This window comes from Aricia agestis, chromosome 21 (genome assembly GCF_905147365.1).
Source record: "Aricia agestis chromosome 21, ilAriAges1.1, whole genome shotgun sequence".
Lineage (NCBI taxonomy): Eukaryota > Metazoa > Arthropoda > Insecta > Lepidoptera > Lycaenidae > Aricia > Aricia agestis.
The window spans coordinates 8482350-8543297 of NC_056426.1; the positions used below are offsets into that span (position 1 = coordinate 8482350).

At 37.9% G+C, this 60948-nt stretch overlaps 1 protein-coding gene across 1 annotated transcript; it reads right to left on the minus strand.

Moving 5' to 3' along the window:
- Nucleotides 1–25346: 25346 nt before the first annotated feature.
- On the minus strand, nt 25347–58715 carry LOC121737916 (homeobox protein Hmx-like). Its single transcript, XM_042129652.1, has 4 exons — nt 58648–58715; nt 48413–48698; nt 34515–34615; nt 25347–26603 (listed from the first exon to the last, which is right to left on the minus strand). Exons 2-4 carry the CDS (start codon nt 48682–48684, stop codon nt 25957–25959), a joined length of 1020 nt encoding a protein of 339 aa, XP_041985586.1. The 5' UTR covers nt 48685–48698; nt 58648–58715; the 3' UTR covers nt 25347–25956.
- Between the last annotated feature and the right edge of the window lie 2233 nt (nt 58716–60948).

The following is a 60948-nucleotide window of genomic DNA, read 5'->3' on the forward strand; positions in this document are numbered from 1 at the left end:
ATATATATATATATATATATATATATATATATATATATACAAGAATTGCTCGTTTAAATATATAAGATTGGTGTAATGCGTTTAATTTTACTTAAATTTTACAGTGATCTTATATACTTAATATTCTATTTTAAATAAGTTAATTTTATAGAACTGCACGCCATTGTAACGGCAAGAATGTATTGGAACTTTCATATTTATAAGACCATGATCATGTACTACATTCTGGCAATAAAGGAGTTTGATTTGATTTGATTTGATTAGCGCACTCTACCATATTATATTTGGGAACAGACCGGAAGTGTGAAAAAAATTGAATCTAATCGGAAACACAAATTTGACAATAAGTGACACTTTTTTTAAACTTAGCAGTAATATCACATTGACAACAAACGTGTTTTTTTAACTATTATTACAAAAAATAATTATTGTATGGGCAAGTTCTTGACGTTGGGGCATTTTTCATTTAAGTATTATACAGTGTGTAACAAAAATAAGTGATAATACTTTAGGGTTAATACTTTGGAATAAATAATACTTTAGGGTAGGGTACGTGTTCCTTGTAGAGAGTTCACTGAGAAGTAGCAGCTCCGAAAGACGATTTTTTTTTCACTTTTGTATGGGCAAGGACCCGAGCGTCACGAGTTTCCCCATACAAAAGTGAAAAAAAATGTTGGTCTTTCAGCGCTGCTACTTTCACAGTGAACTTTCTACAAGGAACACGTACACACCCTAAAGTATTATCACTTATATTTGTTACCCCTGTATATTAGAAGTCAAAAGTAATTCTTTCAACGCTGCTACTTTCACAGTTTACTCTTTACAAGGGACACACACACACTAAGTATTATCACTGTTATGTTACAACCTGAATATGTATGTATGTAATTTTATAGAAAGGGATTCAACAGTGCAATTTTAAAACTTTACCAGTAGACGAAAACACAGCTGACCCTCTGCAGCTCTCATGTCACCAAAATTTAAAATTGACAATTATAATGTCGAACACATCAAAATGATTACCACACCACAGTAAACAGGGATAATGCCATTCCAATTACCGCCATCTGCCGTTCCCAAAGGGTTTTGGCGCGCTTTTTGCGCCGCCATCTTGGCCATAGACAATTTTTCGCGCCATTACACACTGTTTGGTGAAATTAGGCGCACAATCACATTTTGTTCTGTTATTGTTGCTTGATCAGCCATTTTATAATCTTCGGTGAGTTATTTGATATTTCATTTTCAAACGGTGGCGCGTGTTTGACGTATTGTTTTTTTTTATTACAGAACCTTTTGGGCGAAGGATTTATGCGATTAAGATCATAAGTGCAGATTTATTTCAAAATGGTATTAAAATATTTCTTATTCTTTTAAAACTGTTTATGATCTACCATGATTTGGCAGTTTCAACATACTTACACAAAATTTTCTCGATCTTTCCAGAACACTGAAAAATATGTTTTGTTCCGTCGGATTTTTGTGGCTTGAACTCTTCGATCACTATCCCACTGAGCCTCAGAAGTCGTCTGACAAAAACATGCAGCTAGCTTTAAGCCTTTACCAAAATTTCTCTTTTTGAGAAATAAGGGGACAAACGAGCAAACGGGTCACCTGATGGAAATAGCAACTTCCATCGCCCATGGACACTCGCAGCATCAGAAGAGCTGCAGGTGCGTTTCCGGCCTTTTAAGAGGGAATAGGGTAATAGGGGAGGGTAGGGAAGGGAGTAGGGTAGGGGATTGGGCCTCCGGTAAACTCACTCACTCGGCGAAACACATCGCAAGCGCTGTTTCACGCCGGTGGTATTTCTCCGGTTGAGCCGGCCCATTCGTGCCGAAGCATGGCTCTCCCACGTCTACGTGGTATTTCTCCGGTCGATCTCTGTTCGACTACCAGACTTTAGTTACTGTAACACAATAGAATGACTCATCACATAGAAATCTACGTTCAATACATACATCCAGTGAATTCCCAGGTTCAGAATTGAAACTACTATCGGAGAAATTGATTCACAGACAGATGACGATGACAGATGACAGATAAATTCATCCTTGTAGGCCTACGAATAATAAAAACTAAGGAAACGTAACTCCCATACACCACCAGACAGCGGATTTGAATTTGGTTCCTTTTCGCACACTAAAATATGACAAAAGCTACGAAACACTCTTTACAAATTAAAGCAAATACGTGGGAGAGCCATGCTTCGGCACGAATGGGCCGGCTCGACCGGAGAAATACCACGTTCTCACAGAAAACCGGCGTGAAACAGCGCTTGCGCTGTGTTTCGCCGAGTGAGTGAGTTTACCGGAGGCCCAATCCCCTACCCTATTCCCTTCCCTTCCCTATCCTCCCCTATTACCCTATTCCCTCTTAAAAGGCCGGCAACGCACTTGCAGCTCTTATGATGCTGCGAGTGTCCATGGGCGATGGAAGTTGCTTTCCATCAGGTGACCCGTTTGCTCGTTTGCCCCCTTATTTCATAAAAAAAATACGAAAAAATCCTCCACAAGGAGGAAAACATAGCTACAAAGCTACGATATTTTTTCAAGACTTCAAAAGCGCCATGTTGTAAAAACAGTTGCATTCCAATGACATTCAAATATAAGTTTGCATGTCAAATCATAAGTTTTGGGCGCCATTTTCAGTGCTGATTTTGCGTCATAATATGTCATAGCAGGCCTATCCCACTCGCGAGAATAGGTATCGAACTGTAAGTACCACCCGCGGGTGGCCAATCAGTAGGGACTCACAAGCGAGCGGTGACGCACGCGCAAGATTTTTCGTCGCGTATCTACTGTTTACTGATCGTAGTGGAATTTTATTCATGATACTGATTTAACCGCTGTGACAAAATCGTTATAAATCTTATAAAAATGAACAATTAAGAAAGGCCAATGAAATATGTATTTGAATAAGGTATTTAATTACAAAAAGTAGATAAAAACTATACAATTTACAAACATAGCAAATAAACCAATTTCATACAAAGAAACGCTCAAACTACACAGAAATAAACACAAGTTACTATGTTTAAATTGTAAAAGTTTCCTGCACTATAATCGAATATATAAAACTACTTTAAAATATAGGTTGGGTTACTAAAATTTTATATTACTATAAAAAGGTTTGCTATTCATACCAATAATAATTAAAAAAGAATATTTTGTTTTCTAAAAGGCGAAAACCTTGATTTCGTCAGAAAAGGTACGAGCTATGCGATAGACAGAGAGCGGACATGTAGGTGAATATAATTGTAGGCACCTAGCACTGCGCGGTCGGAATTTGAACTTAATAGTATCGTAACATGAGTCTTTATTTCTTTAAACGGGTTTCGCTAGTGAGACTTCTGTTGGTACTACTAATATATATTCTGTGGTCATAGTGCAAATTCATTCTTGTAGCCATGATAGTATTTCGCTATGAGTCTCCAAAAGCTTGTAATAGACAAATGGATATGCCGGCCGTAGTTGGTATACAGCTAATAGATGTGCGGAATAAGTCATGAGCGGTAGCGAGTCATTTAAACATAAATAAGTAAAGAAATAACAACACTAAGAAAGCAAAAAAATAAAGAAACGGGATCGAGAAAAACTATTTTTATCAGAAGAATAAAATTTAATTGCATAGGACAAGTTGTATCATTTAAGAGTAATTACTAATCATAAAATTAGATAGATAAAAACTTTATTGCTCACATATAAATGGGTATACAAACAAACAACAGAAATACTTAAAAACTTAGTTGTACAACATTAACGTGGGCAAGGGCGGCCTTATAAGCGATCTCTACCAGGCAACCTCTTAAAATTAATAAAATTTTAATGTTTAATTCAATTCCATTTCTTTATTTTCGAAATGTGTGTTATTGTCATACTACAGCATAGTATGACAATAACAGATAACGTTTGGACACTTATTAAAAAAATATCCTTTGTTTTTAGCAAGTATCCGTTATTTCTAGTGAGTGTCATACTCGTATCAATATAAATACACTTTTTATCAGTAAGACATAGTAGTTATAGCATAATGCCTGTGTGTTCTGTAATCAGACTTATCCAACGTACTAAACACGGACGAAAACTTGTATAACTAGTCCATCGTTCTTTTTTTATTAGTAAGTCTCAAATCGCTCTCGCCACTGCCTCGCGCACTATAACAACATTGCTTATCCGCACCATCGCATCCTTTGTCGGCCATTGTACAGAATTTCTGGCGCCAATTTCATCTTTTGTTTTTTTTTTTACGCAATCATGGTGGTCTAAGATCCTCTGAACGGAGGTTTTTGCCATAATATTGGGGAATTAAGAAAATAATTAATTTTTACGCTCAATTTAGTGGAAAAAGTTGGTTTGAAGCCATAGTCCCACAAAATAACGTTTCGTATTTAAATATTATACATTGGTTCAGAGAGTCGCTCTTGATGCGGAGGTTCCGTTGCATAGTTTTAAAGATCTAAGCATATTATATTCGTAGAATCTGAACGGTTAGTCGAGTTAGTGTTGAGTTTTGACATTTGACATCTAACTCCAATGCTGAAACTGGCGAATGCATTTTGACTAAGGGTGGGTTGCACCAAATTACTTTAACTATAACTGTAACTTTAACTATAACTTTAACTATAGCTACAGTTCAAAATTTCAAATCGCTGGTTAAGGACGCCATATTTAACTATAACCATAACCGCTCATACCTACTTAAATCTCAATTTTTTTCGTGAAAATTTACTGTGTTGTTAGAAGTAATTTATACGTGGGAGAGCCATGCTTCGGCACGAATGGGCCGGCTCGACCGGATAAATACCACGTTCTCACAGAAAACCGGCGTGAAACAGCGCTTGCGCTGTGTTTCGCCGAGTGAGTGAGTTTACCGGAGGCCCAATCCCCTAACCCCTACCCTATTCCCTTCCCTACCCTCAACTATTCCCTTCCCTACCCTCCCCTATTACCCTATTCCCTCTTAAAAGGCCGGCAACGCACCTGCAGCTCTTCTGATGCTGCGAGTGTCCATGGGCGACGGAAGTTGCTTTCCATCAGGTGACCCGTTTGCTCGTTTGCCCCCTTATTTCAAATAAAAAAAAAAAAGTAATATTTTTCCTGTCGATTTCTACGGATAATTATTTTTTTTAATACTCTCAATCCTGTTACCTGTAGTTTTTAATAAAAAAATAAACGCAACGAGAGCCATGCTTCGGCACGAATGGGCCGGATCGACCGGAGAAATACCACGTTCTCACAGAAAAGCGGCGTGGCGCTGTGTTTCGCCGAGTGAGTGAGTTTACCGGAGGCCCAATTCCCTTCCCTATCCTCCCCTATTACCCTATTCCCTCTTAAGAGGCCGGCAACGCACCTGCAGCTCTTCTGATGCTGCGAGTGTCCATGGGCGACGGAAGTTGCTTTCCGTCATCAGGTGATCCGTTTGCTTGTTTGCCCCCTTATTTCATAAAAAAAAGCTAAGTTAGCCTTAACTATAACCATAACTTTAACTTTAACCACGCCTCTGGTGCAACCCACCCTAAGCAGCCAGACGGCGAAAGAGTTCTTTTTACTAAGTATTGACTATGTAGGTATTATACTGATGATGATGAATTTTAATCAAATCCTCTCGAAGCTCAATACGTATTAACAAATTCAAAGATGAAATATCAAAGGGGCTGGGTTTTCGACCTATTACGGATGGACCACTTTTTAATTCTTTTGACATGGTCCGTGTATGAATAGGGAGGGGTACTGTACCGGTTTTTTGGCTGTCGATAAAATATTATGTTGTTCATAAAGTTCTGTCAGAGAAGTCAAGTCAATAGTCTTGATCAGCTATGGGCTGGGCTTGAAAAAACACGACCAAATTACGTAGGTCCACCATCAGTCCGTGAATCAATTGCGTTCGAATTAGAATGGTGGCAATATGTGATCGGCTAATCTAATAACAAAATTGTAAAATACGAGCTTGTGCCCGCGGCTTTGCTCGCGTTAGGAAGTATTATTATATACAAACTTTCATCCCCTATTTTAACCCCTTGGGGTTGGAATTTATCATAATCCTTTCTTAGCGGATAACATCTACCTGCATGCCAAATTTCAGCCCGATCCGTCCAGTGGTTTGGGCTGTGCGTTGATAGATCACCATGTCAGTCAGTCACCTTTGAGTTTTATATATAGATTTATTTATTTATTTTGTTCAATACATAATAATATTACAAAAGTAGGTATAATAGGTAAGTAGGTAGGGCCGCAAAAACTACAATAAATGTATCTGGATATTATATCGTTCATTAACAGGACGGACTTACAGAGAATATAATATAGTTTAATAACAGCAGATGATTTTTTCTTTGAAAAAGGAAAAGTTTTTTTCTGTTGAGCAGTTTTCAGGAACTCTGTAAAAAAGTTTATCGATTTTTAAGCTAGTGCATAGCTTTTATCGTGGGCTTATTAAGAAATTTAGTAACGAAAATCGTGCATCGTCTAACGTCGTTTTCCTTAGTTCAGCACGGTGTGTGCGTACGACTAGACGTATGCGAATTGTAATTGCATAAGTCGACAAAAAATGCTATACATTGATTTTACCGCGGCAGTCTTCGAGTGCCACACGTATTTTTAAAATTAGGGGGCAAACGAGCAAACGGGTCACCTGATGGAAAGCAACTACCGTCGCCCATGGACACTCGCAACATCAGAATAGTTGCCGACCTTTAAAATATCATAAAAAATATCGAAAATTTTTCATAACGTCACATCCCTAGCTGCATCAGTCATATTTCATTTTTATCATCCGCCCAATCCTTTGGCGCAACCATACTTTTAGGCAACTCTTGTGATTCGTTTTGGTTGATAACGTGGCTGGTTTTTATTACGATGTATATGGCTTCGGCGATGCTCGCGGTACGGTCGGTGTATTTACCACAAATCACAATTTCTTTTTTAAGGTTTTTTTGTTACATATTTCCTGCTGAAGAGCCGACTCGACTCATACAAAGGTTGCATCTGTCACGTCGAAATGAAGAATCCCAGTTATGCAGATAGCATTTAGCGTTTGTTTTGATATCTTTTTTCTAGGATAAAAGGTATCTTATGGCCTTTCTCGGGACTTAAAATATATCGAATATCCATATCAAATTTTGTCAGAATCGGTTCAGTGGTTTGGGCGTGAAGAGGTAACAGACAGATAAACACATTATGCATTTATATTAGTACTAGATGTTGCCCGCAACGCCTCCGTGGTCTAGTGGTTAGAGCGTCGCTCTCGACTCCGGAGGTCGTGGGTTCGAATCCCGCGTTGGAAACATGTTATTTCCAAGTTTTGTTAGGACAATGCAGGCTGATCACCTGATTGTCTGACAAGTAAGATGATCCATGCGTCGGATGGGCATGTAAAAAAGTCGGTCCTGCGCCTGATCTCTCGCCAGTCGTGTCGGTCTTCCGTCCCACTGGGTTATGAGAGTAAAAGGAATAGAGAGTGCTCTTGTGTACTGCGCACACTTGGGCACTATAAAATTACTCCTGCGTACCTGGCCTGGTTTCAATGAAACCGGCCACCGTCACCGAAACCGGTGTGGGGAGTATTATTATTAGATGTTGCCCGCAACTCCGTTGCGCCCAAAGTCGTTTATCGCGCGGGAACCGTACATTTTCCGGGATCAAAACTATCCTATATCCTTTCCCAGGACTTAAAGTATCTCCATGCCAAATTTCAGCAAAATCGGTTTAGCGGTTTCAGCGTGAAGAGGTAACAGACAGACAGTCAGACAGACACACTTTCGCATTTCTCTACTTAATTTAATATTATAAGGCGGAAGAGTTTGTTTGTTTGTTTGAACACACTAATCTCAGGAACTACTGGTCCTATTTGAAAAATTCTTTCAGTGTTAGATAGCCTATTTATCGAGGAAGGTTACAAGGTATATTTTATCACGCTAAGACTAATAGGAGTGAAGAAATAGAGGAAAATGTGAAAAAAAACAGGGGGAAAATATTTGAAAGAGCTTATTTCAATGCGCTAATCTCAGGAACTACTGGTCCTATTTGAAAAATTCTTTCAGTCTTAGATAGCCCATTTATCGAGGAAGGCTATAAACTATATTTTATTACGCTAAGACTAATAGAAGCGAAGAAATTGATGAAGATGTGGAAAAGACGGGGGGAAATTATTTGAACGGGCTTATCTCACGAACTACTGGAGCAATTTGTCTATAATTTGGCACAGATAGGAAATAGACCACGTGTAGGATCATAGGTTATTTTTTGTGGACTAATTTGTCGTGAAATATCTAATATACGCGGGCGAAGCCGCTCGGAACGTCTAGTATAATATAAGTAAGTTAGTATGGAAGTATGGATATGGATCAGCCCTGGATTTATGTATAGGCAGTATAGGCCATGGCCATGGGGGGCCGGCAGCGTCCTAGGGCGGCAGCAGAGTTCATACATAGGGGCAACGAAATTAAAGTGGCACAAACTCGTAAAAATATAAATTCGGCGTCAGTGCCTTTGACGTGGGAGAGCCATGCTTCGGCACGAATGGGCCGGCTCGACCGGAGAAATACCACGTCCTCACAGAAAACCGGCGTGAAACAGCGCTTCCGCTGTGTTTCACCGAGTGAGTGAGTTTACCGGAGGCCCAATCCCCTACCCTTTTCCTTTCCCTACCCTCCCCCATTTCCTTCCGTACCCTCCCCTATTCCTTTCCGTACCCTACCCTATTACTCCTTAAAAGGCCGGCAACGCACCTGCAGCTCTTCTGATGCTGCGAGTGTCCATGGGCGACGGAAGTTGCTTTCCATCAGGTGACCCGTTTGCTCGTTTGCCCCCTTATTTCATAAAAAAAAAAATATATATTTTTTACAAGTCTGTGGATATTGTATTTTTTAACCCCGGTAGCGAACGCAGGCACCAAACCCGGAGTACCATGTAAATCCCAGTTATGCAGATATTAGCGTTTGTTCTGACGTCTAATGGCGGCGCTAACGCTGAAATATCGCGCACTCCATTCTGATTCTGAATCTAACGAAATTGACACGAACATTTTCAGATTCAGTAGATTATAGTGAACTAGATGACGCCCGCAAATCCGTTGCGACAAAATTCGTTAATCGCCCGGAATTCGTAGAGTTTTCGGGGATTCAAATTGTCCTATGTCCTTTCCCGGGACGTAAAGTCATAGAATACATATTAGTAAGTCTTACCTAGCAAAATTGGTTCAGTGGCTTGTGCCTGCAGAGATAACAGACACACACATTCTGCATATGGTAGGAGAGCCCAGAGATATATTCGTGTAGTTACTCGAGCCTCATAGAGACCTAGTAGGTATATTTTTTTAAACAGTTCTACCTAATCTTTTTTTAGCGATGAGTTCAGAAACTGCAGTCATTTTAAAGTTATGAAAAAGAAAATATATTCAGAAAATTGCTTCTTTAGGTAAATTATAACAAGATTTAAGACAACAAGGATTAAATCATTTAGTTGAGTGCAGTATAAAATATCTGGGAAACTTAGTTACGAAAATATGAAGCCTTATCTTTTTATATTTTAAAATGTCCCTACAGGCTTACCTTACGTTTAAATCGTCAGTGCTTTATGTGGAAGCTTATATTTTGGGGTATACAGTATACTTAACATCCCCTATCTTAATCTGATAGATCCGATCCATAAACCTATAAATATTAAGTCTATGGATCCGATCACATTTCAATACTTGAAAATAACTTTTTTTATACCCACCACGTGAGAAATTAGATTTCTATACCATGATGACTAGACACATGTGGAAAGCCTATATATAAAGCTTAACCTGACATGCTCGAGCATGTCGCGAAATCCCCTCTTGGACTCCCCAACTATTAGTGTGGATGTCTAACTTGACAATTTAAACTTAGAAGTTAGATATACATAAATTAGAGAGAGAAATGACAAAACAACATTTGCCGGACCCGCTAGCACTTATAATGATGACGATTGTCGTATCTATTTGAACAGCTCAAACCCCTGATCAAATTGACCCCTCACTGATAACGCTTCCGCTCCGATAAGCTCGAATTTAGAACTAATTGTCGCCATAGATTGTCAACAGCTGTTATGTTTGTTTAGATATAGTAATTAATATAAAAGCACCATAGACAGAACGAACCAGAGCCCCAAGCCAAGTCATTTTCTTTATCGTGCTACATGGCTCTTCATTGCCACAATCAAGAAATAAATCAAGACAGAACGGCGACGCGCGTGCGTTGCTAAGGAATCGCTACGTGTCAATTTTTGCTTTGCTTTTAGTAAAACAAATATCTACTCGTGGCAAGAAATATCTCCTTTTGACACAATGACTAATGAGGCATTTTTACACAACCACTCCGGTGTAATCAAACCGAGACGTGCGCGCTGACTGAATGAACGTTCAAAGAATCTTGCACGACAGAGCAAGATTGAAATACGCGTACTAATTCAAGATAGAACGGCTAAACGGGTGGACCCGTTTAGCCGTTCTATCTTGAATTATTTCTATGGCCACAATGTCTTGACATCGAAATTCAAATACCATGTCGGCCACGACACGAATTTTGCCATTTGGTCTTTCTGCGACTATATGAATTCAAAAGTGTCTCAAAACAGATAGACTCTCTGTCTGTTCTTTCTCTCCACGCTTAAGAGGCCGGGTGCCATCGAAATTCGCATACAAACGTAATACCAAGATCATTTACCATACGAGAATATTTACCATATATTTGAGTTATTATTCAGCCTAAGATAGTAATTATCTAGGTTCCTGTACAAAAATTCACTGCAAAATATTTACATGCCAAAAATAAGAACGATTACAATATTTACATGCTAAAACGGCCAGGAAATTCTGGCGTTATTATATTTTTCCGCAACAAAAACTCTCCTATGTTCTTTTCCGTCTTTCAAAGTATCTTCAAACGATATTTTATCTAAATCGGTTCAGCAACAGACAGACAGACACAATTTCATATTTTTAATAATGGTTTTAAGGATATTTACCGTCATGTGCTGTGGCCAGGTGCTTGTGGCAATTGCTTTATCGTAAAGTGACAAAAATAGTTAATGTACTATTAGTTGACCCTTAAACATTAGGGTGTAGGTGACCTTGACTAACATTGAACTGATGGTTAAATTATAATCCATACTAATATTATAAATGCGAAAGTGTGTCAGTCTGTCTGTCTGTTTCCTCTTCACGTCCTTACCTCTAAATCGATTTTGCTGAAAGGCATGGAGATACTTTGGGTCCCGGAAAAGGACATATAATACTTTTTATCCCAGAAAAATGTACGGTTCCCGCGCGATATATGATTTGGCGAAATGGAGTTGCGGGCGACATATAGTGATAATTAAGAGTGAAAAGTGTGTGATAGTAGGTAAGGGTCGATACTTGATTCATATGCGTCCGCCTGAACGCGCGGCTTGGCGACTACAGAGCGAGATCACAAATGTTAATGCGACGCCTTGATAATTTGTCTGTAGCGATATCGATTTTTCTCAGCAATGACTAAAGCTAAGAAATTATATTTCATTGTCAGTATTCATCATGTCTTTGTCTTTGAATTACCCATAGCATAACACGATTGGTCAACTTTTATAACACAGAATAATTAATCAAAAATACCTCTGTAAAAAAGGGATTCCTATTTTGCCAACAGAGGAGAGTGATTTAAGCTTCCAAAATTTGTACATAGATGATAGATTGGTTCTAGCTTACACTTTAATTTGCCCATAGCTTATATTATATTCACCCCCTTACTAATAAACGTTGCAGCTTTGAATAGTTATACAGTGTTTTGTTCCTGTCACACAAGTGACATTTTTAATTCGATTGAAGAAGACAAAACACTGTATAACTATTCAAAGCTTATACAGCGTTTATTAGTAAGGGAGGAAATGTATAATTTATGGTTTTTAAATTACGCGACAAAAACCATTTTGTCGCTACGCCCTTTCCATTTTTTGCTGTTCCATTGCTTGTTTTCTATGAGAGGCCGGGCCAGCCCCTCATAGAAAACAAGCAATCTAAAACATATCCAACACGATTTTTTACTTTAACGCGGCGTCCTCGTGGACGCATAATATACAGGTTGTTCGGGTGAACGCCGTTATTGTTAAACCATCAAATAATCCCGTCAAAATTATTTTATTTATATTTACAATAAATTTATAATACAATTACGTTCGGTGTTAATTGCGCCCATGACAAACAGAAAAAGGCACAGTGTGGATAAAGCTTTTCGCATTTCTACTATGGTCACGCTAAGCCCTGTGAGAGCAACCCGTAGTATTTCGTTTAAAAACCTTTTTTAATTTTGTCAAAGATAACTTCGAAGTTCGAACCTAAGACCAATTTCTTAAAGACCCGACGACCCACGACCCGATGACTAACGAGAACGACCCGATGCGCGATCACCCGCCCGATAATTACCGGACATTAGAATAAAAACAACATTAGACACGGCCTGTTTTGACCGCGGCTGTTAGATTAATTCGCTTATACTGATAGCTGGAGACCACATAAAGTGTGGAGTGTGGACTTGAGAGTATGGGACTTGAGTATACATGCAAAGTTTCAAATTAATCAGACTACTGTAAAAATACGTTAAATCGCCTTAAAACATACGTAATAGTTCATTAAGTTTTGCGGAAAATGTAGAATTCACAGTGAAAGTAGCAGCGCTGAAAGAGTTTGTCTAGGCAAATAATGACATTGGCGCATTTCCCTTAAGGAGAAGTAGCCCGAATCCAAGTAGCCCGCAACTTTGTTGCGCCGAAATTCGTCTATCATACTTTTACACAAAATATATACTTCTTTCTTTGATTTTGACGATTTGTGGCTCAGTTGGTCGGCTGTTGGTACTCGTAGCTCAAGCCGGGGGTCGCGGGTTATAATCTCGCCCAAGGAACAAAAAGTTTTCAAAGTTCCTGGGTCATGGATGTGTATTAAATATGTGTATTGTGTATCATAATATAATAAATTTTTAAAAAATGTGTATAGTATAAAAGTATTAAATGTATTTCCGTTGTCTGGTACCCGTAACACAAGTCCTTCAGGTACTTAGAACGGGGCCAGACTGACATGGTGTGAAGCGTTCATAGATAATATTATTATTATTATTATTCTACATACTTGCGAACAGAAAAATAGCGCATTTCAATTTTCAACCTTTAAGTTCGAAAGCCCAAGTCCGTAGTCACAGCGGTGTAACCTCACAATATGGGGTGTGTAGATGTGTATCGCATGTTTTTGACCAAAAATTAATTGTTTTAATGCGCCACACGTGGCCGAATATATTCAATTTATAATTACGATAACGAACTCACAATTTGTCTTATTATTATTAGCTTAAGAAACTTTATATGTCCTTTTGTGTAGTCGGTTAAAATGCAACATTATTTAAGTGCGTTTGGAACTGCTATTATTTTTTTTACTCGGTCTACCGACGCAAGATACAAAACTTTAAAATATTTTTTAAATAATATTATATTGCAAAAACGTTATATTGTCTGCCCTGTTACGTGATTAGGTCCATAGAAATGTACTTTTCGGTAAGTATTTTATTTTGAAATGAAAAACATTGAAAATATATTTCAATTATCTACCTATCTACCCATCAGAATCTGATGGCAAAAAGTGGGAAAAGAAATTGACTCTAGCAATATGGGCGGGGTAATTGGAATAAAACATTTTAATCCTTTTTTGTCCTTATAGCAGCTGATTCTGTGTCATGTGTGTGAAACATGCAAATATATAAAAAATTATCCAAAGATCAAGGATATTTTTTGAAAATCTGTCATTCAAATACCGCCGCCGCGTACTCCTCCGAAACGGCTTTACTTACTGATATTAACCAAATTTTATATGCGTATTCAGTGGGTCTGAGAATCGGCTACTGGGTACTTTTTATATTGATAAATGCATTTGTTGAATTAATAATAGTAAATTATTACAACTCGAGACTGACGGCGACCATTGTTTGTGCGACGGGATAGCGATGGAAACGAATGGTGCCATACTTATTTAGTCACTTCAATAAAATAATATGGGCGAAATACTTTATATTAACAACGTTTGCCTGGACAGCTAGTATAATGAAACATATTTCTGAAAATTAATAAAAGAAAAAATTACTTCTAAAAAAGGAGGTTCTATTCTATGTCTAGCTGTATATTTTTTGTTTGTTATTCTGAATCTAAAAAGTTCGTTTGACCGTTCTATAGACTGTTAAACCAAATGTTAAACAATAGTATTATTTCATATTCATAACTTCGTAAACGCTTATTGTGTGCACATAAGATTCATAATTGCTTATAACTGGAGCCAGTATTTACCTATTCATTTTATAGAAAAGAATTTGACGCCCAAATCGACGCATTAAATATTTTACAAAGAGAAAAATAAACGGCTTTGTTTAATTCGACAATGTTATATTTTCAGTTAAAATATTGAAATGAAATAAAATAAACTTTATTCTAACGTAGTAAAGTTGGTAACAAAGACTTTTCTAGGATGACAAAACGTTGTTTTTTTGCGCGAGGATCAAAAAGGAAAAAAAAACAAGTCCCCTTCTTATTTTAAAAATTGTAATTCGTGGGTTCGAGTTGCGAATGCGGCGTTCTAATTTCAAAACATCAGTAGGTGTCATAGGACACTCCCTCCCGGCGTGGCACGCGAAAGTATTGTAAAAGTAGAAAATTATTAAGCTAATAAATTCGTTTTTGTGTCATTTAAATCCACGCAACGCGAAGTTGTTAGCAATTATCATAATATAATAATATTTTTGTATTTTTATTGTTTGAATCGTCGCTTTAATTTTATACAAAGTACTTTTTTCCCTAAGTAACGTTTATGGTAATTAAAGTTTTCATTTATTGATGTGATATAACAGTTGTGGTTTTAAGAACCAAATGCCTAATATTTTCATCAAGGTTAATTACCATAATATTTTTAAAAAACTTTAATTTTTCTATCACATCAGTAAAACAGTTAAATTATCGTGATGAATTTATAAATCACATACATTAAACACAACGTAACGATTCCAGTAGCCAGAATATTAGTAATATTTATTATTATTACGTATTAGCCAGAATAATCAATATTAGTAATAATAATTATTACTATGTATAATTACAAGTCTCTACCAGCACCGTGCTACCATACAACAATACTTTCATGCATCCGTACAAAGTTTTTAAACGTTTGAAATTCGAAACGAATGTTTTTAAACGTGACACAAATGGGATTCGAATTGTCGTCAATTTGACACCTCAAATTTCAAAACGTATTATAGCTCCACCAATTCAATGCATCTGTATTAGTCCTTATTTCTGAAGCAATTAAGTTCAAAATCTCATATTTTAATAGCTTTATAATTTTTGGGCTCTATAGTTCTACCAAATTTGATTCATCTTTGTATTTACTTAATATTAAAGCTGTAAGGTTCAAATTTGAGTAGCTAGTATGCTTAATAATTTTGGTGTATTATATTTTGATTATGATCTGTTTTTTATCGGATAAGTTGTATTTAGGACTAATCTTCTCGGCAATGGACTTAAATTCTCAAGCTGTTTGTGTAACAAAAAATATTTAAAGATGAACCATACACTACCCCTAATTTTTATTATTCGTAGAATGAACCCTACATTTCCAATAGTGTTTTCATAGTTTTTAATGCGGTCAGAAAGTCATTTAATAACTCTTCCTGGCAGTCGGGTAAAAATAGACGGATCTAATAGACATTCCTAAGACCTTTTAGCATGGCTATTTTATTAGGCAAAGGCGTTGTAGAATGGCCACAATTCGAATTTTTTAGAGCCATTTTTGAGGTTTTAACTTTATCTTCTTTATAAAGTGATGATTTTGTGTCCAAATTCCAATTTTTATGAAATAAGGGGGCAAACGAGCATATGGGTCACCTGATGGAAAGAAACTTCCGTCGCCCATGGACACTCGCAGCATCAGAGGAGCTGCATGTGCGTTGCCGGCCTTTTAAGAGGGAATAGGGTAATAGGGGAGGGTAGGGTAGGGTAGGAAATAGGGCAGGGGATTGGGCCTTCGGTAAACTCACTCACTCGGCGAACCGCGAAACACAGCGCAAGCCCTGTTTCGTTTCTATTTTACTACGTTTTGAAATTTTGAACTTATCCCATCACGAAAAGACCGATAGATCCGTATTAATATTTTGTTCACACGTAAAAGCCACGAAGAACAGACCTCCAGGCTTTTTACGCGTTAGGTGGAAGCAAATTATCCCTGAACCGATTAAATTTCTGATGAAGGTACTTTGGGTTTTAGGAAAGCATAAGAGATATTTTATACATGTATAATAATTGTAAACACCATGTAAACAATAACTTAGTTGCGGCTTCTTAGCTATTTTTAAGCGTGCAATTTAAAAAATAAGCCTGTCATTTACATGTCAAAGTCAATTAAGCAACAATGTCGTGAATAATAACGTTAATCACATTGCACGGCCTCGCAGTAACAGGCTTTCCGCAAATCCCGCGCTTTACCTACAATAAAAATTAGAGATAAGCGTGAAATGGAGCGCATGTTCTTTTTTTAAATTGCGACATCGCCATCTTGTAATATTATGTTGTTTTCTTTTTGAGATTGTGTTAACTTGGAGTTTTGCCAGTAGGCTTAGTATAGGTCTACCAGAATCTGATTGCAATTCTAACGGTTGCGGTAGCCAATCAAAAGTGCTAGTAAATAAATCTGTTTAAAAGTTTCATCTAAAGAATGATTACTCTATTTATCAAACCGCTTCAAAAGAAGATATTACGCAAAAGTCGGAGCAGAGGGCGCTAGCACTATACAGTAATAGTCGAGGAAGGGAAGAAGGGATTTCGGGACTAGCTCGAGCGTGTCAGATTAAGGTTGTGTAGGTTTCCAACATGTGTCTAGTTATCAGGGTATAGAAATCAGATTTCTCACGTGGTGGGTTAATTTTTTTTATTTTTTTAATATTGAAATGTCATCGGATCTGTCAGATTAAGATAGGAGATGTTTACTAAACAAACCCCAAATAACCTTCCATATTAAGCACTGACGATTCAAAGTGTAAGTAAGCCTGTAGGGACATTTTAAAATATAAAAAAATAAAGCTTCATATTTTCCTAACTAAGCTTCGCAGATACTTTATTTTGCACTAAAGTAAGTGATTTAGTCCTTGTTGTCTAAAATATATTTATAACTGACATAAATAATTTTTCTAAATATATTTTCTTTTTCAAAACTTTAAAATGGCTGCAGTTTCTGAACCCACCACTAAAATAAAAATCGCTCTTATTTTTTTTATTATCAGCTTTACCTAATGTACAAAACCTACTAGGTCTCCATGACGCTCGAGTGACTACATAAATAGCACCCTCCCCTCCTCTACTATAAATAATTGGTAAATAATCCGACCAAAATCCGACATGTTGCACACGTCATATCAGAATATTGACAGAATATTGACAGAAAAGTCGAACAAGACTTTTTGTTAACTGTCTATGCTGGTGATGTCTCTAGCATTGAGTAGTTTTAAAGGTCTAAGCATATGTAGTGATGTCCTTTATCAGGATCTACCATTATTTGACCCTTATTTTAACCCAATTTCGAACCCTCAGCGCCCTTCCGCATATTTAACCTTATCGCATCTAATAAGGTTAATTTATTGTCTAATTACTGGCCAGTTAAAAAAAGTTTAAGTTTTTTTTTTAATTTTTAACGAAATGCTAATGCATACAAGTACAAGGGTACACAAATTTTATGTGTCATTTATTTTGTAGCGATCTGTGTGGTTTTTAGGGTTCCGTACCCAAAGGGTAGATAAGGTTTTTACTAATACTTTTGCTTTCTGTCCGTCCGTCTGTCTGTAGGCTGTAGACAGACAGACGGACCGTCCGTCCGTCCGTCTGTCTGTCTTTAAGACCCGCGCTAGCTAAACAACTGAAATTTTTACAAATAATGTGTAGGAATATGCGTGGAGCGAGGTAGTTAGTACCTATGCACGGCCAGGACGAATCACTATGCTCTTAACAACGTTATGTTAAAATATTTAGTATGCATCGATCTGGACGAATCATTATGCCCATAGCAACGTGTAGTTACTTGTTAAAATATTCTGGATAGGCTTAAAGATTTTCCCACTGAGCATGGAGCTGTTCCAGAGTTCAGATGTGGTTCAGACGTTGTAATGACAATACTTTTAACCTCTAACTTTTAGACAAACTCCTGTAATCCAAATCACATCCGCATCCGCCTCCGTATTCACCACCGCATCTGCTTCCGTATCCGCATCCACCTCCGCATCCAAATTCGTATATTATGTCCATTTCTCTTGGTCTATGGTCTGTGCCTCGCGAATGGCAGGTATTAAACGCATCAATATTATCATGATTCTAGTGGCACGCGAGTCACAAGTGTACTGTGATACTGCGATTCGGCCTATTACACCATCAATATTATCACGGAATCGTGATAATATTGATACGTGTAATGCCACAGAATATATATTAGTAGTACCAAGTATTAACCTGCCTATCGCCAATGCTCGATATCGAAGTGACAATGTATAAGAATCGAACCCCAGGTTTTGTGTCGTCTCGCTCTAATAACCGCTGTTATGTCGTTTTATCAGCCGCATCACAATTCGGCGCGTGGCATACTAATGTAGGGTACATCAAATATAGCCAGACAAATCAGCTAAAGCAGACTTTATGACACACGCGGCGCTGACACCGAAATGTCACAATATGTCATCAACGCAGGCCGCTACCACGCTATGCTCAACAGCTATGTTCATGGACACTATGCAATTTTATCTTCAACTTTCGTCATCACCTTTTTATTCAACTTTCGTTTGGCATATTCAATAATTGAATGCGTCAAAATCCACCCGCGTTGGAAAGAAAAGTGTCATAGCGTCGCGGGCATGCCTCACGTGCGCTGTTGACTGCGCTATAACGCATGCCCTTGATGAACAAAAAAAGCCACAGTGTGGAGTGTGGACAAAGCTATTTGTAATAAGTACCGTAGCGCACTAGCGGCGAGTCTGCAGCGGCCTCGAGAGTATGGTGTGGCCGCTGGTCGCGTGGCGGCCAGGGTGCGCGTGGTCTATGGCGGTTTCATACTAAGGTATCTATCTCGATGGCCGCCGCGACCTGCCTGCCTAGCATACGCCAACGAGATATCTCACTCTACATGTTTTGATGTTTGATGGTTTGTCTCTTCATCTCTATTGACCCTAGCATGACAAACATTTTTCTCGCGAAGATCTATCATCGAAATAACAAATTTTTATAGAGTTTTGTCGAGATAATGTCGAGATTTTGACATTATGAGGCGAGTAGTTTTTAATTATCTCGAGAGTGAGATATCTCGTTGGCGTATGCAAGGCAGGCTGGCCGCTAGTGCGCTATTGGGCTAAGGTTTGGAACCGAGCGACACGCGACAACTGCAGACGACGTGTCGCCGCGACACTACTGGTTCTATAAAATACCCTCCGCAGCTACGAGGTTAGCGACTTATTCATAGAAATATATAGAAGCCCGTAGTGCCGCGACGACACGTCGTCTGCTGCCGCTTCATGTAGCGGGCTTCCACCTTGTACCATCGGAAAAATTGATGCATAGGCAGTTCACGGACCTACGTCATTTGGTCGAATTATATCAATTCTATGTTAATCGTGATCTGTCGGATGGGTTTGACTTAACGCGACCAAATTACATAGGTCTGCCACATAAAGTTAATATACCTAGCGGAATAGAGCAACAATCTCGAGCTGTCAAACGTAACCGAAATTGGTTTTCATCTGTGTGAAAAATATGTGTACGTATACACTTACACAAGCATGATTGAACATGAATTCTATGAGATTAAATTGTCAACGTGCGGCACGTGCCGACTGGACATCAAAAAAAGAGTGCTGCTGTCATGTATCACACGTCTCTTTTTACTACGCAGTGTTACTGATAGTGACATCTCTCTTGCTCTGGCCTTGGTTTCTCTATTCCGCTAGGTATATTAACTTTATGGTCCGCCATCTGCCTAGGAATCAACTTCTCTGATAGTAAATACCTGCTTTCTAGAATTTCATACATCTCGGACCATCAACACTGGCGGTCGACGAGGTTACCGATCTCTGCCGCTAGCGACTGCGACCTACAAATATTCAAATAAAATACTACTATGGTCTAGACCAGAGGTCACCAAATGGCGAACCACGATTCGCATCCTGTGTGGACCGCGAAGGTAATTTCATTTCTTAAAACTTAAAACGGACCCCGAGCGAAACTAATTGGTGAACCCTGCTCTAGAGTCTAGACCAGTGGTCCCCAAACTTTTTTTTACATGGGCCACAAACATGTTTTGATCTTGGTGTTGGGGTTAAAAAATAAAGTTCTTCAAAATTAACGATTTAAAAGTGAAAAAAATTCACGACTTTAACGACGACTTTACATCATTTTGCCTTTGGGCGTGAATTTCAAAATGCTTTAACATCACGCGGGCCACAGATATTTAAAGTCCCGATAGCTGGTCTAGACCATGGGCAGCCATGGGTTTTATTCTACTATACGCCATTGCATAGATATCAGTATAAAATGAAAGCTATACCTAGTTCATAAAGTGGCATTTTATTTGGGTTTTTTTTTCGGTCGCGGTCGCTCACGAGTTGCGGCAAAGTTCGAAAAGTCACCTTTAGAGGAATCTATATATATATATATAAAACTCAAAGGTGACTGACTGACTGATTGACATAGTGATCTATCAACGCACAGCCCTAACCACTGGACGGATCGGGCTAAAATTTGGCATGCAGGTAGATGTTATGACGTAGGCATCCGCTAAGAAAGGATTTTGATAAATTCCAACCCCAAGGGGTTCAAATAGGGGATGAGAGTTTGTATATAATAATACTTCTTAACGCTTCTTAACGCGAACGAAGCCGCGGGCAAAAGCTCGTATTAGTATAAAATAAACTCTATACTAAATAGTGAACTCTATATATGAGACAAGACACATACACAAAACACATTACACACCCCTAAGTTAACACTAGTTTTGGTACAGCCTATAAAAATAGTAACTATAATATTATTATGTAAATACCTTTTCAATATCCATTACTAAAGTACTGCTAATCGTCAATAGATCATAAACGCATGAACTATAGCCGTAACGAGCGAATGTCGTGTTGCCAACAGCATTAAGGGGAATATTCCAAAGCTATAACATAATGATTTAACGCATATCATCATACCACGAATGAATAGAGGTACCGTTCCGTTTAACGCGACAAAAAATGCCAAATTTAAAAATGCTAATTTTAATTAAGTTTTAAGAGCGTCCGTGACCTAATGGGTAGACCTTTGGTTCGCACTCGTACGGTGAAGGAAAATATCGTGAGGAAACCCGCAAATAGTTGGTCCCAGACGTATTGACCTGTTCTTTCCTCTGTATGATGCGAGAATACCGTTTGCGCTTGCCGCTTGGGCAACCATACGGACATTTCAAATTTATCCCCAGGACTATACTACACTACAGGTGTTTGAAGAGTGGTTACTACGCTCAGAAAATATTGTATATAAATCATCCACAGTCGCTAGAGTCTAGAGTCTAGACCATATAAAGGTAACCTATAGCCTAGGCCTAGAACCAATGGCAGACATCATAAAATTTAGAGCCACTGGTCACAAAACTAGTATAGAAATTATTTTATCCAACAATGAAGGTTAAAGATCCTCCTCTGCGGAGTGGGCACCATATTTGGCAAATGAAACACGCATAGAATCACAAAAATATCAGTGCGGCTAAAATGGTAAAATCTAAATTATGAATCATATTATGATTCATTCAGCTAAGCAAAATGCAAGTCTGCTTGCAATTCATGTCTACAGCTCGACAAGGCTTTAAATGAACGTGGCGAAAAAAGGATAGTTCTCCTTCACCAACAGCGCCTCCGCCCAATTTATTTTTAAAGCCTTGTCGCACTTTAGTAATTCGTACTAATTTGACATTTGTCAGTTTGACAGTTTTGACAATTCATTTGCTGAATTGATTGAGAGGAATTGCTATGTGTCCATTTTAGCCCCGCTGGGCTATTTAGAAACACGTGAATTTGTATTAAGCACATGGTATTTGAGTAATTACTTTTTCTACGTGATCGCACCGTGACAAAATAGTACAAATTATGACAAACTTGACTGAATTCCAAATGTCATTTGATAATACATCAATTTCACCTTTATGGCAACTACATAAGGATAATTTTCATTTAACTCCGAGATTAAACTGTAATTTTAGTATCTGTTACCTTCACATGTCATTAAGTTCGATAATTGCTTGATAATTAAGCAGACCATTAACGATAGTTTCACCGAAAGGTAAAAATTAATTTTATTGCTTTTGGCGCGAATGGTTGGTGCGTGGCGGAAAAAACTATTGCATAGCTTTATATCGCGGCGATCGAATCAAGAAATTACGTAACGTAAAAACCTAACATCCCGCACTCCGCTTCTTAGTAACTGCCGCACTCAGAGTGGAACATTAATTACTTAAACGTAATTAATTCAAAATTTTGACATAAGCCCCATACATTATCTGTCAAACTCTTCATTAAATTGAAGGTTAATCGTAACTTAATGTCTCTGAGTACGCGGCGGTGATTGTTATGTATCTTGAATAAATTTACAAATAATAAGCAATTTTCGAAAACCATAAACAAATTCATTAAATTATAATCGGAAGATTAAAAAGACGTTTCAAAATCGATTAACACGCATCTGCCGTTCGAAATTTGAATAATTACAACAAACATGGCGGACCATTAGTGTTATCTGTTTAAAAAATACAACAACTTTTGTGTCACATTCCAATTCAAATTTGTTAATGCGATAGTTTTAATTGCCTTTTTGTGTGGCCTATGATAATACTGATAATAATATTATATTTTATTATAGAAATATGATGTAGTTTTGGCGAAGTTGTAGAACATGGTTACTCACAATTTTTGGAATAAATGCTTGCCATACGTGTAGTCCTTTATTGTACTGAAAAAACAAAAAAAAAATGGTTACACTTTAGAAATGACGGCAGAAGTTAAAAAAGAACAGGTATTCATTTTTACCGCTCTGAGAGAGCACTCTCTCTCAGTTATTGTGAGAGCGGGGGCACATTACTTTTCCTCCTACGCAGTTCCGACGGTGTACTCTCTAATTTTTACATAATATCCTTAAAACAATGCACAAAATAAAGAAGTTTTCCCTTCAAAAAATATTCGCTTTCTGTACCGACTTATACTTATGCTAATGTACCCATCAAATAAGTGTAACGGCCAGCCATTAGGTATTATCAAAGCTTGTTTTCCAACTGATTAAATCTCAAAATGTCATTTCAAGTTGACAACTTCCGTAACATGTCACTGGCCACAAAAAGACATGGACACAATAAAAAAGTTGAATTCGAAATTCAAAATCCACGCGTGCCAGCACTTTGGAGCACGCGCGATGTGCGATAAAAAACGCTCCAAATTTAATTAAATTAAGATTCCGGAACGACTAAACTCGATCTAACAACGCGATACGAACTCCCCCGCCAATTCATTTTGAATCCTATATCTACAGCGATACAGTTTGATTTCGAATCGACAAAAACTAATCGCGATCACATAATTACCGATGAACTGTTGTTAAAGCGAAATGCAGTCTAACGCGTAAAAACTAAGGTTGACTTTCCATTAATTGTCTTTATGCGATTCCGAGTATGCATTGTTTTAATTAGAGAATTGTCGCGATAAACCAATGTAATCTCTATTACCGGGCGATAAAAACCAAATTGCTTTATGTTGCGTATCGCGTGCTATGGCGTCGTTTGCGATGGAAGTCTGTTTTGTAACTTTTTACGGGCAATAATCGAATTAATATCGCAGATCGCTTAATTAAAAATATATCTTCACAAAAGGCGTTTTGGGTTAATTGGGAAACTTAACTGTATTTAGCTAATTACATATTTTGGGAGTTTGTTTGTTCTGGCAACATTTATTGAGCCTTGTCAAACTTATATTAAAGAATAATTACCTCCATTCTATTATAATACAAAATGCTAAATAAATAATGTTATGTACTTATCTGAGGTTTTGCGCTTTTTACTCCAGTCATTTTAGGCCAAATTAGGTATATATAAGGTATATATCTCGGAAAATCGATATACCAAGTGTACAATGTATAATACCATGTAAAAACTTGTACTTTTACATCCTAAAACAGTTTTCGGATGGATCAGGGGCCAAAGATCACAAAAATCTTTTATTTTTTTATTTTTGCAAATATTTAGTTTTCTATAGGTTTTACGCTATTTGTATTTGTTATCAATATTGTAGAGTATTCAATTCTCTACAACTTTTCTATTTAACATTTTTTTATACCTTGAACTGTTTTCGAGATAGAGGACGTAGAGCGCGCGGTCAAAGAATTATGTTTTTTTTTTAAGTCTTTATTCAAGTATTTTACAATCTTGTTTCGTTATTCTAAATTAAAAATATGTTATCTGAGGTCAACTGGTAACTGCTAGTCTCGATCAAAAACTCGTAATATTAAGGTTATAAATTTTAAATATTTTATGTCTAAATAGCTAATATTATTCTTTAGAACATTTCTGCACTACTTCTGTTATGGGCCGGGAAGCGAATTTGCACTTTGGCCAGAAATGGCTTAATTGGATGTGGGAATTGGACGTAGATAAGTTTTTGAAAGAGGAACATAAATGTTTAATAAAAATAAAAGTTGAGTACATACCTATCATACTCAACTACTTTTTTTAAATAATTGTTTCGTTAAAAGATTAAAAGAGTTGTGTATAAAGTTAATTACGTAATTTAGATTGACCGCTGACATACTACCCTCCCTCAGACCGGAAGTGGTCAGCCGGAAGCCGGAAATGTTGGTTTAACGCGCCACGTGCTTAAACCCTTTGTTCTATAAATCGTTGCCAGTTAAAAAAATGAATATTTAAAACGGCTCATCATTTACATTACTGATAAAAAATTGAGACAAAAACTCTGAAAACTCTGACAAAAAAAGGTTTTTTTAATAATACACAGAATATTGTTAAAATTTTATTTTTGTTTTCCAGCGTTATTTTAATGCAGTACGATGACTTTAATAACATTAAGAAGTAAGCTTAGGCTAGCAATAAGTTAGACATGGCAACATTTTATACAAAATTAGAGCTATCTCTAAACGGCGCTAGCGTTTTTTTGGCCAACAACTTCTAAAAAACATGTATTCTAATTTTAAAATAAATGACAGTTAATTTTTCAATGTCAAAATTGTTTAGTACTTACCAGGGTTTAAAAAAAATTCAAATTTGTGATTAAAAAAAGGAATCATATTTTTTTACAATTTCGATCTCTAGACACTGAAACATTGATACAAATCTAACAAGAAGCGGGTAACGCACCGAATACACAATATTTACAATTTTTCTAACTTACAGAATAAATACAGAGGCGTATGTACAATAATTTACACTATGGAATGACAACGATTTGTACGTTACTATTACATGCTAGGTAATTAAAAATTTTACATATAGCGTACACGGGAAAAAAAAATACACGTAATTTTTTGTTGTAGAAACACTAAGATACTCTTTTGATGCGTAATAAGAATCAGTACTACCGCCGCCATATTGCAAATTGTCACGAGACAGCAGTTTAACTCTCATGCATTTTTGACAATGTCGTCCAAGTATAAGATGGCATGTCGAAAAGGAAAACTAACATTGTTGTTACTTTAAGTGACAGGTCATGACAATGTCATCCAAGTGCTATATGTTAGTAAGTTTTTATTTTTATTTTCCCGCCCACGCTACAGCACTAAATATCTCTTAACCTAACTTTTGGCATTTGACAGTGACACTGACTAGTCCACAGACTCAAAAATGTCCATCCGCGCCGGCGGAGTCGAGCGAACACTACACGAGGCTGGACAGCGGCGCTCGGGAGGTCACAGGAGACGTCGGGAGAGGCTGCAGCGGCTGCGGGGCTTGGGGAGGGAAGTACACCCCACTCTCGTTGGAGAATTGAGGGTGGATCGGCAGAGGCGTATGCGGCATCGACGTCGGCCGCGACTCATGGTACAGAATAGGCACGCGGACCAGTCTTTGTGCCGCGTGCGCCATATTAGCTGCCTCCAACTCCGCAGCCAGCTGTCTCTTCCACTTGTTCCGTCTGTTCTGGAACCAGATCTTCACCTGGGTTTCCGTCAGGTGTAGGCTCGCGGCGAGGCCCGCTCGCTCCGAACTGCTCAAGTACCGCTTCATGTCAAACGTGGACTCCAGTTGGAAGACTTGTGAGCGGGAGAAGACTGTTCGCGTTTTCTTCTTCCTCTTTCCCAGCCCGGCACTGGAGTCGCGCTTTTCGTCTTTGTCGAAGTCGTCGCTTTCGTCGACGTCCTGGTCGGAGTCTCTGTCGTCGGTCTGTTGGGGGTAGAGCGCGGGGTGGAGACGTGGCGAGCGGGGCGGCGACGAGCGGGAGGGCGAGGGGGGTGACGGCGCGCGCGGGGGGCTGCGAGCCCGCGGCGACCCCCCCGCTGAGCCGTCCTCGTTCGTCGTGGAGTCCTCTGCAACAATGACTTGTGGTTAGTATTGGTGGTTTTAACCACAGATGACAATTCTATATTTGAATTTCAAAGTTGTGGCAGGGGTAGTAAACTCAACCGTAATTTAAGTTTTTTTTTTATATACGCGACGCAAAACTTGCAGTGGTTATGTGTTTGTGTATCTATAAGTTAATGGTATAAGTCAAAGTGTCTATCTTGGCAGCCTATCTATTGAACCATATAAATAAAGTTTAAGATATAGCTTAGGCGCGTGGCAAAACTCCGTGGAGATATTTTGTTTCTGTACTTCCTCTCGAGGCCCTTCCCCAAGTTTTACTAACCGACTTCCAAAAAACGAGGAGGTTATATATTCGGATGAGGATTTTTTTTTATTTTTTTATTTTTGTATGTTCAACGATTGCTCCGCTGTTTGTGAACCGATTTTCGAAATTTTTGTTTTGTTGTATTAGGTTTCACTCCAATTTGGTCCCATTTTCACAAAAGTGGGGACCTGATGATGGGAACCATGAGTAATCGAGGGAACTCTTCGAAATTTATATGGAAACATATGGTGATTTTGGTTTTATGAGAAGCATCCTAAGCATATGCTACCAAAACGCAAGAGTCTTTGCAGTCGGTGCCAGTTACAAAAGTTTCAAATATTCTGGCAGACTGAAGATTCAGCTATACCTGGTACCGACTTCAAAATGATGAAGATTGAGTACAGAAATAGTTGAGTTTTAGCCGAATTCGGAAAAAGGCACTATTAGATAGGAAAAATTATTTAATACTTTTTAGTTCATATTATAGGGATGTTATTATTGTTTTTACCTTGGAAGTCGGTTTTAATTTTTTGTTAATCACGAAAGCTATGGTTTTAAGATGATTGCGAAGCATTCAATTATCGACAATCATAGACAAAATGGTCTTTCTACTTTTGTATCATTCTCGACCAATCTGGAGACATTACACAATTTTCACTAAAGCATTTCCACAAACGTATTTATTGAGTTAGCCGTTAACCTCGCGATAATCTACTGTGGATGGCTTCTAACAAATCTACTTATAACAATCCAATCCAATAATCGAATCTATTATATTATACGACTGAGCAATTTCACACATTCGAAGTGTAGATCGTATTACTTAAATTACCTAATAACTCCCGCCCGAAAAATACCTAAAGCAAAACACCATCTTAACAAAAATGTTGCAAAATTAATATTTACTAGATGGCGCCAAATTTCGTTTATCGCTTAGGAACCGTACATTTTCCGGGATGAAACATGAAGTATGCAGTATATCCTAATATGTCCTTTCACGGGGCTCCAAGTATCTTCATACCAAATTTCAACAAAGTATGTTCAGTGGTATGGGAGTAAAGAGGTAACAGACAAACAGACACACTTTCGCATATTCTAATATAATACTAGATGACGCCCGCAACTCTGTTGCGCCAAAATTCCCTTTGAACCGTACATTTTCCGGGATAAAAAGTACCCTATATCCTTTCCAGTGACTACGTATCTCCATAGTCCATAACCAACAAAGCGGTATGGGCATTAAAAGGTAACAGACAGACAGACACGCTTTCACATTTTTAATATTAGTAGGTACGGATGTTAAATTAAGAAATTTAAAAACTACCCCCGATTTAAAAATGTTATAAATGACAGAAATGTGACTACAAATTTTGAACCGATTAAATCGCTGGTACTTGCTCTCAACATTTCATGAAGTAGATAAGTCTAATTTTATCGGTGGTTAAAAAGCCATTAGTAATTTAAGATTTGTTTCTATTCCACGGAGAATAGACAAAAATATTATTTTTTATTGGATTAAATTTTTTTTTGTAAATGTGTTGTATAAATAGAAATGTCTAAAAGGCCAAGATTTGAAGATAATTTGAGTTTACCAGCAAAAGTAAGGATTAAAGATACAAGGATCTAAGGCGCCAATATTACTTACTGAAATGATCAGTATCTCTGATTTGTTTACGTATTATTTGTTTTTCGCTACTTAGTTTATCTGCCAAAAGATTTGCTGGAGTGTCTTTTTTTCTTTCTATCAGTTAACTCTTCACATATAGAGTATTGTACGATGCAAGCATCGCACATTCCTAGATCAGCATAATAATTAGTTTATCAATTTTGTAAATATCTCAATATTTAAACGATTTCGTAAAGTTTTAATTTTTGCCATACTCATCATTATCTTTGTGTACATAAAATGTGTCTGCTATAATACGCGAGCACTTATACATGTATCACTTATACTTATAGCACTTATTCTTATATCATTTATACTTATATCATTTCTCTTACATCACTTCTTCTTATATCAGGTACGGGTCTGTACACCTTACACAGGTGTGCATCTTTGTGGTCCTTCAATCATAAACAAGTGTTTTTTTTTTTTTTTTTTATGAAATAAGGGGGCAAACGAGCAAACGGGTCACCTGATGGAAAGCAACTTCCGTCGCCCATGGACACTCGCAGCATCAGAAGAGCTGCAAGTGCGTTGCCGGCCTTTTAAGAGGGAATAGGGTAATACGGGAGGGTAGGGAAGGGAAGGGAATAGTTGAGGGTAGGGAAGGGAATAGGGTAGGGGTTAGGGGATTGGGCCTCCGGTAAACTCACTCACTCGGCGAAACACAGCGCAAGCGCTGTTTTCGCCGGTTTTCTGTGAGAACGTGGTATTTATCCGGTCGAGCCGGCCCATTCGTGCCGAAGCATGGCTCTCCCACGTATAAACGTGGTTCTGGGTTTTGTGCGGTAGCGAATCGGTTTGGTCGGCCTCCCACAAGCGGGTCTCACCGACTAGATTGAGAAGGCGCATCATATCGCATAGAGCACGGAGCCGCGTCATCAACCTTTTGGAAATCATCTACTTCCTCCATCCATACCATCAAGTATCAATATTTGAATTTAAATGTTTATCGTTACGCATTACATTAAACGTCAATCGTTTAAATCATTGTAAATAATTACAATTCAAAACCATTCGATAATTCGAAATTCGAACGCCGTATCAACTGTCATCGATATAATTTAAACTGCGAACACGGGAAGGCGCGAAACCAAATGTTGTCGATACCTTTAAATGAATCACTACAAAATCAATCAAGCGATTTCACATCATAATACCCGGTAATAGAGTTTAAATTACAACAACGATGATTAACTAGTGTAAGCTGAGCTCCGGCGCGATTGTCGTGATTTGTGAATGTAGGTCAGTCGCACTGGTCGCGCGCATTGATTTTAGAATCCATACAGTATTGACGGCTTACAGTTTACAAACGACCAGTTAAGCAGTTTATGAACATGGATTTGCTCATATTTTTTAATTTTACACCAAGCATAGACAATAAGATACCACAGACAATGTAAAGACTTACAAGTTTTGGCGCGTCCATGACATTATTTACAATTACATATTAACATTGACAGTTTTTTGGCCAAAGTATGGCAGGATCTGTAATTTAAATATGGTGTATCATATTTCCCTGAATTCTGCTCATTGCTCCTCATACATTGGTGATTTTATATAAATTATGTTAATGTTTTAATTTTTTAATATATTATTAATTATTATGTTGTCCTGATGGTTAATGTATTTTAAATCTAAATTGTAATCATCTTTGACGTCAAAAAGTGTTTTTGTAAACCTATTTTGAATAAATATTTTGAAGTTTGAAGACGTCTCTAAAATGACAAGACCAGTTTTTGGCTACATGCGAGAAACTTCGATGATATTGAGGGGATGATGTGTTAACTCTGATTTTGGCCACGCACCAAAACATACGAATGCTGTTCTGTGTAAAAACCTCCAATGTCCTTTTCCGAAATTTTCAGTATCTTTTTAAACTAATGTTAATTCATCGAAATTGATAGTCAGTAGTATAAGCATTAACAGGTAACAGATAGACAGCTGGTAAATTTTCACATTGATAATAATAGCGGAATGGAACTATGGGATGCCTTCTTAAGAGGATACCACAGCAGCTAGAGAAATGAAAAAAAAATACGTGTAATATCTATAGCTGTCTCCCTTACCTCAAGCCTATACCGCAGAACGCGATAGAGACAACTGCAGAAAATCCAGAAAATCAACGATTCGTTGTCCCCTGATTCCTTCTCCAAAACTTAACCGATTTAAGTACTTTTTTCATTAAAGATTAAAAAAAGGCTTGAGCTGTGTTCCTATGTTTTGCTTTTTTTGTATAATCTATCCAAATCTGTTTTCTGGACGTTTGAACACAGTGGAAAATCTGGCCATTTTTTTGGGTTTTTGAACGTTCATATCTTATTCAATAATTAAATTATGAAAAAAAGGAAAACATAGGGACATTGTATTAGTGGCCGTAGATATTCAGGAAAAAAATTATAACTCTACTAGCATTATCCAGGGAGGAAACAGGGGACAGCGTTTGTATGGGAAAAATGGCGGTGTGGAATCCTCTTAACAATACCAAATCGTAACTAAAATGCATCTACCATTTCAAAAGGCATAAAGTTTTATTTTACTTCTCTATTCTGTTAAATATTCTAATTCCTATCATGTACCTCCATTCTCGTATTCTTTTTTCCGCAGATATTATAAAAACCACGTAAACCTATGGAAAACGAGGAACAAAAACGTCAGTCCAATCGGAAGCAAAAAGTGAGTTGTTTAGAGCTTAGACCGCGCAAAAGAGAATTTAAAAAACATTTTATTTTATAGCAACAATACTAACTCTACAATACACCACAACTCTAAAGCTTCCGACAATTTTATAGAAATAGATCATTGAAATAAAAAACGTCATAGTGAAGTACCGTGTACATAGTCTGATCATTTGTATAAAAAAAGAAAAAGCAACATTTAGCTATTCTTCGCTTCGATCAGTTTTAAAAAAAATAAAAAGGCCAACATTGCACTCACAGCGAGCCGAACAAACCGCATTCGAAAATTAAAACCGCGTGCACGGTGACATCGCTTTTGGCGCGCGCGGGAGAGAGACGGACGCATGTTTGACAGTCTGTGTTGCCATATTTATACATTGTTCGCTCGGTTTGGGCCGCGTGAAATGGCTCCCGCTTTGTTTTCCCGGGAGGGTTTGGGGAAATTAAAGAGCGGGGTTGAGAGAGCAGATGACGATTGCTTGTTTACCATAAATATAGCCTGCTAACATACATAATGGGTGACAGTTTGTATTTTTTATGTTGAATTCGAGCCGTAGGCGGTAAGTGATTACGCTTTTTAATAACTGTGTGTGACATAGATTTATGTTTTAATATGCCAGTTGAATAAATGTTTAACTACCTATGTCGTTTTAGTGACTTATTGAACGTCATTAAACTAATTATACTTTAAGTGGCTTACAAAAAACAATGTATAATCAGGCATTATAGTATTTAGTAACTTATGTTTATAATTTCGTCGCGTTACATTTCCGACGGTAATGTAAAACGACAAATTATTCGTGTTGAGTAACTATGAAGATCTATATCTACTATAATGTTATAAATGAGAAAGCATTTTAGTCTTTAATGAAGAGTTTGACAGATAATTATGTCAAAATTTTAAATTAAGTACATTAAAGTAATAAATGTTCCACTCTGAGTGCGACAGTTACTGTTCAAACTAATTTCCTAGGGCTCAGAGTATTTTCATTTCAAATTTTATTAAAATCGATTCAGCCGTTCAAGCGTAATATAATATTATTAGTAAAGATAAGTCTTATAATATAAGATATATAGATCAAAATAAAGATTGCCCTTTTGTAACCTGTTAGTAAACTTAAGATTGCCCTAATGACCTAAGTATTAGTTAACATAAGTTGATCACTAAGTATTAGAGGTAAGCATGTCGTGATTTGGTAACACGCTGGCAACATCGATTAGTCTGGCAGAAACCCTATAAGCGCGGATCGCGTTACAGTGTTGCCATATTCACGCGCGTATTGTGATTTAAATAATCTTTTACTAATGTGGCATAGGGAAATTGTAATAAAACGAAATATAAACATTATCGGAACTGAGAATGAAAGATTCGATATTATGTAGACTGTGACTACAGACATAGATCGTGATAGATACCGCATGTGTATGTACTTCGCGTGCCATATAGCGATCCCAAACGGCGAGCAATGCTCGTCTTTCGAAAGCCTGTTCTTTACTCTGCTATCGGAATCGGACGGTCAATCGGAATTTTAAAAATGCCTAAATGCCTAAAAGTGCCGTATTGAGCTGTAGAAATTCAGATAGAAACGTTGGCCTAGATAATGGGCACTTTTCTTATCATCGGTACGATACAGAGCTATAAAATGGCACGCTCGTTTTAATACAAATGGAGCGACATGCGGTATCTATCTTTATCTATGTATGTGACTGTGACATAACTTTTAACACAGTGTTGAATACGCAAAAGAATAGACTACTTTTCATTGAAAACATTTGGTATTATTATACAAGATGTTATCCTAAACACCGTTATCCTTGAAACCATCAAATGAGCCCGTCAAAATGAACTACTTTTTCTATGAGAACAATGCTGGGAACTCAAAAAAATCCGTCTTCATACCCATACAAATTGCCGATCCAGGCATCCGTATGGGTATGAAGACGGCATTTTCTATGAGAACAATGCTGGGAACTCAAAATTCCCAGCATTGTTCTCATAGAAAAAGTTGGTCATTTTGACGGGCTCATTTGATGGTTTCAAGGATAACGGTGTTTACACTAACACATGGTAATATTGTATGTAAATACTAGCTGTTGCCCGCGACTTCGTTCGCGTTAGTATAGTAGATCACGTCCCAAGTATTATTTATTGTACAAAAATATTCAATGTACAGCATTGATTTCCTACGATTTTATTATATATAGATGTTCCGCGCGGCTTCGCTTGCGTAATTTAGGAATTTCACACGACCATACATTTTTCCGCTAAAAATAGCCTATGTCTCTTAACGTGGTCTATTCTTCATGTTTGCCAAATAACATAAAAATTGCTCCAGTAGTTCTTGAGAATCTTAAGATAATAAGCAATTTCATATAATTTTCCCCGTTTTTTTCACATTTTCCTCTATTTCTTCGCTCCTATTACTCATAGAATAATAAAATATAGCCTTTGACCTTCTTCGATAAATAGGCTATCTAACACTGAAATAATTAAAAAAAAAAAACTAACAAACTCTGCAGAATTATTATAATATTAGTATAGATAATATTATGTTAACTCTGTGCGGTATAACGTAACAAAGTATGTGCTATGTATGTAATTCATAATTCATTTTATTTCCTACCATATTACATTATCAGACTTAGTATCTACTTTGGGTCCTACACTAGGCGCAGCCTGTCTTGCAGGTCCCCAATATTTTACTTATGGTTACACAATTTATGTAATTTAAAAATGAAAGAATAAGAAAAATGTAAGGTTACCTTCTTGTGTGCGGTTTGTGTGCTGTGTGCGGTATTTGTGCTACCTGTGTGCCATACGTGTGTTACCTGTGTGCGGTATATATGCTGTGTGCGGTATGACGTACTGTGCTCTGTGCGATACGTGTGTTACCTGTGTGCGGTATGTGTGCTATGTTCGATATGTGTGCTGTGTATGTGCTGTGTGCTCTGTGCGTGTATGTGTGCTGTATGCGGTGTGTGTGCTCTGTGCGGTATGTGTGTTACCGGTGTGCGGTATGTGTGCTGTGTGCGTCATGTGTGCTACCCGTGTGCCATACGTGTGTTACCTGTGTGCGGTATGTATGCTGTGTGCGGTATGACGTACTATGCTTTGTGCGATACGTGTCTTACCTGTGTGCGGTATGTGTGCTGTCTGCGATGTGTGTATATGTGTGCTGTATGCGGTATGTGCGTTACCTGTGTGCGGTATGTGTGCTACCTCTGTTCGTTACGTAACAAGGTATATGTATGTAATATGTATGTATACCTCTGTGCGGGGAGCGCGCGTGGGGCCTCCAGTACCATGGCGCAGGCACCAAACCACCGTACCGCCCCGCCAGCGCCGACCACTGAGAGATGAGGCCCAGCCTGTAACAATGACATCATCATCATCATCATTGTTAAAACATCTTACATTCTTTCCATTTGTCCATCTATCATAGTCTTTAAATCAATCGATAATCTGTAAATCGAACCCATGATAATTGTTAACGAATACTCCGTTAAAGCCGTTGCACCAAAATTTGTTTATCGCGCAGGACTCGCCCATTCTCATCGGAATAAGAAGTATCCTATCTCCTTTTCTGGGACTCATCTATCCCCATCTATCCCCCAAGTATCCCCATACGAAATTTTTTTAAGGGTAAAGAGGTAACCGATATACCTAGCGGAATAGAGAAACAAAGGCCTGAGCAAGAGAGATGTCACTATCAGTAACACTGCGTGGTAAAAAGAGACGTGTGATACATGACAGCAGCGCTCTTTTTTTGACGTCCAGTCGGCACGTGCCGCACGTTGACAATTTAATCTCATAGAAATCATGTTCAATCATGCTTGTGTAAGTGTATACGTACACATATTTTTACACACAGATAAAACCAATTTCGGTTTTGTTTAACAGCTCGCTCCGCTAGGTATATTAACTTTATACGAAAGACAGACATACTTTCGCATATCAAATATTTATGTATTTAATATTGGAAAACCAACAGCTTACAATTTTTCTTAAATAGTTAAATTATAGATAAAACAATAAAACAAGAAGCCAATGACAGGTTTTCACCATATTAGAATTAAGATTAGAACCTGAATCGTCTATTTCTGATTGAAATAAACCTTATAAGATCAATTTGTGAATGAAATACAACCTTAAAACTTCCCTATCCCTGGGGTATTGGCAATCGATTCCTTTAAGCGAGAAACCATGTCGCATCACTGACATATAGATATGTGTATATATGTATCTTCCGTTACGCCAAAATTTGTTCATTACGCGAGATCCGTACATTTTTGCGCGATAAGAAAGGAGTTAGGGCCGGCCAGCCTGCCTAGCATGCGCCAGCGAGATATCTCACTCTACATGTTTTCTCGATGTTTGAATTAACACATTTTTATAGAGTTTTGTCGAGATAATGTCGAATCTCGACAAAACTCTATAAAAATGTGTTAATTCAAACATCGAGAAAACATGTAGAGTGAGATATCTCGCTGGCATATGCTAGGCAGGCAGGCCACAACACTGCGTTGCGGCGTCGTATCGCAAAAACAACATCGCACAGTAATGCGATGCGTTGTTACAACGCCAAAATTTCATCGTAAATGTCGCTGACGCATCGCAAATTTCCACGATGCGTTCTGCGACGTCGTTGGTTTTTAGACGCGCCGCTACAACATACCGTTCAGCAAAATCAGTTCAGCAGTTTGAGCGTGAAGTACCTAACTGATAGACAGACTGACAAACACACTTTCGCATTTATAATCTTATATATAAAATTCTCGTATAAGTATAAATATCACTACATATTTAGTAGTTTGATGGCCTCTGTGGCTCAGTTGGTGTGCTGTTGGTAGCTCAAGCCGGGGGTCGCGAGCTCGAATCCCGCCGACGAAACAAAAAGTTTTCAAAGTTCCTGGGTCATGGATGTGTATTAATATGTATATAATATAATAAAAATCTTAAATGTATGTATAGTATAAAAGTATTAAATATATTTCCGTTGTCTGGTACCCGTAACACAAGTCCATCAGGTACTTACCACGGGGCCAGACTGACGTGGTGTGAAGCGTCCATACATATTATTATTATTATTGTATAAAAACAAAGAGCCTTTCCACTGACTGTCTTTAACAGGGTATAACAAGCCTTATAAACTCATAATTTGAAAGCTACAAAGTTGTAATAAAAATACAGCAATAATCTTCAGTATATTAACATTCTTTTCCCGTTTTAATTTTTGTTTATTATACTCATGATATTAGCTTCCAAGTCAGACCAGTTTATTAAAATTGAAGCATACTTTCAGCATCTCCCTAGTATTTACAAATTACGTTTATTTGAAACACACGACAATAGATGGACAATTATTTCATTAACCACATATTCCCCGTTTTAATTTTTTTTTACATCAATTTTTGACGTGGGAGAGCCATGCTTCGGCACGAATGGGCCGGCTCGACCGGAGAGATACCACGTCCTCACAGAAAACCGGCGTGAAACAGCGCTTCCGCTGAGTTTACCGGAGGCCCAATCCCCTACCCTTTTCCTTTCCCTACCCTCCCCTATTTTCTTCCATACCCTCCCCTATTCCCTTGCCTACCCTCCCCTATTACCCCTTAGAAGGCCGGCAACGCACCTGCAGCTCTTCTGATGCTGCGAGTGTCCATGGGCGACGGAAGTTGCTTTCCATCAGGTGACCCGTTTGCTCGTTTGCCCCCTTATTTCATAAAAAAAAAAACTAAGATGAGTAAAAAAATAGGATTTTTGTGCGAGCGCGGCAAATGTGTGGTCAAAGTCGTTTGCTCGGGGCCTTAATATAGATTTACCCGTTTGGATGCTACGATGCCGCGGACAGGCACACATACAGACAAATAAGCACACATATAGACACACAAACCAATACCAAACTTTTCCGGAGGAAAAGGAGAGCCGTTTCCTACAAAAACGCCAGAAAAACAAAAAAAACTATATCAAAATTAGCCGCGTAGCAGTGCTACGGCGTAGCACTTCGTAGCGCGTAGCAGGTGCTACGGCGCTACATCGCAGCGATATAAGCTAATTTTGTTTGTTTGTTTGTTATAATACCTGTGCTTTATAAGTTTATATAGATATATTTTCGGTTTTATACTAGCTTATTTTATGGGTTTTCTTGTGCTTAATTAGGTTGGGCGTCCAAAAAAAAAAGAAAAAATAAATCTTAGTACTATTAAAATGAAATAATATGTTGAAAGATATTGAACTTATAATTTTTAGATTATTAATTATTAATTTATAAGAATTAATAAAAATAACCTCATTTTTTAGTCGGTTAAAAATATAAGTAATTTGACATTTTATGTTTCTTATTGAGAAATGGATGCTTATGTACAAACGATACTCAACATAAAAACCACATATCTACACAAATATAGAAGCGTCACACAATATTATACATGTAAATATAAACCCGAAGCTTCTTGAGGATTCCTTCATACCCAAATATAATATATCAATGACAGTATTTAAACCGACACAGGCAAAAGGGAGAAAAATTCCAATTTGCATCGGTCTAATCCAACTTCGAAACTCAAATTCCATTACGGCGCCGCGCCGCGATTGGTCGGCTCGCCGCGCGCCGATTGGCCGCCGGTGGCCCCGCCCCCCTCGAGGGGGTATAAAAATCGATGCGCGCCTCAGAAACGGCTTTAGCGCGTTGGCGTTCGGCGCGTGAACTAATAAAGCGATTGTGTTGAGTGTTTGCTTGTACCCGCCACGGCTTTTGTTGGGAGAGTAAAAGGCTACAATGGCGTAATGGCCGCTGAGGTGTCTTAGTACTTAACTTTGTTGCTTTTAGCGCATAAAGGATATTTAAATCTGTTCTCTGAGATCTTGTAAAGGTTATTTAGTATTGTTGCTTTGTGTGAATGTTTTGGATACGGTTTTTGGATTAGCTTGAATTTTTTTTTATGAAATAAGGGGGCTCTTCTTATGCTGCGAGTGTCCATGGGCGACGGTAGTTGTTTTCCATCAGGTGACCCGTTTGCCCTTATTTCATTAAAAAATAGGGGGCAAACGAGCAAACGGGTCACCTGATGGAAAGCAACTTCCGTCGCCCATGGACACTCGCAGCATAAGAAGAGCTGCAGGTGCGTTGCCGGCCTTCTAAGAGGGACTACGGTAATAGGGGAGGGTAGGGATGAAAAGGGAAGGGAATAGAGTAAGGAAATTGGGCCTCCGGTAAACTCACTCACTCGGCGAAACACAGCGGAAGCGCTGTTTCACGCCGGTTTTGCTGTGATAACGTGATATTTATCCGGTCGAGCCGGCCCATTCGTGCCGAAGCATGGCTCTCCCACTTAATATTTATAAATTAACTTAACTAATTATAAATTAACTTAATAATAACAAGCGTTCTGAATCTTTTGTGACTTCGAATCCAAATTTTCATCAGAATTGGTTAAGATTTTCTCGAATTTTATGCATGACTAACACGATTTTAAGTTACCTAAATTAAACATAGATCTGAAGATGCTATAAAATCTCAAGAGGTTAAATGGTAACTCTCAAACTTAAATGCTTCAAGAAAATTAAATTTGTTTTTCAAGACAATTAAATTCAAAATTTGTATACTCAAAATCATGACAAGAAACATACATACATCTATATATATAAAACTCAAAGGGACTAACATGGTGATCTATTAACGCACAGCCCAAACCACTGGACGGATCGGGCTGAAATTTTGCATGCAGGTAGATGTAGGACAAAGGCATCCGCTAAGAAAGGATTTTGATAAATTCCAACCCCAAGGGGTTCAAATAGGGGATGATAGTTTGTATATAATAATACTTCTTAACGCGAGCGAAGCCGCGGGCAAAAGCTCATAATACATAAATCTTATACTTACCCGATTTTGGAGGCATTTTGATAGATAAAATAGGGATTTTTAGCCAACTTTACAAAAATAACAAACCTGTTGAATACATAAGCTGCCTTATAAACCTCGGGAACTAGAGACATTACTTCTTTGGTTGTAGTTGGATAAGATCTAAATACGTCAAAAGAAACACGTACAAATTAAAATCTAGCATACATATACGCCAAGAAAAAACACACAAGGATACAACCCTCCATTTCACAGCCGGCTGAAAGAAACTCAGTTTCATTTTGTATCACAACTTTCAGAGTAAAAGAACAAGATAACGCGTCCAATAAGCCAATGATTTACAGACAGACAAAAGTAAAAAGCCTTATATGAGAATCCCGGGGGAGGCATAAAGAGGAGCAGGCTAATACAGTATAGTAATATACAGTAGACTAACATCACACTTCTACCCCAACACTTTCGCACGTGTGCACATTGGGATATCTTATATCTTTAAACGAGCAATTCTTGTATATATTTCTTGTATATAAATATGTTACGCTCAAAGACCGAAATCGCTCAATGAGCGAAAAAGTGGCTCACAACGCGTTGTGGTCAATAATGATAAACACGTTATGCAGTGATTTAGTAAAAGAAAAAATATTTTGTAGTACTCGTGGTAATTGAAATATAATCTTCCATACCTATGGACGATTAATCAATCAAGAACATATCAAGAAAAACGAATAGCATATCAGCCACGACACGAATTTCGCGTTATGGTATTTTTGTGATTGTCAGAACGCGTCGTGGCGTTCGTTTTCATTAGAGCCACGACGCGAATTTCGCGTCATGGCTGTTTCACTGCGACCACAACGCGTTGTGAGCCATTTTTTCGCTCACTGAGTGATTTCGGCCTTTGAGCGTAACATATACATAATTGGAATCTCGGAATCGACTCCAACGATTTTCATGGAATTTAGTATATAGCGGGTTTCGGGGCGATAAATCGATCTACCTAGGAATCATTTTTAGAAAATGTCATTTTCATCGAATACCGAGCGAAGCTCGGTCAAATAGCTAGTAATAATAATTTCAGATAATGGAGATGCTTAAGGAACACAGGACACAACAAATCCTCAACAAACAAGGCGTCATCTATTGTGGATACAATGTTATAATAGTCAAGCTTTACGCTTCTGTTCTGTTAGCTACGTTAATGATGCATTAACAAAGAAAATCTGATTAAACAAAAATGAATCTCACTAAACAAGATGCATTAAATAAAATAAAAATTAACAGAAAATGCAAAATCATCTCACGCACCATGTGTTGTTTTTACTATACGGCACACTACTGTATATGTTTATATTGTGGTATCGGGGTGCCGGCGAACCGCAAAAATCAATGAACACTGATCAATGATTCTGTGGTCCATTCTAACGGGAGAGGATGGAAAAATCGTGCTAAGTTAAAGTAAAACTATGTCAGTTTACTGTTTATACGATGATATTGTATAATAACTTCACAAATCGAATCTAATATATAAAATTCTTGTGTCACAGTCGCGCGAACTCCTCCAAAACGGCTCAATCGATTTTAATGTTTTATACATTCGTTGGGCCTGAGAATAGGTTTTTAACTACTTTTTATATTGACACTAGAAACAATTTACGTGGGAGAGCCATTCTTCGGCACGAATGGGCCGGCTCGACCGGAGAAATACCACGTTGTCACAGAAAACCGGCGTGAAACAGCGCTTGCGCTGTGTTTCGCCGAGTGAGTGAGTTTACCGGATTAATAAAATTAGGTACTTAATTTTTGACCCAATTTCCCTTCAAATAAATGAATCATGGACATAAGTAAATTACTATGCGGCCAGCGCGGCGGAACACTCCCGCGCGCGGTGTCCATGCGTTGGGTAAATAATTATTTAACTTTAAGCTACATTTACTCAGTGATCAATCGATATTATTTTTTTATATTATTTTTTTCATCTAATATTATAGCCAAATATCACGTCCTCGAGTATTGAACATGTCTCACCAGTCATGTTGTATAGGACCTGGACCCTTGCCCGTACAAATTATAAAAAAAAATTCAGCACTGCTACTTTTACAGTGAACTCTATATTATATACAAGGTGTAACAAAAATAGGTGATAATACTTTAGGGTAGGGAAGTTCACTGTGAAAGTAGCAGCTCTGTAAGAGATTTTTTTATTCATTTTCACGAGTCACAAGTTTCCCCATACAAAAGTGACAAAATTTTTGGTCTTTCAGCGCTGCTACTTTCACAGTGAACTCTCTACAAGGAACACGTACACACCCTAAAGTATTATCACTTAGTTTTGTTACACTCTGTATATCTGTATTTAGTAGTAGATGTATGTCAAACATTTTTAAACAAAATCCCTCAAAAGCCCTCCACTTTACAACTATTAATATTTTTAAATGCACAGCTCACAAGAGTTTTTAATTGAAAAGAGAGACCTTTATTTTCATAATCTTTTGATCTGTTTTCATACTCCAAAAGGCAGCGAGAGTCCGACAAATTTTAATATGTGAACACAAAAGCGTGTATGGTGACCACACTTTAGATAACTGTGGGATTTGTGGGAAATGCTACGGCACGAATGTCTTGTGTTGTGACCATACAGCACGTTAAAAAACTAGCGTCAAATAACTTTTTGCGATAGAGGTTAATCGTTTTGGTGTGTTTAGGGGATTAAAAATTTACTTTTAGCTTTTTTAGTATTGACGGTGATACCTACTATTAGATAATTCTGCTTATTTCCTTGATTTATATAAATATAAAAAACCAGACGTTTTAAAGTAAATTTTATATGCTGTATCGAACCCATAAGTTTAGCTGACCACGGTGAATATTTTAGTAGTATGTATGTACCTTAGAATTATCGTTACGCCTAAAAATAATAGGCTTGTTCAACAGCAGAGTAAGATATCAAAATGTAGGGGTTTTGACATAGGAATAGCAACCAAAATGTTATTTCTAGATACATTAATATTCTTTCAAATTATATTTGACTATAAGCACCCCGTAAAGTATCTTGGATTCCTTGTTAATATTATAAATACGAAAGTGTATGTCTATGTTACCTCTTCAGGCATGGGCCTACCGAGTAGGGGGGGGGGGGGGGGGCTGAAACGGTTGCAGTATGGGAGTTACGTTTCCTTGATTTTTATTATTCGTAGGGATATACTCATTCTGAAGATTTTTTATCTTTGTTTTGTTACATAATTATATACGACAAAAACAGAACTGTATAAATGTTAAAATAAAATGTTGTCCACAAAACTCCCACAGTTTGGCGATAACAGTTATACATCTGTATTTTAGTCTAGTCGCTATTGTGGCACTAAGCACCGACTTAGTCTAACAATAGTCTCGGCTCCTGAAAAGCTCTTAGTGACAAATTACTATCTCCAACTTTATTGTGGAGGTATTTTTGACAAGATATTTTAGTTTTATTTTGTTAGATTTTGATAAAATTCTTTTAGTATCATCTAAGTGTTATAAGAACCGATATTTATTTCAGAATAAAAAGTGGCCTACTATGCTTTTTTAAAAAACCTTGAACTATGCGAAATTTGATCAAAATCCGTTAAGTTGTTTTTGCATAAAGAATTAACAAACGAACTTTTGTCTTGTACTGCTGAAGCGATTAGATGTAATTTGTCATTGTGATACTTTTAGTATCAGAACATTGAAACCCGGAATTCCTTAGTTATATGAATTTCTGGGAACGAAATTGCAGGCAGCATTTAGTTCTTATTATTGTTTATATTGAGTAAATTAACTCTATTTAACACTGATCTGACGCAAAACAGACTAATATAAATACAAAAGTATCACAACAAACTTAATTGCAAAAGAAAGATGTAAAAAAAGGACACTAATTGGCTGTTTGTAAAAACATCTTAGCAAACAGCGTTGGAAATTTAAAAAGTTGAAACGTCACCGGGAAACGGCGCGCTCGTTGACAGATGGTTTACATCATCACAAGATGTCCGCCGTCACGGTAATTAAGATGGAGGGAAGACTCGTGTTTGTGAATGTTTTAAAAGGAATTCAGTGACAAAAGGTTCTGCAAATTCTTTGAATTTCTTATGAATTCTTTGGCAAGTTATTTTGAAAAAACATTGTCGTTTTACTTTTGGATATTGGTAGTATTTTTATATTAAGTACGAACACGAAATTGAGCTATTTGGGTTTAGGTTATAAGTATATTATGAATTTACGCTATGTCTATAAAATATAGCGTAAAAAGCATTTTATCACCGACTAGATGACGCCCGCGACTCCGTTGCGTCCAAATTCGTGTATCGCGTAGGAACCGCACATTTTTCCGTACTAAAACTATCCCATGTCCTTCCTCGGGACTCAAAGTATTTTTATACTAAATTTCAACAAAATCGGTTCAGTGGTTTGAGCGTGAAGAGGTAATAGACAGAGAGACTGATAGACATACTTAAACTTAAAAACTCAAAAAAATCTTAAAAGAGACTTTTACTTGTGACAAACTAATACCATCACATAAGTATCTTATTACAAACAGAATAACAACACCAACAACTTTCCCAAAAGGCAAGATACCATCTAAAGTTAAGCTTTTAATCCTAAATGTAAGTAACGAAATAAAAACACCCCATTCGCTCACTACTGCCCCATCTAATCATGTAGTTTTCCCTTTACGGGTCCAAAATGACCCTTTTATCTGGCAACACTGTTGGGGCAAATTGGGGATGTTAACGCGATGTTGGCGTTGTTTACTTGTCAGGCTTACCCGCTCCATTAGTTTGGTGATTCGCCACAAAAATGGCAGATTTAATCAAAGTTGGAATTAAACGCTTTTATACGTCCAATGTGCTAAATAATATTATGAACATTGAATACAGAATATTACAGTTTAGATATGGCTGAATAGGATATTATGTTACTGTAATGTTTTCACGTTAGAGTGCAGCACCATAGACAGTAAACAAAAGTTTTGTTCGTCATTTGACAGCGTTTCTGTCATACTGATATGACGTGTGCAACATGGCGGATTTTAGTCGAATTATTAGGCTAGTGCAAATCTTCTATCGCGGGTTTTGAGCGCAGCGACCGAATCGTACGTGGTGAAACCATGCTTCGGCACGAATGGGCCGACTCGACCGGAGTAATACCACGGGCTCACAGAAAACCGGCGTGAAACAGCGCTTGCGCTGTGTTTGCCGGTTGAGTTTACCGGAGGCCCAATCCCCTACCCTATTCCCTTCCCTACCCTTCTCTATTCCCTTCCTTGCACCTGCAGCTCTTCTGATGTTGCGAGTGTCCATGGGCGACGGAAGTTGCTTTCCATAAGGTGGCCCGTTTGCTCGTTTGCCCCCTTACTTCATTTAAAAAAATCAAGAAATTCCGTAACGAAAAAAACTTAATATCCTGACCGCTGTGCCGCTCGGTGCGGCGTTGCCAGACTTCGACGCGGTGTTTGTGTGCGTGCGACTAGACGTATGCGAATTATGATTGCAAAAGTTAATAAAAAATATACCGCGCCAGTCCCCGAATGCCACACGTGTTGTTTACTGTATATGCTAGTAACGCCCTCTGCTCCGTCCTCTGTGTAATATTCCCTATAAAGCCTGTCACAGATTTAGCTATAATATATATTAATATTTTTATAGCTAGGCATATTACTATATATTTTCTATACTAATTTTCGCATGACCGCACACTCAGCTATAATATACATTTCTGGTAGCTACTATAATATATATTGTAGTACGGTATATTCATATATATTATAGCTAAGTCTGTGACGGGCCTAATAGTGTAATGGTGTAATGGGCAGAACTGCGGTCGTGTATCGGTAGTTACGGCGCAACCGCGGCGTATACATCGATTGTGCCTCGTTTGAGACGAGAAGGTTTTCGAAATGTTTTTGACGATTTTGGAATGGTTTAGACGATTTGAAATTTTCTACACGATTTTGGAATAATTTGGAAATATGTTTGTAAGGCAGATTTTTGGAATTTTAAGGTACAAATAGGAATGATTTTGACAGAATTTTGGAATATTTAAACTAAAAACCCGGAATGGTTCGAGTTCATTATATAATAATAATATGCAAAAAATAGTATGTTTGAATTTTTGAGATAGAATTCCATGCTGTTGAATAGAGAGAAATGTGATTTTCTTTCTGAATGTCTGTCTATTTAATAATAATAATATAATATAATAATATCTATGGACGCTTCACACCACGTCAGTCTGGCCCCGTGCTAAGTACCTGAAGGACTTGTGTTACGGGTACCAGACAACGGAAATATATTTAATACTTTTATACTATACATATATTTAAGATTTTTATTATACGATACATATATTTAATACACAACCATGACCCAGGAATTAATTAGACACAATAGATCCTTAAGGGTCGCAGTGACATCAGGGCTACTTGACCTGCCTTCAGCAATAAAAAAAAATGACCCAGGAACATTGAACATTTTTGTTCCGTCGGCGGGATTCGAACCCGCGACATTCGGGATTCGAGCGCTGCCAACACGCTCAACCACTGAGCGACAGAGATCGAGGTCGCTTTACGCGAAAGCCTCTAAAAGCTTCGAGAAAGAATATATAATAGTTTTTTATCACGGAAAACGTGTACGGTTCCCGCGAGCAAACTTCACGAACATAGTGACGTCTAACATTTTGTATAAATTAAAAATACATTTTAAGACAAACAATTTCGGAATATTCTAGACGAATATAATGGACGGTTGAACTTAAAACTTTAGGCGAGATGTTTAATTTTGTAAATGGCTGCGATTCAGAAATATTTTTGGACAAGTTTGAGATGAAATTTTTTTGAAATACTGGTTTCGTTTTGATATGCTATGGAACTTCTAATTTTTTTTTTTTTTATGAAATAAGTGCAAACGGGTCACCTGATGGAAAGCAACTTCTGTCGCCCATGGACACTCGCAGCATCAGAAGAGCTGCAGATGCGTTGCCGGCCTTTTAAGAGGGTAGGGAAGGGAATAGGGTAGGGGATTGGGCCTCCGGTAAACTCACTCACTCGGCGAAACACAGCGCAAGCGCTGTTTCACGCCAGTTTTCTGTGAGAACGTGGTATTTCTCCGGTCGAGCCGGCCCATTCGTGCCGAAGCACCCACGTTTACTTAAGATTTTTGCTACACCCATTTTGAAAAATAAGGTTAAAGCTACTCAAAGCTATTTCAAAGTAATAGAAAGACGTAGTTTATGAATCTGTCTGTCTCTGGTCTGTCACCTCTTCACGCCCAAACCGCTGAACCGATTTTGCTGAAATTCGGTATGGAGATACTCTGAGACCCGGGAAATGACATGGGATACTTTTCATCCCGGAATAATGTGCGGTTCCCGCGCGATAAACTAATTTCGGCGGAGTTGCGCGCGTCGTCAGTTAATTATATATTTTGCTACCTACATTTATACATTACTAGCTGTCCCGGAAAACGTTGTTTTGCCATATAAAGTATTTTGCCAATATATTATTTTATTAAAGTGACTAAATAAGCACGGCACCATGGCAACGTCCATTGCTATCCCGTTGCACAAACAACGGTCGCCGTCAGTCTCGAGTTGTAATAATTTACTATTATTTATTCAACAAATGTACTTATCAATATAAAAAGTAGCCAGTAGCCGATTCTCAGAACTACTGAATATGCATATAAAATTTGGTGAAATCAGTAAAGCCGTTTCAGAAAAGTACGGTAACTAACATTGTGACACGAGAATTTTATATAAAAGATGAATCCCAAATCAATACAGTAAAGTCCTATTTCTCCACTTCCTGATAAGTGCCGGATAGTCTATCCGCAACTTAACTTGACAGATAGAGTATGGAGCATCTGTCATATAAGTTGTGGATAGCCTATCTGGCACTTTATCAGGAAGTGGTGAAACTGGCCCTAAATCTAGTAAAATAAAGCAATAAACCAGTAAAACGATTTGCTGGCGCTTATCTTGCAAGTTGCTGGCGTGTTTAAAGTTTAACCCCTGGCCCGATCATCCCAAGATACTAGTAACTAGCTAGTGAGCTGAGCAATTACTGGCATTATACCCTCTGTGGTCTTACATGAATACATTCAACTATCTCGCTCTATTCCCATACTAAATATCGCCATCTCATTCAGTCATATCTATGAAAACCGTGGCCTACGAGATTTGGTGACGTCATCCGCGGCCAATTAGATTTATAGCATATTCTAGAACGTTACAAAGGAATACGAAGCATCATCACGCTTCGGCACGGTGTTTGTGTGCGTGCGACTAGATGTATGCGAATTATAATTGCATAAGTTGATAAAAATTGCTATGCAATAGCAATACCGTGGCTGGCCCCGGCCCGGCCCGTGGCTTTTATCCTGGAAACATGTACGGTTCCCGCGCGATAAACAATTTTTGGCGCAATGGAGTTGCAGGCGTCTAGTTACAAACGCTACTGTATGCAACCTCAAAAATAGCCAATAGGAATATCCTCCTCCTCGCGTCGTTTTCCTCATTGCTGAGGTTCTTTTTTTTTCCACGGGGAGGGCGGGAGAATCCTCATATGTCCGACTTTACTGTGGTGTTACCCAGTAACCTACGGATTAAACTCCTTCCTTGTTACAACCTGCTGCTGTCAATTTGATAGCATTGCTGAGGGTCGTGATTCCCCTTTAGGAGCTTGGTGACGACCACATTACGCCATCTGTGGCGATCCTTGGCAGAATAGAGGGCGTCATGGAGGCCGGTATCTAGAGTTCTGCGCACTTGATCAGACCATCTAATAGGGCTTCGGCCTCTTGGGCGGCGACCGTCAACTTTGCCTGTAACCACAAGCTGTTCGAGGTTATGGCCATCCTTTCTTGCGATGTGACTAAAGAAATCCAAAACTCTACGTAGGCACTAAGGATGGAGACGTTGGTACGAAAGGTCAACGTAGTCGTGGGAGAGGCATGCTTCGGCGCGAATGGGCCGGCTCGACCGGAGAAATACCACGTTCTCACAGAAAACCGGCGTGAAACAGCGCTTGCTCTGTGTTTCGCCGAGTGAGTGAGTAACCGGAGGCCCAATCCCCTACCCTATTCCCTTCCCTACCCTCCCCTATTACCCTATTCCCTCTTAAAAGGCTGGCAACGTACCTGCAGCTCTTCTGATGCTGCGAGTGTCCATGGGCGACGGAAGTTGCTTTACATCAGGTGACACGTTTGCTCGTTTGCCCCCTTATTTCATAAAAAGGCGGTCCATGGTATTTGGAGCAATAGGAATAAAAAGTAGCAAAAATTCTTACCTAGACAGCATAGCATCGTTAGAACCAAACTGATTCGCCGCCAGCGCCGCCTCTAGGACATTATCTCTTCTCGGCTCCGCTCTGTTCAGGATAGAACTTATTGAGAAACTCGTGTAAGGTGCACTGCCTGTGGCCTTCTCCTCTTTCTTCCACGGACTCTTCTCTCTCCGTGGCGAGGAGTAGGGACTCTGTGAGGGGAGCTCCGGGCTACTCGCGCCGGAGACCACGTTCACTTCGATATCGTTGTCCTGAGAGGAGACTGGGGAGTCCATGGTGCAGGCTTCTCCTGGAAAGAAGAATGGAACTTAGAAGGAAAGTGGAGAATTGTAGCCGTAGGTAAGAGTAGGAAATATTCCTGGAACCGAATGTTTCCTACTCTTACTGATACTGATAATATATAGCCTATACCTATAGCCTTAATCGCCTCGGTAAATCGGCGGCTAAATCGGAGCTATCTAACACTGAAATAAGTTTTTAAATCGGACCTGTAGTTCCTAAGATTAGCGCGTTTAAGCAAACATACTCTTCAGATTTATAATATTAAGTGTAGATTTTTTAAAATTTTCGCTTGAAAAACTCGAGTCTCGATCTAAAAGACTATGAAAAGTACCAATAACAGGGTCATAATAGGCTCATAATCATGGGACGATGCATGGTATAATATGGTAATCATGATTATGATGATGATGATGCGTAATTGATGCGTAGAATTAGCGTATGTTCTTTTTCATAACATGTAGGTACTATACTTTATAGTCTACTATATTTGTCTGCTAAATTTCATTGAAATTGGCCCAGTACTTTCGAAGAGCATTCGAATAAAGTACAACAAAACGCCGCCAAAACCGCACATTGTGCTAAAGATGCTTAGCGTCTGCCCACTAGTCTATTTGTCAGGTAAATTTTATCAAAATCGGCTCAATCCTTTGAAGCCTATTTAAACAAACATTGTAAGTATAATGTCCAAAATAGAGTTGGTACCTGTCCCTTAGTTTTATGATAAATGATAACGCAATATTAATGTACTTAACTTAGTAATATGTGTCTAATTAAACAACGTTGTATGTTATAAATTATAATACAAAGCGCAAAAATCATTATTTGATCCTGGCCCTTTAGTCCAGACGTTTTCTGTACATCGCTTCTTTATAGAATCACCGATCAAAATGTATGGGATTGACATAAGCGTTCGTTAATATGACGTTGACGTTCGACTCGTCTAATGTCAATTCCATACATTTTACACAAGCGATAAAGAAAACATCATAGCTAGATCTGCCTCTTTAGCCAAGACGTTTTCTTTAACTCTACGAACTCTAGATACGTTTATAAAATTCCATTCGGCGTCTACATTCTTAACAGACTATACATAAGGGCATCAAATAGCAGTATACAGATTCCGGTATATAATCTCATTTCTTTCAACATTTAAAACCGTTACTTAGCATTATTTATTCAATTCGAGGGGCTTCGCCCCAGGGGAATAAAATTCGAGCCCCTTAAGTCTTCAAGGCCTCAACTCGAAGAACAATAACGCACTTAGGAGCCATGAATTATAAATACATCTTGGATGATCCGTAGTTTTCTTGGCTATTAAGTTTGTAGTTCATCTGGATAGTCATAAGCTATAAGTAAGTTAAACGAAGAATATTATAAGATAGTCTTTTGTATTTTCTGCTATTTTTTTTATGAGGGGGCAAACGAGCAAACGGGTCAGCTGATGGAAAGCAACTTCCGTCGCCTATGGACACACGCAACATCAGAAGAGCTGCAGGTGCGTTGCCGGCCTTTTAAGAGGGAATAGGATTACAGGGTAGGGGAGGTAAGGAAGGGAATAGAGAAGGGAAGGGTAGGGAATTGGGTCTCTAAACTCACTCACTCGGCGAAACACAGCGCAAGCGCTTTTTCACGCCGGTTTTCTGTAAGCCCGTGGTATTTCTCCGGTCGAGCCGGCCCATTCGTACCGAAGCATGGCTCTAACCCCGTCTTCCTTTTTTGAAAAAAGTATAATAGTTTACCAATTTTTTGCAATGGTTTGTAGCTCTGTCGGCAACAGTCATTTGGAGAAAAAGTTCTTTACTAAATTCCACAGCAGTGATTTTGAAAACGGCAACTCAGTTCGCCGAAATTCATTTATCGAGCGGGAACCGTACATTTTTACAGGATAAATGTATCCTATGTCCTTTCCCGGGACTCTAAGTATCTCCATGCTAAATTTCAGCAAAATTGGTTAAGCGGTTTGGGCGTGACGATGTAACAGACAGACAGACAGACAGACGCATTTTTATAATTTAAGTAAATAAGTAAGTATGGAATAAAATATTTAAAGCGTTTCGTATTTAAAATACGCCGCAGTTTAAATATCAATATTAAAATAAATATAAAAAAAAAAAAAAACAAATTAGCGCCATCTATTGCTTCCTATGGCCAACTGCCGCAACATGGCGCCCACCGCAAAAGCCTTTCAGCGTTTGATCGCCTATAAATAACCATTTTATAGGCGTTTGATACTTTAAAATACGCTTTTATGTTAAAATATCGTAGCATAATTCGAAATAAGCCTGCATGAAATGCAAAATATAAGTGAACTTGAAACCCGCAACTCCGTTGCGCCTAATGCGCGTGGTCTAATCTATGCGCGTGGTCTAACCTATGCGCGTGGTCTAACCTATGCGCGTGGTCTAACCTATGCGCGTGGTCTAACCTATGTCTTTGCCAAATTTTATCAAAATTGGCCTGGTGATTTCGGAGTGTATTCGACGCAAACAAACAAATTTACTCTTTGCCTTTGTATAGAATTCAGTGTTGTTAACTAGATATGATATTTCAAAATCTGTGAACTGGCTAAACGCTAAGAAAATCATATTAAATAAAAGAGATTTAAAACACTTTAAAATATTTTTCGCCCAATTTAACAATCTAATTTGTAAAATATAAAAGTTACTTGCACTTTTTCGGTAGAATAAATGATGTTTTAATAAATATAATATCATCTCATTTTTTCGGTTGTCTGGAAGAAACAGCTTAAAGCAGTAAGACCGCCTTTTTGCACAATTTTGTAATTTTTTATACTTTTTTTGTTGTTATTTCTTTTGTGTTTTGTCTCTTTTATGTGCTTTTATGTCTTTTCTTTTGTGTGTGCAAATAAAGAATTTATTATTATTATTATTATTATCATCTAAGGGTAGAATAAATAGCCTGTGATCTGAAGTACAAACTACAACCATGCCAAATTTGATCAGAATCTGTTCAGTAGTTTTGCGTGAGGAAACAAACAAACATGCTTAGTGACCTAATAATTGCATTCATATAATATTATGTTATCTTAGGTAATAAATCTTTGATTACATATTACGTTTTCTCTCTCTAACTCAACTCTAACTTCATTTTACAAGTTCAATTAGTGGCCCTAAGTCCTAACACCTGCAACCATCGAACCAAATTCAAATATTTTGACAGGTTCCTTTTTTTATTTTTTTTGACAGTTTAACTTTTTAATTTTTAAATCGAAAGTCAACGGCACAGAAAAGTATCGCTTACCGCACCTGGGGGTGTGGAATTACAAAATCGATTTAGTGGCCAGCTGAATCACTCCAAGTTTTGATTTTTATCACTTTGAAAATAAAAGAAGTTTATTGTCTACTTATAATATTATGGTATAATATAAATAGGTATAGGTAGGTCTACCAGCATCTGATGGCAAAAAGTGAGAGATTAATGTGACTCTAGCAATACCGGGGTAATTGGAATAAAACATTTTGATCCTTTTTTTCCTTATAGCGGCTTAGTTTGTGTGTGAAACATGCAATTTATATAAAAAAATTATCCAACTATCAAGGGTATTTTTTGAAAATCTGCCGTCATAATTTGCCATCATATTCTGGTAGACCTATAATACTTAGGGTGTGTAAGTGTCCCTTACATAGAGTTAAATTTTCACAATTTTTACAGTTTGTGTATATATCTGCAGTTGCCGCTATTTGCAACAAATACTAAAAACTAAATTTTAGTATTTAATAGGGTCTCCCATACAAAAAAACGTGATTTTTGTGATATGTTTGCTCTATATCAATAATGGAAACAGGTAGGCACTTGAAACGTTAACAAAATACTCAGTTTATATTCATATTCATATCCTTTATTTCCTAATTTTTAATTGTAATTATTCTTTAGTAATTGATAGTAAAATTAAAATAAACTAAATAATTAAGTGGGCTCCCATACAAAAACACAATTTTTTAGCTAATTTTGCTCTATAATGGTAAGGAAACCTTCGTTCGCAGTCCAACTCGCACTTGGCCGATTTTTATATAAAATCAGATGACGGGACACCAGGTGAGCGTGACGTCACGTCACGTGGGGTCGCGTCACGTCGTTCCAAGATGTTATCGGAAAGTGGCCAGCTGGTTATCTTGTTAATTGTATTAGGATTAGTTTGCGGTGCTAACTTTATCTTTAAAGGGAGAACTTTGTAGTATAGGGCTACGGGCTACCTAATTTAGTGGGGTTATATCAAACCTCATTAAATCGAGCCCTTTGAGCGTGAAGAAGACGTTCATGATAAAAACGCACACTTGGACATTTAAAAATGTTATATGTGGGAGAGCGATGCTTCGGCACGAATGGGCCGACTCGACCGGTGAAATACCACGTTCTCACAGAAAACGGCGTGAAACAGCGCTTGTGCTGTGTTTCGCCGAATGAGTGAGTTTATTCCCTACTCTCCCCTATTACCCTATTCCCTCTTAAAAGGCCGGCAACGCACCTGCCGCTGTTCTGATGCTGCGAGTGTCCATGGGCGACGGAAGTTGCTTTCCATCAGGTGACCCGTTTGCTAGTTTGCCCCCTTATTTCATAAAAAAAAACCTCATTCAATCGAGCCGTTGCGTTAAGAAGACCGAAGACGTTCGTAATAAAGACGCACACTTGGACATTTAAAAATATTTTAGTAATAACCATAAAATATACCTAGCGGAATAGAGCAACAATCTCGACCCGTCAAACGAAACCGAAATTGGTTTACGTCTGTGTGTAAAAATTTGTTTTATAATACACTTACACAAGCATCTTTCTATGAGATTAAATTAGTCAACGCGCAGATAAGTGCCGACTGGACGTCAAACAGATGAGAAAAATGGTTCTGCTGTCTCGTCTCTTTTTACCGCGCAGTGTTACTGATAATACATCTCGCTTAATAACTAGAATCAAGATGATGAATGCAACTCCGTTGCGCCAACATTCGTTAATCGCGCAAGAACCGTACATTTTCCGGGTTAAAAATTACCCTATGGCCTTTCTCGGAACTCAAAGTATCTCCATACAATATTTCATTAAAATCGGTTTAGCAGTAAAGCGTGAATATGTAACAGACTTTCCTAGGACTCAAAATATCTCCATACATAACTACCATAGGAAAATCGGTTCAGCGGTTTGGGCGTGAAGAGGTGACAGAAAGACAGGCAGACACACTTTCGCATTTATAATATTAGTATGGATATAGTATAGACAGTGTCAAGACTGTAGCAGGCTTAGCATGGTCACAATAGAAATGCGAAAGAATAGAAACGCTGGCAGTTTTTCGGACAAACTGACAGATTTCCTTTGTTAATCCATCACTCTGTCTATTTTAAGGTGCTCCCTCACTGGGAGCATTCACTAGTAAGGTAACGTTACGGAGTCGAGCATTACATCAGTGAGGGAGGAGAACCGAGCATTACAATGCGCATCTAGTGTGATATCTTTTAACATTAATGCTACGTGACAGTGCGGTCAACTTACTATGGAATGCTCAGTCGAATCTATAACGTTACATTACACGCGAATGCTCGTCGGTCACCTTTACCGTAATAATTTTAACTTTTCTATGGTGTATGTAATTGAATGTACTGTCGGTTCTTGGTGGAAATTCATTTTAAACACAAATGAAACACAATAAAACATGCACTTTTTCAACTATATTCATGAATTAATTAATAAAGTGGAAAAAGTGCACGTAATATTGTGGTTTATTTGCGCTTTCTATGGTGACCATGCTAAGCCTGCAGTTGTAGTTAAAGCAACAAGTAACATGACAAAATCTAAAACTGTTTCACGCGCCACGCGTCTTATAATTACTCAATTTATAGTCAAAGATCCACAGATGTCTACCAGGTGGTCTAATTTAACGCATTGTATACCTTATGTTCACCCACATAAGGGTCATCCATACAATGTTGTGTGCCATAAAACAACCCTTAGTTTATTGCTTACTTTCAATTTTTAATTGTAAAAGGGTTGAAAGATAATGTTTTATTGTTTTAGGATAGTCATAATCAAAATTCCAAAAGTAACCGTGGTTTTAGGAATTTCTATTAGCGTTTAATCACTGATATAGTTATATATATAAATGAGAAAGTGTATCTGTCCGTTACATAAACCGCTGAACCGATTTTGCTTACATTTAGCATGGAGATACTTTGAGTCCCGGGATGCTTTTGGTTGGTGGACATAGGGATACTTTTGCTTTCGGAAAAATGTATGGTTTTCACGCGATAATCTAAATTTAAGGGCTTAAGGGCCTAAAAAGACTAGGATAATTTTTATCCCGGAAAAATGTACGGTTCCGCACGGTAGACTTTTGCGCAACGGATTTGCTGGCGTCGTCTAGTATAATATTTAAATCGGTTTAGACGTTGTAGTGTGCAGTGGTGACAGATAGTTTCTGATTTAGCTTGTCCTGTCCTTTGTGTATTTCTGGTGCCGCGGCCGCTATGACCACAATTAATACTAAAAAGTAAAAACAAAATAAAGTTAATATTTTAAGGGGGCTCCTATACAACAAACGTGATTTTTTTACCTTTTTGCCTCGTAATCCACAATGGCAACATGCTGTAAACGCTTGGAATTTTCACAAAATCCTCAATCATAAAATTAAATTAAAATAAAGGGGGCTCCCACACAAAGAATACAATTTTTATCTACTTTCGCTCTATAACGGTACGGAACCCTTCGTGTGCAAGTACGACTCGCACTTGGCCGATTTTTATTATAAGTAGCCGTGAAACGCGTTCCATTTTCGTAATTCGCGCCAAAATTCCCATGTCAGCTGTTATCATAATTTGTGACATGAATTAATGAACCGAAAGTAATTATAATTGATTAATGATTATACTAATTGGGACAAACGTTGGACAATTATTGTTATTGTAGTTATTTCTATGTCAAATATAGATTAACTATGAAATAAAATTTGTTTATGTAATAAGAATTGTTGACATACATCTATATTCGAGATTCTCTAATACTTAAAAAAAAAATTCTCGCGTCACAGTGTTTGTGCGCGAACTCCTCCAAATCGGCTCAACAGATTTTAATTAAATATAGTAGGTTTTTATCTACTTTTTATTTATTTATTTTATTTATTTAATATTGGAAAACCAATTCAGCTTACAATTTTACTTAAATAGTTAAATCTATACTAATATTATAATTGGGAAGAGTTTGTTTGTTTGAACGCGCTAATCTCAGTAACTACTGGTCCGATTTGAAAAATTCTTTTACTGTTGGATAGCCCATTTATCGAGGAAGGCTATAAGCTTTCTAGCTTATAGCCTTCCTCGATAAATGGGCTATCCAACAGTAAAAGAATTTTTCAAATAATTTCCCCCCGTTTTTTCCACATTTTCTTCTGAAAATGTGGAAAAAACGGGGGGAAATTATTTAAAAGGGCTTATTTGAACGCGCTAATTTCAGGAACTACTTATCCGATTTGAAAAATTCTTACAATGTTAGATAGCCCATTCATCGAGGTAGGCTACAGGCTATATTTTATCACGCTAGGACTAATAGGAGCGAAGAAATAGAGGAAAATGTGGAAAAAAACGGGGGAAATTATATGAAAGGGCTTATTTGAACGCGCTAATCTCAGGAACTACTGGTCTGATTTAAAAAAACTCTTTCAGTGTTAGCTAGCCCATTTGTCGAGAAAGGATACAAGGCGGAAATTATATGAAATTGCTTATTATCTTATGAACTACTAGAGCAATTTTTATGTTATTTGGCAAACATGAAGAATAGATCACGTGAAGGGACATAGGCTATTTTTTGCTGCAATATGTACGGTTGCGTGAAATTCCTAAATTACGCAAGCGAAGCCGCGAAGAACATCTATATATAATAAAATCGTAGGAAAGTCAATTCTGTATATTGAATATTTTTGTACAATAAATAATACTTGGGATGTGATCTACTATGCTAACGCGGACGAAGTCGCGGGCAACAGCTAGTTATAGATAAAACAAGAGTCAAGACGCCAATGACATAATATTGATACTAGAAATAATTTATAAGGCAAAACAATATTTGCCGGGTCAGCTAATGATAGAATTTATCGCGTCGGAAAACACGGAAGACACGAGAATTTTATAAACATATTCGATAATTAATCGGCCAATTTTTGGCTGATCCGGGAAAACCTAGCTTCAACCGAAGCTTCATTTTCTAGGGAAAGCGATAATTATTATAACATCGTAAAATAAACTTAGTTCAACAAACAACCGACCTGTTAGCATTAGGTTATAATTTACTTTCAAAGTCTGTGTTTAAACACACTAGGCCGAAAATACGCGGCCAAAGTTCAGCATGATTACGCCTGCAATGTATTACATTACAATGTATCGTATTAAATTACTGATCACACACCATGCCGAAATTACGTCGCGTTATATTGTATGCGTACTGCGTAGCGCATTACAAGCGTAATCATGCTTAACTTTGGCCGCGTATTTTTGGCCTAGTGTGTTGCTAATCGCCGCGCGCCGCAATAAGAAACATTAATTTACCGTATTTAGAGCCTTATAAACTCATAATTTGTAACCTATGTAGGCTACAAAGTTATAATAAAAGTACAACAATAATAATAATAATAATGGCTCCCACACCGGTTTCGGTGACGGTGGCCGGTTTCATTGAAACCAGGCCAGCTACGCAGGAGTAATTTTATAGTGCCCAAGTGTGTGCGCAGTACACAAGAGCACTCTCTATTCCTTTACTCTCATAACCCAGTGGGACGGAAGACCGACACGACTGGCGAGAGATCAGGCGCAGGACCGACTTTTTTACATGCCCATCCGACGCATGGATCACCTTACTTGTCAGACAATCAGGTGATCAGCCTGCATTGTCCTAACCATACTTGGAAATAGCATGTTTCCAACGCGGGAATCGAACCCACGACCTCCGAGTTAAGAGCCGCGCTCTATACCACTAGACCACGGAGGCGTGGTCTAGTGGTATAGAGCAATAATCTTCATCTGCCATTATGTATGTTCAAAACTGGTTCAAAATGTATGTTTCTTTATTATCAAAGTTTATTTACTTCATTTTCTTCATGAAATCCAAGGATAATAATTACAGTAACATTAATAAATAATTATTATTCTTTGAATATCTAGTATAACTTCAGTTAGTAAGTACAGATTGGCCTCTGCAGAATACCAGTGCAGCAGGCTTGCTTGCTGCGTATAGCTAAGCTGGGGCCAATTTTTGACATCACATAACATATACCTATAATTATAATTGTTCATAGCTTAAGTCCTTTTTACTTTTTATTTTCTATTCTGTATATGTTGTGTGTTGGAAAAAATAAACGTATTCTATTCTATTCTAGATGTACGATCTCAAGTTAGAACCTCAAGTTAGTTCCATTTTTTTGTTTGGTTTGATCCTTTAATTTAACACTGAACTACAATATAAAACTCTACCCTGTATATAATATAATGTTCCTATTATTTATGAGAGTAATATATTATGTACTTATATAGTTTTTATAGTATTCGATTTTTACATCATACAAACTCATAGATCATCTCTAGATCATTCTGATATTATAAATACCTAAGCCAGCTGTATCTCTGTTACATTTTATCTTTAAAGTATAGTTTTCACAGAGCTAGTAGTGGCTGCCAATAAGACTGGCAGCCAGTATTGGCTTGGTATATGCCGCGTGTGAACAGTTTGGCCTTGTTTAAATTTCACCAAGCTTAAATATTCACTACGCCAATATTGATGGGATTTTGTCTGTAGATACTTCGAATCACGCGCAAAGATAAAATGGAATTCATCTCAAATAACACTGTGTTCACACTACAAACAAAGTTTAAACGCATGAGTTTACAAAACGAAATTTCCCAAAAATCCAAACCACATTTTTTTCAAAAATACGCACCAGATATAACACTACAAAATGAAATACGCACCACTATCAGATATTCATCCTTTCATTCCCGAACCACTGCACAAACACTGACAGTCCACGTGTTATCCAACCACCGACAAATATTCAACTGACTACCCTTAGAATGGGGGCGGGGTGAGTTCCGTTCCCACCCCCTGTGCCTCTCTCTCGCACCCTTATAAAGAACTCGGAAGACCAATCGATCGTCAAACGTAAAGCAATTACGGCATTTTCAACCCTATTTTCAACCCTTAGGGGTTGAAACGGAGAGGTGTCTAAGAAAAATCTCGCATATGACATTTTGTTATACGCCAAATTGCCTCTAGATGATATTAAGTTAAAAATTTCTTTATTGCCCGTAGCCAATACACTGAAATTCTCACACGGTAACCGTACATTTTAAGTAAGAAGCTTACAATCTTGATTTATCTCGCATTATAATTACTAGCTATTTGACCGAGCTTTGCTCGGTATTCGAAAAACACTAATAAAATGACATTTTCTAAAAATGATTTCTGGCTAGATCGATTTATCGCCCCCGAAACCCCCTATATACTAAATTTCGTTGTCCATCACAATCCCGTTGGATCCCGCCAATACCGGGATCCAGCGGGATTGTGATGGTTCAGTCCCGCAAATACTGGGATTGAAATTATCTTGCGGGATTGCATTCCCTTAATACTATAGGGTGTGTATGAGTCTCCTTTATATAATATACTAGCTGTCCCGGCAACGTTGTTTTGCCATATATATTTTTTTTGGTATGAAAAATAGATGTTGGCCGATTCTCAGACCTACTCAATATGCTCACAAAATTTAATGAGAATCGGTCAAGCCGTTTCGGAGGAGTATGGCAACGAAAACTGTGACACGAGAATTTTATATATTAGATTTTTGTGATTTGTATAGGTATTGGGTAGGCGCCCCAGCCCAAACAGCATTTTCAAAACTGCTTTCAGAGTAAACTCTATTGTTCTGTTACATTCTGTATAATATAGATTGTGTCTAAACACACTTCCTTCAAGAAAAGAGCGTATACCCTCTTAAAAGGCCGGCAACGCACCTGCAGCTCTTCTGATGTTGCGAGTGTCCATGGGCGACGGTAGTTGCTTACCATCAGGTGACCCGTTTGTTCGTTTTCCCCCTTATTTAATAAAAAAAAAAAAAAAACACGAGGTCGAAAATACGCGGCCGAAGTTCGGCTGTAATGTATTTAAATTACCGATGACACATTATGCCGAAATTACGTCGCGTTATATTGTATGTGAAACGCATTGCAGGCGTAATCATGCCGAACTTCTGCCGCGTATTTTCGGCCTAGTGTGTTTAGACACGAATAATTATTATATTGTTGTTCATATCAGTACCAGTATAATAGTAGATACTGATAGTAACCAGCTTAATTAGCGATGGATCTACGTCAGCCTTTCCCAAAGTGGGCGATAACGCCCCCTTGTGGGCGCTGGAGGTCTAATGGGGGGCGGTGTGGGACTCATAAAAAATGGGGGCGTTGTGTAGAGGCTTGGAAGGTGATCTATTTCATCTGGATGCATTTAAAATTGAAACAAGGAGGCGCTAAAACATAATATTTTGTTTATTAATGGGCAGCAAACAAAATAAGTTTGAAAATCCCTGGTATTGTAATTAAGTGTCAAACTAGTCTAAACACACTAGGTCGAAAATACGCGGCCGAAGTTCGGCATGATTACGTCTGCAATGTATTTTAAATTACCGAAGACACACCATGCTGAAATTACGTCGCGTTACATTGTAATTTGTATGCGTAGCGCATTGCAAGCGTAATGCCGAACTTCGGCCGCGTATTTTCGGCCTAGTGTGTTTACACACTAATAATTATTATTGCAGTTCATATCAGTACCAGAACAATAGATACTCAAAGCCTCAAACAGCTTATTTATTTACGTTTAGTTTTCAATGTTGCATTAACTAAATAAAGATTGACCAAAACAATTGTACCTAAATTAACCAGTGATTGGCTTGTCGGATTACAAGGGGCGCCGGACTAGGCAGGGGCCGGATTAACGAGGGTCTACTTTATAATAATCGACGATAGTACTTTTTTATGAAATAAGGGGGCAAACGAGCAAACGGGTCGCCTGATGGAAAGCAACTACCGTCGCCCATGGACACTCGCAACATCAGAGCTGCAGGTGCGTGGCCGGCCTTTTAAGAGGGAATACGCTCTTTTCTTGAAGGTTTGCAGGTCGTATAGGTCCGGAAATACTGCTGGTGACAGTTCGTTCCGGTACGGAGATTCTTTGAGACCCAGGAAGATAATAAGAAGAATAAGAACGTTTATTTG

Bases quoted from the DNA above. Each gene is read 5' to 3' on its own strand.
- LOC121737916 (XM_042129652.1), bottom strand. From the start codon at position 48,684: ATGGACTCCCCAGTCTCCTCTCAGGACAACGATATCGAAGTGAACGTG. The intron at 34,616-48,412 runs GTAAGAATTTTT...TCATTGTTACAG, and splicing joins AACGATGCTATGCTGTCTAG to GCTGGGCCTCATCTCTCAGT. The intron at 26,604-34,514 runs GTATACATACAT...TCATTGTTGCAG, and splicing joins CGCGCGCTCCCCGCACAGAG to AGGACTCCACGACGAACGAG.